The sequence below is a fragment of the Erythranthe guttata genome, chromosome 3 (genome assembly GCF_056151865.1).
Source record: "Erythranthe guttata isolate IM_541 chromosome 3, IM_541, whole genome shotgun sequence".
In the NCBI taxonomy this organism is placed as follows: Eukaryota; Viridiplantae; Streptophyta; class Magnoliopsida; order Lamiales; family Phrymaceae; genus Erythranthe; species Erythranthe guttata.
This window is the reverse complement of record NC_142535.1, coordinates 2,150,182-2,222,270: the sequence shown is the minus strand read 5'-3', so window position 1 is coordinate 2,222,270 and position 72,089 is coordinate 2,150,182. Positions and strand designations below refer to the sequence as shown.

The following is a 72,089-nucleotide window of genomic DNA, read 5'->3' as shown; positions in this document are numbered from 1 at the left end:
GTGGCTTCCAATTGTTAGGCTCTTTGGTTCGAGGTAGGAAATATGGGTATATGTGGCTATTATTCTTGAATTGAGGTGATTTCGCCAAAATTTGAAAGATAGGCGTTTGACACAATGAATTCACCTCTAACGACTTTAATAAACTCGATTGTTAAGAGTTTAAAAGTCTCCACTTTTGCTCTTAAGATAATGGATCGAGCTTTCAAAACAATTCAACAACTAGTCCTTACTTCTCCCTTCTAGTCTCTCCTTCTTTTTCTCTTTATATACATATATATATATATATATATATATATATATATATATATATTTGTCTTCTTTTCGTTTTTTTTTTCGAAGAAGAAGAAGAAGGACCTTATAAAAATTTTCGACCGAACTCCAAGGGGTAATTTTTCAAGAATCTCCACCTATTCTACCTTACACATTGGCTAAAAGAAAGAACATCTTTTCTCTGAGGGTCAAATCAAGGTTCTAAGGATAATTTCGATAAAAATGTCGACTTGAAAGGCTCAAACGGTTCAAAGAAGGCCCAAATCATATCCCAAATCACTCACTAACCAATACTTCGTATCATAAATTTCCTAAGGTGAGTTTTAAAACCGAACAAAGCATGATTTAGCACAAATAAATTCCAAATTTAAAATACAAAACATTCAACCAAAACAATGCACAAGGTGTGATTCCTAGCAATAATTCACTTCTACGTTCCGTTGAATCGATAGCTAAACGAATATCTAATCCTTATCAACATAAAACAAGTAATCTCATCATCAAACATTGATCATCTCTCATCATCATAATTCATCGATGCATCGATCCAAGCAAAACTACTTTTTTTTTTTTTTTTCAATTTAACAAAGCAAATAATAAAAAGACAACTAAAACATGCAAGCTAACAATCAAGCGAAACACAATTAAAGCGCACATAAACGAAAACAAATAATTAACCACCCCCAAACTTAAAATTCACATTGCCCTCAATGTGATTCGCCCGGAGTTTAAGGATAGAAAACACCTGTTTAAGCGTCTGGACCATCATCGGGTTGCTCACCAACTCCACCTTGCTCATGAGCATCACCATCCTCTTCATCCTCCAATAGCTCGGGTACCAGCTCAAGAATCGGTGCGGGCAACGGGTCCGGTTCGGCGCACTCGGGAGTACCGCACGCCAAATGGCGCACAATGGCTTGGAGCATCTTCCCCGACCACCATTGAAGATATTCGATTGTGCTAACTTTGTGCCGTGGCTAACCGATTTCTATTAGTAACCAACTCTCGCTCCATTCTCTTTTGAAAACGGCGGTCCGAACTTGTGCTTGAACCCTCGGGTGGAGCTAATTGTTGGCCATCGACGGGTTGCTCTCCACCATAGATGGGTGCCTTGAATTGTCGGGCCGCAAGGTTACTAATCGGCTTCCGAATTTGTGTGTCAATATCCGTCATTTTGGTTGGAACCTTCGCCTTCTTGCATAAGCCGGTAACGAGGCAAGGGAAATAGAACCCTTTGGAGTTGTTGGTCATGGATATCCAAAAGCGGTCGGATATGATTTCTCCAATATTGATCGGTGTGCCCTTTAAAATGTAATATGCAAGAGCACACCTTTCATGGTTCACTTGAGTCCACGAGCGGGTGGGGATGAGGTTAGCGCATATGAAAGTAAGGCACGCTTTGCCTATTTGGTGAATGCATTTCCACTCCAACTCGTATTCCTCCTCGGTGGAGAATTCGGACCAAATTGGGGGCCCATCGCACAATGCCTCGCCGAGTTGATCTTTTGTTACTGCGAGTTGCATTTGTTCCCAATTGAATGGCTCATGTCGGGTGTTGTAGAAGGAGTTGTTGGCCTTGGCACTCCAATCGAGCCGCTTCCCTCAAACCGTGCTCGTCTTCCTATCCGAAGTTAGGAGGATAAGGGTGTTGGCATAGAACTCGCAACCAAAGACAAGTTTATCGACTCCTCCGGTTCCAACAATGATTGCCACCCTCGTCGTATGAATTCTTGATTCAACAGTTCAAATTGCGGTAGGGTGACTGTTAAGTATATATTTTTATACTTTATCGTACCTTTTTATTTGAGATTTTGGTGTGATTTAACGATAATTGGTGCTTAAAAAGTTGATTTATTGTATTTTAGGTATAAATTGAAGAATTGGAAAAGTTTGGGGTCAAAACTGCAATTTTGGAGAAAATATGGGCCAAAAGTGAAATAATCAAAAATCTGAAGAAATTGGCACGGGACGGCCGTCCCAAATTTACACCTAAAAATGGGACGGCCGTGCCAAATGCAGAAATTGGGCAGATGGTTTCGGCGATTCTCGCGCGGCCGTGTGAGAATTGCACTAATTTTCGCGCGGCCGTGCCAACACACGCAGGAGACAATTTTGAACTTTTAATCATACAAGGAAACCTAAAATCATCTACCAAGTTGGGACATCTATTTAAGCCCAAACAAAGCACGAATTAGAGGGACTTTTGACACAACCTTGGAGCGAGAGGAGCGAGAGAACGAAGAATTGAAGACGGAGAATTGACAAATCTTCATCACAATTCTTCTTTTATCTATCTTTTCTTAATCTATGTCTTTTTATATTTTTATTATGTGTTTCGTAGAGAACATGAGTAGCTAAGTTTTTAATCTAGGATTTTGTTGGAACCCTATGTAGGGATGGTGAACCCGTTTTCTTGAGATTATGCAATTATGATTTTATGATTATTTCTTATACTTGTTATGATTGTTAGTGCATGAACTTGATCAATTTATGTGCTTTATCTGTGATTATTGGGATTGACTCGACAGAGCTATTTTGATAATTAGACGGTAAGTATAAGAACCTTCGAGTAGTTTTCACCGGATTAGTGTGTCAATTGCATGTGGTGTCGTAGACATACAAATATCACCTTAGGTAGCCATTTACGAGACTTATTAGTTAATGCTTTATTCATAATTTGTTTGCATAGACATATAGTGAACCGTTTATGAATAATAAACTCATAATACACGCGACAACGGGTTATGAGTAAATTAGTGTCTCGGGTTAATAATCATGAATCATATATTTCATAATTGAGGGGTTTTGGGTGAGCAATTCTTGCATAGGGGGAAGATAAAATCCTAGGTCCGTTTTTATTGATATTTTCTCGTGTTTAATTGCTTTCATAATTAGTTTAATTATTTAGTTGATTAAATTTGACAACTTTGCGTAGGATGAATAAAAATCATAATTGTTAGAATTTGGTACTTAGGATTAGATAATTTGAGTATTCCCTGTGGGATCGACATCCGACTCTCACGAGTCCACTTTTACTACTTGTTTGCGATACGTGCACTTGTGTGTTAGGTATTTAGAACCCAACAAGTTTTGGCGCCGCTGCCGGGAATACGGCTAAATTATCTATTTATCCTAATATTAAATTTGAGCAATTTTTCTTACTTCAGCCGTTTTATTTATTTTATTTAATTATTTTCTTTGCTTATTTTATTTTTATTATTTTTGTTTATGTACTTTTTATGCGAATGGAAGAAGAGAATAATCATAGGGGAGATGACCAAGGGCGCTTACCGAATGCGGCGAGAGAAATCGTCAATGAGCAAGGGCAACGCCAGCTAATTAATCCACCACCTCGTCAACGAGCATTGCATGAGTACACCGTTCCAACACTCAATGGGTTTCAATCGAGCATCCAGCAGCCCCCCATTGAAGCCAACAATTTCGAAATTCGAGCGGGACTCCTCACTATGCTCCAAAACAATGGGTTGTTCAGCGGATTAGCTCATGAAGATCCGCATCTCCACTTGGTCAACTTCCTCAAAACGTGTGATTCGCACAAGATGAACGGAGTATCACCCGAAGCACTGCAACTCCGCCTGTTCAAGCACTATTTACAAGGTGCAGCCCGAGAATGGTTACAAACTCGTGCACAACACTCCATCTCATCTTGGCCCCAACTAGCGCAACTCTTCATGAACACATACAACTCCCCAACAAAAACTGAGAGAATCCGGAGAGAAATACAAAATTTCATACAAGATGCCGGTGAAGTGTTATTCGAGACGTGGGAGCGGTTCAAACAATTAATTCGGAGATGCCCCAATCATGGTCTTCAAGAGTGGCGGCAACTTCAAATATTTTATGACGGATTGCAAGATAAATCGAGAACGGTGCTCGATTCAGCAGCTAGCGGTATGTTCATGAGCTTGACCTATGACGAAGCATACAAACTTTTGGAGCAAATCGCTAGGAATAAATACATGCGGGCATCGGACCGGTCCAATAGCGGAGCCATAAAGACGGGAGGAATTTTGGAGTTAGACGGGGTCAACGCAATCACTGCCCAATTAGAGAAGCTATCAAAGCAAGTAGCAGCATTGCAAACTCAGCAAGTCCATGCAGTCCAAGTTCCCGACCAGTGCGTAGAAGAAACAGAGTCTCTAAATTATGTGCATGAAACTAATCGACAACAGAAGAACCCGTACTCCAACGCTTATAATCCGGGATGGAAAGATCACCCCAACTTTGGATGGGGAGGAAATCAGCAAGGACAAAGGCCAGCTCCCGGATTCCAAAATCCACCTCAAGCTCCGGCCCAAGAAGTAGACCTCGCTGATATCTTAGCAAAATTCATGACGTCAACCCAAGCATCCATTCGGAACCTTGAGACACAAATGGGTCAACTTGCAACCCAGCTAAACGCGAGGCCATCGGGAGCACTGCCGTCGAATACGGAAGATCCTCGAAAGAGCAACATCGAGCAGTGCAATGCAGTAACTTTGCGAAATGGGAGGCAATTAGAGGAAGGTCCTAAAAAGTCCGTTGCACCACCTCCTATTGTAGAGGAGCCCAAAGAAAAGACCGAGGTCGGGCCAAGCAACACAAAGATCGCAGTAAGTGAATCTACTCCCAAGGTACCTTTCCCTCAACGTTGTCAAAACTCCAAGCTTGATATGCAATTTCAGTTATTTTTGGATTATCTTAAAAAGTTGCATGTTAATATTCCTTTTGTTGAGGCACTTAAGTATATGCCAAATTGGGTTAAGTTTATAAAGGAACTTGTATCGAAGAAGATGAGGCTTCCGGAGTGTGCAGCAATAGTAGACCTCAATGAGCAAAGTAGTGTTATCCTTTCAAATAAAATCCCACCGAAGCTTCGAGATCCGGGGAGTTGTACCATTCCATGCACAATAGGTACAAGGTATTTTGGGCGGGCATTGTGTGATCAAGGGGCGAGCGTAAATTTAATGCCTTTATCAATTTATGAGAAATTGAATTTAGGAGAAATTCAGCCCACTTCTGTGACCTTGCAGCTAGCCGATAGATATTTTACTCACCCTTTAGGTATAGTGGAGGATGTATTGGTCAAGGTAGATAAGTTTATACTCCCGGCCGATTTTCTAGTACTAGACATAGAGGAAGATGAAAATATTCCCCTTATCTTAGGACGCCCCTTCTTAGCAACCGGTAGGTCAATTATTGATGTAGGGAAGAGAGAGCTAAGAATGAGTGTGGGGGACGAAACAGTGATCTTCAAGGTGTACCGGGTGGATGAACAGCCTATTACGGCTAATGGATGTTATCTTCTTGATGAGGTAAGTGATTCTAAACTTTTTCTTGTTAAATTACATGATTTAAAGAATTTTGTGGATACTAATGTGCATGTAGGAGAACAAAAGAAAAAGGTTGAGTTGGTTACAACACCTACTCAAAACACCGTGATAAAAGACGATGTTGGCAAGCCTCATGACATCAAGAAGAATAAATTCAAGGGCATTCCTAAGCGAACCAGTCGAAAGAAGAATCGGATCAACCCATTTATTCAAGACTTTCTCCAAAAGGAAGTAAGGAGATGGGTTCAAAAGCTAAGGAATTGAAGAGCAAGAACAAAGTATGGCTGAAGACTATAAACTTAGCGCTTCTCGGGAGGCAACCCGAGATTTTCGTTTTTTTTTTTTTTTTCTTGTTTTATTTTGTTTATTTATTTTATAAGCATGCAAGCTAATAAATTAAACATGTTTTTAATTTTTAGGACCAAAAATCGCAATTTTGCAGCTCATACGGCCGTCCCAAAACAAGGCTTAATTTCACACGGCCGTGTGAAAAATCTGGAAGCTACTGCCCAATTTTGGCAAATCGCACGGCCGTGCGGAAAATAGTTCAAAATCTCATACGGCCCTGCGAAACTCAACAGAAGCATAATAAAGGCGAGGGTGGAGAGAAAACCGGAGACGGCCAAGACGACTTATTCAGGTGTATTCTATCCTTAAACTTCGTGTTAATTACATTGAGGGCAATGTAAATTTTAAGTTTGGGGGTGGAAAATTACTTGTTTCTATGTGCTTTAATTTTTTAGTTTGCATGCCTTAAGTTTTTTTTATTTGAGTTATTTTATTTTAGTTTTTTCTTTCGAAAAAAAAAAAATTGCTTGAGATAAATGCTTCGATGAATCATGATGATGAAAGATGGTCGATGTTTAATTATGAAATTGCTTGTTTTATCTTCATTTTGATCGAATTTTGGTGAGCTTTTGATTCAAAGTGTCGTAAGAAGGAGTCATTGTTAGGAATCTCGAATTATGCGTTGCTTTGGTTGAAAGTTTTGTGTTTTAAAATTTGAGTTAATTTATGTTATATCATATGCTATTCGGTTTTAGAACTTGTCTTATGAATTTATAAAGTGAAATATTAAATTGTTGAGTAAATTGGGAAGTGATTTGGGCCATCTTTGAACCGCTTGAGCCTTTCAAGCCTACCTTTAAATTTTTATCATTCGAACTTTGATTGAGCCTTGGAGAAACGGTGTTCTTTCTTTTAACCAATGTGTATAAGGTAGAATAAGTGGAGATTTTTGAAAAATTAACCCTTGGAGTTCGGTCGAAATTTTTTTATAAGGTCCTTCTTCTTCTCCGAAAAGAAAAAAAAAAAGAAAAAAAAAAGGAAAAAAAAATTAAAAAAAAAAATATATATATATAATAATAATAAAAAAATAATAAAAAAGAGAAAGAAAAAGAAGAAGAAGAGACTAGAAGGGGAAGTAAGGACTAGTTGTTGAGTTGTTTTGAAAGCTCGATCCATTGTTTTAAGAGCAAAAGTGGAGACTTTTGAACTCTTAAGAATCGAGTTAATTAAAGTCCTTAGAGGTGAATTCATTGTTTCAAACGCCTATCTTTCAAAATTTGGCGTAATCACCTCAATTCAAGAAGCATAGCCACCTATACCCATATCTCCTACCTCGAACCAAAAAGCCCAACATTTGAAAGCCAAAAAGTCCCAATGATCCCAATAGCTCAATTATTTGATACTAGCTGAGTAAAAATTTGGTGAGTCTTTGGAGTTGAATATTATTATGTAAGTATAAATTTTCTCCAATTTTAATGTACAAATATGGGATACTTGAAGCGATAGCATGGTTTGTGGTTTTTAGCAATGGTGAGTGAATACGTATCTTTGAATTACGAGCTTGTAAATTTTTGAGAATTGTCATGATAATTGCAAGTTCTGAAAAAATGAAAGTTGACCATTAATCTATGTGATGAGAGGCATTTGTTGAGAGTGTTGCTGTGAAAGTTGCTAGTTTTTGCTTGAGGACAAACAAAAGATCAAGTTTGGGGGTGTGTTAAGTATATATTTTTATACTTTATCGTACCTTTTTATTTGAGCTTTTGGTGTGATTTAACGATAATTGGTGCTTAAAAAGTTGATTTATTGTATTTTAGGTATAAATTGAAGAATTGGAAAAGTTTGGGGTCAAAACTGCAATTTTGGAGAAAATATGGGCCAAAAGTGAAATAATCAAAAATCTGAAGAAATTGGCACGGGACGGCCGTCCCAAATTTACACCTAAAAATGGGACGGCCGTGCCAAATGCAGAAATTGGGCAGAAGGTTTCGGCGATTCTCGCGCGACCGTGTGAGAATTGCACTGATTTTCGCGCGGCCGTGCCAACACACGCAGGAGACAATTTTGAACTTTTAATCACACAAGAAAACCTTAAATCATCTACCAAGTTGGGACATCTATTTAAGCCCAAACCAAGCACGAATTAGAGGAACTTTTGACACAACCTTGGAGCGAGAGAACGAAGAATCGAAGACGGAGAATTGACAAATCTTCATCACAATTCTTCTTTTATCTATCTTTTCTTAATCTATGTATTTTTATATTTTTATTATGTGTTTCGTAGAGAACATGAGTAGCTAAGTTTTTAATCTAGGATTTTGTTGGAACCCTATGCAGGGATGGTGAACCCGTTTTGTTGAGATTATGCAATTATGATTTTATGATTATTTCTTATACTTGTTATGATTGTTAGTGCATGAACTTGATCAATTTATGTGCTTTATCTGTGATTATTGGGATTGACTCGACAGAGCTATTTTGATAATTAGACGGTAAGTATAAGAACCTTCGAGTAGTTTTCACCGGATGAGTGTGTCAATTGCATGTGGTGTCGTAGACATACAGATATCACCTTAGGTAGCCATTTACTAGACTTATTAGTTAATGCTTTATTCATAATTTGTTTGCATAGACATATAGTGAACCGTTTATGAATAATAGACTCATAATACACGCGACAGCGGGTTATGAGTAAATTAGTGTCTCGGGTTAATAATCATGAATCATATATTTCATAATTGAGGGGTTTTGGGTGAGCAATTCTTGCATAGGGGGAAGATAAAATCCTAGGTCCGTTTTTATTGATATTTTCTCGTGTTTAATTGCTTTCATAATTAGTTTAATTATTTAGTTGACTAAATTTGACAACTTTGCATAGGATGGATAAAAATCATAATTGTTAGAATTTGGTACTTAGGATTAGATAATTTGAGTATTCCCTGTGGGATCGACATCCGACTCTCACGAGTCCACTTTTACTACTTGTTTGCGATACGTGCACTTGCGTGTTAGGTATTTAGCCCCAACAGTGACCGTATATGCGCGCTCCGTCACAAGTTTCTTCACCATTTGTTTTTCAAAACGGACCTTGGAGCCTTCCACACAAAAGGCGTCTTCATCGGGAGTTGGAACTTGGTCGGCTTTCTTGCCCTTCCCCTTTCCTTTTGAAGTGCCGTCTCCTTTTGAAGTGCCTTCTCCGTCACGTCCTCTTTTCCCCATGATGTGAGAATGCCTTGTGGAAGGGATTGGAAGTGAGGTGAAAACTACTCAAAGGCTCTTCTATCCCTGTTCTAATTATTAAAACGATCTGTCGATTCAATTCTAACAATAACACATAGCAACATAAATTAGCTACGTTCATGCGCTAAATAAGATCAAATAGAAGAAATAATCAAGGAATTTAAACTTGCATAATATTAGAAAAAATAGGTTCGAATCACCACATAGGGTTCCAACAAAATCCTAGATTAAAAACTTAGCTACTCATGTTCTCTATGAAAAGCATAATAAAAATACGATAAATCATAAAAGTTCGTAAATAAAAATAAAAGTAAAGGGAGAACTATGATTAAGATTCGTCAAGTCTTTGTCTTCGTTACTCCGTTCTCTTGCTCCTAGATTGCATGTAAAAAGATAAGATTCCAATTGTATGCTTTGCTTGGCCTTTATATAGGGTGCAAAAATATAAGAGGGCGGTTTCCTTGTGTAATTAAACTTCCTTCGCTGCGCCTCCTCGTGATCTCGGACGGCCGTGTCAAAATTAACACTGAACTCGGACGGCCGTCCGGACTTTAATTCTTCTTACTTTTGATTTTTTTACTTTTGGCCCACTTTTTTTCCGAAATTGCAGTTTTTACCCCATAAGTTTCCAATTCTTCAATTTGTGTCTAAAATACAAATAATAACCATTTTAAGCACCAATTATCGTTAAAACACACCAAAAGCTCCAATTAAAAGGTATGATTAAGTGTAAAAATATACACTTAACAATGGACATATCGAATTCCGCCGTCGAGAGAAGAAAAACGGAAGAAAGAGACGGCGGATGGGGAAGATGGAAATATGGATCGAGAGAAAGAGTGAGGGAGAGAAAACGTGGCTATGGTTAAACGGCGTGAGATTTGGGTGGGTTTGGTGGAGGGTATAATTGTACTATATATTTTAAAATTAAATTATGGATTTATCTCAAAGAGGTGAAAAAAGAATGGACCCCCTCTAATAGGAAATGTCACATGAGAGGGTTTTGTCAAATAATCCCTATATATCTAGATATTATTTGTAGCTACTCATATCATATAAGATCAATATTTAAATATGATTATGTTCCCATCGTTTACATATCCTAATCACATATCATAATATAATAAAAATCCTTAAAAATACAAGTAGAATGCAAATTTTTTGCATTAAAAAAATGCTTGAACATATATCATTAATTAGTTCATGTAAAGATAATAATTAACACAAACAAAACAAAACATAAACTCACTTTTTTTATTGAAAGTCCAAATTTTTTTCATTGGATTAAAAAAAAAAGTTGATATGAAAACCGGTTTTGACCGACTTTTGCTATTAAAGTTTGACCCGTCTCCAATGGTTTGACCTCCACAACCCACTGTGGACCGGCTCAAACCGCCTAAGGCCAAAATTCTCTTTCTTCAAACGTTTACACCGAAGTCGTAAAAGTATTGGACCGCATCCGCCACAAAAACCAATTAATCGGCCTTCTTGGTCGAATTTTAGAACACTTAGTATAAAGAACTATCATAACCCAATCGTATATCTTAACGTCAATTTCACTTAGCTTTCAACACGTAGTTCCGTATAAAAATTCACCACAATAATCAGTTCATCCAAACATATTTCCAAATCTAAGTATATTCTAAAAAAATATATATTTCAACAATTTCATTAAAAATTTGTGGAAATGAAAATTCCCATTTCTAGGATATGTATCCTCAACATCTCATCAACAATCTATACAAATTATATATTTCTACATTTTTCTAATCAATCCATCAACCAAACATTGGATTAATTAAAAGTATCCATTACAACTCCTACCATCCAAAGCATTCAACAAAATAAGAGCCATCTCCTTCTCAATCCAACTATCTTCTCTCTCAACTTGCATCCTCTGATACTCTGCTAAGATCACCTCAGGTACCACCAAACTTCTGCACAATGGACACGTGGCCTTATACCCTTGAATCCATTTCTCAAGGCAATGCTTGTGGAATGCATGCTTGCACTCCACAACTTCCATTCCTTCTTCTCCTTCTTCAAACTCCGACAAACAAATCGCGCATTCGCCTAATGACGAATTCGCCCTCGTCGTAAATTTTGAGGTTTTCTTTTTCATCCTCGATTTGTACTTGTAGTTCGTATTGATAAGTTTGTAGTATTTCCACACGGCGCAGATGGCTAGTACGAGTAACCGGAGAATCTCGGGCAGCGCTTCGAGGAAAAAAACTGCGAGAATTTTGTCAGGGTAAGATAAGAGTTTTGCTAGTGCTCCCATTTTTGTTTTTTGGACACAAAGGAATTTGTAGAATCTTATATATATATATATATATATATATATATATATATATATATATATATATATGTTTGTTGGTGATTTGTGCAGCTTGATTAGGAAGACCATGCACTCATGATGTAATACCCACCCACCCTATTGATTATATTTTGTATTAAATATGTGAAATTAGATAGAGGGAGTAGTGATTGTTTGACCTTGTAAGAAAAGTTGTTGATTTGTTGTCAATTCAAGAAACTAATTAATTTTAGATAAATTATAACATATTAATATATGATGACTCATTTTAGATACTCGATTGAGGATCAAAATATTAGTAATTAATATCCCTTCACTGTGCCCTTATGTACACTGTCTCAGGTACAGTTAAATTTATATAAATTAATGCAATCGGGAAGGACTAATAAAAATCTATTAATTTAATAAAATATTAAATTATCGAATTAATAGTTTAATATAAAGTGAAACCGAGAGAAATTATTATTGAAACGAGATTATTAATTTATCGAGTATTCATTTATCGAGATTCAACTGTAGATGTAGTATAAAAAGTAAATTTTCTATAATTGATAGTTACATGATTTTATGACAAGTGTATTAAACATGATTGTGCTCATAATTTAATCCCTAAATTAATTGGGAACCCGTTGTTGACTCTTTCCCTTTCGTTGAGTTAATGTCATCTTTCTTTTGCTTATAAAAAAAATAATTAAATGGGCCAAAAGGCCCAAAATCGAAGAAACCAACGGTTTTATTTATTCTACACCCGGTGAAGGTTATATCGGTTGATTTTTTACCGTTGATCTACACATACCAATTGGATGTGTGCGTGTTTGTGTGTATATGAATGGTAAGGATCTACCCGGTGTATTTCACCTGGTGTAGGATCTGAAAAGCCAAAAACAACTACTATAAAAAATAAAAAAAAAAAAAAAGAAAAAGAAAAAAAAGTAGGTATAAAGGCTAACCTGCCGTGTGGAAGAGTTATGAATATTCAATAATTGGTGAAATAGATTTGTTGGGTATGACTTGCGTGGATGATGCTGCCTGCATTAATCACTCATTTTTTTTTTTCTTATAAAATTAAATAAATCAATTTTTAAATCAATGTTAGTTGCCAATGTCTACCAGTTCCAAGAACTGAATTTCTTGACTTTTTTTTTTTTTTTTTCAATTTATTTATTTCGGCTAATTTCTTGACCATTTCAAGTGTCCATTATTACAAGTAGCATTTTTTTATTCGAAGAGGAAAAAATGGTAGGTAAACAATTTCTTGACATAAAATGTTACAGTTTAATTCCTATGTAAAAAAAATGTTCAGGTTTAATTTGTTCGTTTTCTACATTGTTTTAATCTATACCGTGAATTTAAAGCATACACATTAGTAGAAAAATGTTTTTTTACTGTAATATTTTTGTTGCGGTAAAAAGTCGTAACAAAAGGTGCATTTCACTACATGACAATTTTGGAGTCGTAGTAAATGCTAGTATTTTACCGTAGCAAAAAGGTATTTGCTACGGCCATTTATCGTAACAAAGTTTTTGTCGCGCTCGTGTATGTCACAAAGCAAATTTGTTGCAAATGCATAGTTAAATCTTTTTACTTCGAATTTGGTATCTTTTGCTACTAGTGACAGTAACTGTCCCGCAAGGGATGACCTACCGGTTTGCATGTTATTATACGAGAGTAACTGTTGCAAATTTTATTAATACTCCCTCCGTCTCTTATTATATGTCTTTTTTGGGTGTATTTTTTGTCCCAAATTATTTATCATTTTAAAGTTCCAATAAGGCAGTAATTGTATTTTATCAATTTTGTCCGTTATTACTCTTAATTAGTTAATTAAAAAATAATTAATGACAAGGGTATTTAATATTTACTATGTTATTTTTAGTATAATTTATGCATATTTATTGACTATCCTAAGATACGCGTAACCACCCAAAACGACACATAATAAGGGACGGAGAGAATAGTATATTAATGCCCCGTTTGGTTGGCAAGATAAGATTAGCCAAGATAAAATTATATAATCTAATGACACCCAATTATTTTATTAGAGTTTGAAACGTCAAAAAAAAAAAAACTCATTAGAAGGCATGATAAGCCAAAATAATGCAAGATAAGCCACAATTATATAATTTTTGCGGGTCAGCCCGACAATTTATTGAGGATACCAAATATCAAATTAAGTTCAACTATTTAGTTAATCATGACTTATCTTAACAATAAAACGGGTAAGAGTTTTGTTGATACTACTTACATCTAATAAAATACACCGGGTGAATCTTCTCTTGGTATAATATTTCATAGACCGTGCACCATTAAATCATTGAAGGAAGGAAAAATGAGCATATCTACAACATGACAAGTGTATTCATGAAACTTCTATATGTCGACCACTTTTTAGTGTGTCATTAATATATATTGTTTCTCTCTCTACAGTTTCAAGATTCTTTTGGTAGAAATACAGTAGAATCTCTAGAACAGGTCCGAGTCAAATAGCAGTAATTCGAAGCACTCCTTTTTATGCTGCTTCAGAAACCCACAGACTGAATCGTATGGATATATACATAAATACATTAATAACCTTGTTTAGGTAATAATTTCTTCCGATACTGATTCAGTGTAAACATACTAAATATTTTTAGTTCGATAATTGAATATTTAGGTAAATTAATAGAATTTTACTAGTCCTAATTAGGACCGGCAATTGAGCCGGGCCTACCCGAAGCCCGATAGCTCGGCCCGGTTTTATTTGAGCCGAGCCAGATTAATTGTGAGCCGGACCGAGTTTGAGCCGTTTCATTAAACCCGATTAAACTATGAGCCGAGTTTGAGCTTACCATGGCTCAACCCGAATAAAGCCCGACTATATATATATATATATATATATATATATATATATATATATATATATATATATATATATATATATATATATATATATATATATATATATATATATATATATATATATATATATATATATATATATATATATATTTCATGAATCAAGATTTTCGAAAAGAGATAGGAGGACATTTAGAATTGCTTTTAGTTATTTTATTTTATATTTTTTACATTTTGGACTCAGATGCATTTTTTCATATAATTAATTAAAGATTAAATATTTGCAACAATAACCTTCATTTGTTTTAAAGAACAGTAGACTACGGCTTTCTTTTTTCTTTTTTCTTAATCATCTTATTTTGATTTTCAATGAATATTCTAGATTTTTCTCTTAGACTGCGAAGTTTTTTTCTTCTTTCACACGCCCGACTACAAAGTTGTAAAATATGTAATTTATGTATTGCCCAATATAAGCCCGATATAAACCCCGAAACCCGAAAAAATACGTGAACCGAGCTTGAGCCTATATGCATGAGGCCCGATGGTATTTGAGCTTGAGCCTATAATAATGAGGCCCGATGGTATATGAGCTTGAGCCGACCCAGGCTCGGCTCACACGGCCCGATTGCCAGCCCTAGTCCTAATTGTATTAATTTATAGGAGTTTAAATGTATATCTGTATCTGACTTAGTAACGAACTAAAAACCTCAATTAGTATATATAAATATTCATTGAGAGATGTATGAAAAACTTTGGAAAAGCAATGTTAAACAGTTAACTTTTAGTTTATTCCAGTGAAATGTTTAAAATATCCAAATAAAAAGTTTAAGATAAAAATGAGGGTTAATATGCATGAGCTTTTTAAAGGAAACATAATTTGAACTAAATGACAAATTCAAATTTATTTTTTTAATTAAATTCTTAGTTTGAAATAATATATGAGCCACATCCCTAATTTTTTTTTAATCTCTATCTTGTCCTTATACCCTAAATCCTATAAACCTAGACATTTACGTTCAATTAAAATTTATTTTTCTTCTTTTTGTTTTTTCTCTCTCTCACACGTTATATCTCCATATTTCTCTCTATCTCCATTTCTCTCGTTTTTTTCTCTCTTCTCTACTTTTCTCTTGTTCTCAGTAGTTGCACGAAGGCAGGAGCAGGGGCGGTGGATGCGACGGCGGCCGGTGGAGGTGGCGGCAGTGGATGGATGCGACGGCGGGCGGTGGAGGCACCGGCGGTGGTGGCATTGGGCAGGAGCTGTGCAGGCGGGGGCTGTGAATATGGTTCAGATGTTATGGAAAGTATATTTTGACTAATCAATTGGATCTGATTTCCTCTTGTGTTTTGAAATATTTTTGCTTGATTTGGGTTCAAATTCCAGATCTAGGTTTTCCAAAATTAGTAGGTGACTACAATCGCGGCGGCTGCGAGCGTGGGTTGCTAGGGTTGGCGGCGACTGCGTTGGCTGCTAGGGTTTGCGACGGCTAGGAGTTTTTGGTGGCTAGGGTTTGGTAGTAAAGCATTAGTACACCGTAGTATACTATACTACGTCGTAGTATACCATAGTAGACCACTACACTATAGTATACTACAGTACATCGTAATATACGATAGTATATAGAAAAATTGAAAATATGTAAATTGAAAAAAAAAATAGCATGTCTTTTTTTTTTTTTTTTTTTTTTGTTTTGTAATTCTCAATACTGTATTATGTAGAAAAAAAGGAAAAAAATAAAGAAACTTTTATAATAGTGTATAAAATGCTAAAACGAATAAAGAGAAAAATGAAGAGAAACGGATATTCCGAAGAAAAAAATATTATATTGAAATATGAAAATATTAAATGCATAATAAATAAAATGATAAATGCAGTTTGAAATTTACTTAATGAATATTTTGAATTTGTGATTGGGGAGGCATTTGTGGAATGAATTTTATAGAGGATGTGAAACAAATGTTTAGTTAAACTTATCATTTAGTTCAAATAAATTTTGTCACGGGAACCTATATCCTAAGACCCCTAAAAATAATTAGGTTACATTTGAATGTACAAAACAATTGATAGTTATTGGCAAAAGTGCTTTAAAATAAATATATGTAATATATATATAAAAATAAAAAAGAAAAATAAAGAAAAAGTCAATAAACTACCTCATACATACTTTGAGATATATCTTAAAACGACTTATTTTAAATTAAGAAAAACTAAATTGATTTTGAAAACACTTAAAATCTAAGGAAAACACATAAAATTGGTCTCCCAAAGGCATCCACCCATCCACGTATTAACCTTGACTTGAAAAGGGGGCGGAGGGAACAAAACAACATCATTCCAAGAAAAATCACTTTTGGCAAACTATAATTATTTATGGGATTTGCTTTTTACCGCTTGAAAATTGTTATTTATCGTTCAAAGACTCTCTCTCTCTATATAAAAAAAATCGCTCTCAAGACGATTTCATCACAAATCATACTTATTGGTGTGATATACGAACATAAATGAGTTCATCGGATGAAGATCTGGATAGCGGACACAACGAGGTAAAAATTCCGTCTTTTCGATCGAAAAAAATGGGCTAACCGTTTAAAAGCCCATCTCGGGCGCCCGACGGTGCAGTGCACGCCCATGTTGGGCGTGCAGTTGGCTCTTGCGCGCCCATTATGGGCGTTTGTACGCCAACTGCACGCCCAACATGGGCGTGCACTGCACCGTTGGACGCCCGAGTTGGGCTTTTGGCTTTTAAACATTTTTTTTTTAATCAATTTTTTTACGTTTTTTTCAGGACGATATACGTCTACAATTGAAGTTGATCATACCGATTATTTTACCACTACTCAGTTGTTTGACTCGAAGGATGAGGTAGTGGTTTGGGCGAGGTTCGTTGGAAGAGGTCTTTTTGTGAAAATAGTAAAAAAAAGTTGTCCTAAAAAAAAGATATTTCTGACTTGTGACCTATACGGGGAGAAACGAGAATGTCCATCAACTAACCCAGACGCGCGCCCGAGAAGGACCGGTAGCAAAAAAATAAACTGTGGTTTTCAAATTGTCGGAGAGCTACGGTGGGATGATAGATGGGAGGTCAGAGTAGTATACGGGAAGCATAATCATTTTCCGATATACATGTCCGGGCATGGGATGAGTGCATTGTCTCAAGAGGAGGCGAAGATTATTAGTGATCTGTCACAAAGTCATGTGCCGCCCAAGAAGATTTTGGCCAACTTGAGACAAAATGGTTTGGGTCTCGATGCTTATTCGAAACAAGTATACAATGAGAAGGCGAAATTGAAAAGACTATCTAGGGGTGACCGTACAGTGATGCAACATTTGATTGGGTTACTTGAGGAGCATAACTATTACAAGTGGTTCCGTACTGATGAAACAACACATGCAGTTATTGATTTGATGTGGGCTCACCCTCAATCTGTCGAATTGTTATGTAAGTTTCCGTACGTTATACTACTTGACAGTACTTACAAAACCAATTAGTACAAATTGCCTTTGTTGGAGATTGTTGGTGTTACTCCTGTCGGGAAAAAAATTACTGTTGCAGTCGCATTTTTGCGCCATGAAAATGAAGACCATTACACATGGGTTTTGCAAAAGCTGAAGAGACTTTTCCCCCCTCAGACTCTACCTAGTGCCATCGTGACTGATCGAGAGTTAGGGCTCATAAAGGGGCTAGAGAATGTATTTCCGACCGTACCTCATCTTTTATGTCTTTGGCACATTAACATGAATGTGGGGCGTCGTGCTTCAAGATGTCTCGGCAATAGTAGGCGTCGTGGCACGGCTTTTGTACTTGGTACGTGGCAAACTTTGGTAAAATCAGTGTCTGAAGAAGATTTCGCCAGGAATTACACAACTTTGATGGACGAGTACGCGAATTATCCAGAGTTGATTGAGTATCTCCAAGGCACTTGGCTCGTATACAAAGAGAAATTTGTAAAAGCATGGACGGATCTAATTTTTCATTTGGGTAATACATCGACAATCAGGTATTTATTTATAAGTGGTTAAATATATATACTTAACTTACTGTCATGTTGTTTATTGAAACATATCATATTTTAAACATATTAGGGTGGAGAGCAACCATAGAGCATTGAAGAGATGGTTGGAATCGTCCATGGGTGGCTTTGACACATTTTGGGCACAATATCACTCACAGATGAAAGATCAATTTAACGAGATACTAGCCGAATTTGCAAAGTCAAAGAGGATTCGGGCCCAGACGATCAACGTGCCCGTATTTAAAATATTGTCCAGTGGAATTGTAACACATAACGCTCTGTTCATGTTGGACGATGAGAAGGATGAAGACATAGACGGTTGCGTCTGTTATATGAGGAAATGTCTTGGCCTCCCGTGCAGACATGAAATTCGTGCAAAGGTGAATGCACGACGTGGTGTGTTTTACGCAGAGGATGTCCACATTTTTTGGAGGACATTTATTTCGGGCTTCGGGGATTCCCTAGATGAAAGTGTTGGTTCTGTTCCCGACCACAGGTCACAGGCTATTGGCAGGCTAGAAGGGTTAATGAATGAGTTGCGTGAGCGGTCAGAAATTGAGATCACGGATGTGACAGATGTTGTTTTTGAACGAATGCATCCCGGGGCTATGGAAATGAATGAGCCAGCAGTACTAGACCGCCCGAGAGGTAGACCGCGGAATAACTCTACACAGAGGGATCGGTCAGGGCATGAGTTTCCATTATTTCCGGGAGAAGGTGAAGATTCTGGACGAGGACGAGGACGATCACGAGGCAACAGAGGACGTGGTTCATCTTCTGAGAGATCTTGCCGTGGCCGTGCTCGTTCATCGACCGTGAGTGGACCCGCAATAGGTCAAATTCCCCGACCCCCTTGGATGCGACAACTTCATTTATGCCTTGTTCCGGAGGTTGTGACGTGGACGGACGTTCAAGGGGATGGTAATTGTGGTTATCGAAGCGTCGCGTGTGCAGTGAAGAACCACGAGGATGATTGGATGGATGTTAGATTGGATGTTTATAACTGTATTAAAACACACGAAGAGTTCTTCAAGGATTATTTCGGTGGTGGTAATTCAGTGTATCGGGTGTTGGCGAGTGTCGCTTAGTGGGACAACGCCCCAGGACCATATGAGAAGTGGATGTCTATCACGGACGTGGGCGTGGTTGTAGCAACATATTACAACGCGTTGGTCTTGTCGGCTAGCAGCTTGGACAATCAGACTTATTTACCACTTTGGGCTCCCGAAGGTGTTTCACAGTTATCTTACGAGATGACTATACTATTTCTTGAATCAGGAAGCCACTTTGTGTATGTGAAGATGAATGACAATTGTCCGCTTCCTCCGTTTGATAGACAGTGGGCGAGGTATAGCAATAATAGTGTTGCATATCTACCAAAGGCGTTGCGGAGTCGACGTGAAACATGGGATATTCTAAATAGTGTTTGATTTAGTTTTGTTTTTTTATTGGAATGAATGTATTACTATTGACATTGTATGTTATTATTATTATGTTACGATGTTATAATAAATATTAGTATTGTTATAAATAATAATAATAATAATAATAATAATAATAATAATAATAATAATAATAATAATAATAATAATAATAATAATAATAATAATAATAATAATAATAATAATAATAATAATAATAATAATAATAATAATAATAATAATAATAATAATAATAATAATAATAATAATAATAATAATAATAATAATAATAATAATAATAATAATAATAATAATAATAATAATAATAATAATAATAATAATAATAATAATAATAATAATAATAATAATAATAATAATAATAATAATAATAATAATAATAATAATAATAATAATAATAATAATAATAATAATAATAATAATAATAATAATAATAATAATAATAATAATAATAATAATAATAATAATAATAATAATAATAATAATAATAATAATAATAATAATAATAATAATAATAATAATAATAATAATAATAATAATAATAATAATAATAATAATAATAATAATAATAATAATAATAATAATAATAATAATAATAATAATAATAATAATAATAATAATAATAATAATAATAATAATAATAATAATAATAATAATAATAATAATAATAATAATAATAATAATAATAATAATAATAATAATAATAATAATAATAATAATAATAATAATAATAATAATAATTAAAAAAATAATAAAAAAAACGGAAATCAGGTTATGAACAACATATTTTATTAAACATAAATTTTGCCTAAAAAACGAAAATCAGGTCCTGAACACCTAAGTATCCCTCGTCCTATTATGTGTCCTCCCGTTCCGTTCCGCAGTAGTTTCCTCCACCGGATCTGCAGGAGGACGAATCAGGGGTCCTTTCCCTTTTCCCAGTCCAAATTTTTTCGCCCAATTAGACATTCTGTAAACATAAATTATATTAAATTTACTAACTTATTTTAATTCAGAAAAAAAAAAATTTATTTTAAAACAAAAAAAAAAAAAAAAAAAAAAAAAAAAATTAATCGAACGCCCGATTTGGGCTTTTCCCGGCCGAACCGACGCCTGGACCGGGCGCCGGTTCGCCCGGGAAAAGCCCAAACCGGGCGTCCAAAAACTGTTTACACGCCCAAGTCGGGCGCCGGTCGCCTGAACGGACGCCCACTTTGGGCGTCTGTTCAGGCGGCGGGCGCCCGACTTGGGCATTCGTCCATTTTTTTCGAAAATTTTAAAAGCCCTACAAATCGATTTGTAGGGCTTTTAAACATGAAATTGGTTGCAAAATCGAGTTACCCATTGCATATAACACATGTAGGTGTTGAAATTACCTGAAAAAATCCAAGCTCAAGCAATGAAATTCGTTGAATTCGATTTTTTTCGAAATATTTTTTTTTTCTGAAAATTTTCGAATAGGGTGGTTTTGGAGAGAGTTTAGAATTTTAGGGGTTTTAGAGAGATAAACACTTTTTTGTTTTGAACGGTAAATAGCAATTTTTAAACCGTAAAGAGCATTTTCTTTATTTATAAGTGAGATTAAGTTTGTGTTTGAAAAAAAAAAAAAATATATACAAATAGATTGTGAGCTTATTTCTGCATATAATTTGTTTTTAAGTTTTTGCAAAATAAGTTTTTTTTTGCTTCTGTTAAAATAAACCGGTTTGGCTATGATATATCATATCAATTCATAATACAAATACTGCTAGCAGTTCGAAGACTACAACTACATATATCTGGGGTTGGCAATCGGGCCATGTGAGCCGAGCTTGGGTCAGCTCAAACTCACATATCATCGGGCCTCGTTACTATAGGCTCAAACTCATATACCGTCGGGCCTCATTCGTATAGGCTCAAGCTCGGCTCATATATTTTTTCAGATTTCGAGTTTATATCGGGCCTCATATATAACCGTAATGAGTAAAAAAAAATTATAAAAACAAGTCTTAAACAAGATTTACCTTCATTGAAGTTAATCCAAAAAATACCTAAATGATCTTTGCAAGTTAGTGGGAAAACTTAAAAACAAGATTGAAAGAATTAAAAAATAATTAGTAACTCTTATTATTGGAAACGTTTTATATTCTCAAATATATCGGTGATGAATTTCAGCAATTGGATTTCAGTGGATATTTTGCATTTGATTCATATTTTACTTATTGCCACCGCCACTACTTAATTCCTTTTATTTTGCAAACTAAAATAATCTTATACAGTCGTAACTTGTATGTTGTCATAGCATTAAAATAATAAATAGATAATATATTTTGTTAAACCTAACTAATCAGACCTTATTTGGGTTGAGCCATTGTAGGCTCAAACTCGGTCATAAATAAATCGGGTCTAGTAAAATGGCTCAGACTCAGTCCGGCTCACTAAACAGTAGGCCCGGCTCACATATAATCGGACCGAGCCATCGGGCTTCGGTTAGGCCCGGCTCAATTGCCGGTCCTACATATACCCTTGTAGCAAGGTCAGAAACTGCATTACCCTTGCAACGAGGTCATAAACTGCATAACCTTGCACATGTTTTTCATATATAGTTGATTTTCCTGTTAATTTGCAAACACCCCAAACTTAAAAAAAAAACACTTCATCCCAACTTAACTCACAATCACTAACTTTTGTTTTTAAATAAAATTTTGCAAATAACACCTAAAGCATTCTGTATAGTCTTGCGCTTCATCAAAACAATCAAATTCAACTATTTTCCATTTCCTAAAGCAATCGTCTTTTGGATTGTAAACAAAACATACAGTCGGTACACAAATAGAACCTCGTCATTTGGCAAGACACACAACGGGGTAAAGTAATAATCATAAATTCTTGATAAACACCTCCGATAAGAAACAGTGACATATGTAGCCCAAGACTTGCAATACTCGCCAATTCCGATATCTAACCCAATAGTAACACACACGAAGACATCCTCTACTTTTCTCTCAACTTTTCGGTTTTGTTTTGTACGGAGAAGAATGGGCTTGTTTTTTATACGAGGAAGGATGTCGATAAAGTGCAGGCAAAACCTAGGACTGACTATTATATATCTTATACCTAAAGGAGCCGCTAAAACAAAGATCAATTCTTTCTCACTTCAATACCATCACAATAAATAAATAAGTAATAAATAGGTAATGACATTAATACCCTTAATAAAAATCAATATCACACAGAAATGAATAGAAAAGTTAATGGTGCCATGGAATTAAACATCCTCTCTTAGCAAATAAATGTGATTCAAAAAAATGACTAATTTTACTAAACAGTAACCTATTGATTCTAATCATAAAAACTCTTCCACGCCAATAAATCATCATTAAAATCAAGAAATCTTGCTTCAATAAAATGAGATAAATAAAAAACTTTAAAAGAAAGCAATATTATCGGGTACATGGTGAGACTAAACTTTCTGTGTAGGCCTCCGCTTCACGAAAACGATCACAATCAAAGTCAACTGTGTGCCGTTGCTTAACACACCCGTCTTTCTTATTGTAAATCAAAAAATCCGATCCGGATGTAAACAGAATCTCGCCACTTGGCAAAATAAACAACGGGGTTACGCGATTAAACATCCTCGTAAATGAAGAGTTCCCAAAAACGGATAAATAAGAAATACTCAACAATTCCGACCAAGAATCTTCCGCCCCGTATTTGTTCCAAATCAATATATCGGACCCGACGGTTAGAGCGCAGTCGAAAGACATACAAAGACATCCCTTGAAAACTCCGAGTCTCGGAATGTAACAACCCTCCATACAACTAGGTCGTTCCACCGTTCCGAAACTCTCGTTCGTCAAATCGAAACAAACGATTTCCCATTTCAATTTCGTTTTATAATAGTTTATCCAATGAAGCTTCCCACTCACAAACTTCCCTTGACCTATTGTCCATCTATCCTCGAAGAACACGTTAACTCCCCAAGAATCGGCTTTTAAACTATACACTCTCGCCACGGATTTACTAGGAAAACCGACGTCTCGATCGTACGGTGTTGTCATCGTAAAAACAGCGTAAACCTTGTAATCACAACTACTCTCATCGAATCCAAAGCCGTATCCACTAATAGAACCGAGATTCTTCGGGCACGTCGTTCCAGTAAAGAAGTCGGGCAATTCCTTGAACTCTCTTGTCGAAGGGTTCAACAAGAAAAACCGACATGCGTCGACTAGAACGGAGATCAAACCATTGCATGAACCCACGATAAATATATCTCTCGAACTATTCAACGGAAAGAAATCGAAAGAAACGGCGCGAGTGACCGGTTCGGTCAGCAAGGAGGACAGAGAACATGCCTTTAGTCTGCCCGGGCTTGATTTCGAAGAGTTCTTACAGGTTGAGATGATTCTTTTGTCGGTCAAAGATTCGATCTTTTTTGAATGTTGGAGATGGGTTTCGACGAATTGTTTGGTGGAGATCAGTGAACGCCATGATTGGGAAACACACTTAAATCTCAAGAGAGATTTTACCGGGAGTCTGTACAATATTTCTTCGATGATTTCTTCCGGAAGATGATGGCTGCTTCGTTCAGCCTTGCCGGTCTTCATTAGCGGCGGCGGCCGTACGATGAAAGCCACCAGATTAGGGTTTTGTTTTCCCGTTTTGGGGGGTTTGAGGTTGTTGTGTCGCATGAGGAATCCCAAACACAATTTTCTTTCTTTCTTCTTTATTATTATTTTTTTTTTCTTTTTTTAGAAGACCAAACACAAATCAAATTAAATTAAAGATCACTTTACAAATAAGTTCATTAATGGTACTTATTCATAATGGGATTTAGACAAAAATAAAAAAATTACAAAAACATCAACACATTGTCCAGAATTTTGTGAAAAACTAAATAGCCAATCACATTTTAATATGTTATAACTTCATCATTTAATTTAATCTAACATTAATTGGAACCTAAATTTCATAAATTATTCAATTTTGACCAAAAACATTATTTTATGGACAATTTCGTCCGTCGCCGCCGTTGACCGCTGATCTTCGACGTTGACTTTCTTTTTATTCTTCCTGATTTTTACGCTGCCGGTTTTCGAAGTTAACTTTTTCAATTTTTTTTTTCTTTAACATCTTTTTGCCCACCGTTTAAACAATAATATTGTTGTGGTTGACAGTAAGTAATATTAACTATATTACTGGTAAACATAGTAATATTAACTATACAGAGTTTAACACAATAATATTGCTATATTAATCTCTAGCACATTAATATTAACACAACAAAAGTCATTAGTATTGTGTAATAGAGTAATATTAATATGTTAGCCGTTCAACAAAGGTAAACATAATAAAAGGCCAAAAGAATTAATAGTAATGTGGTTGACAATAATATCACTGTAACAACAACAGTAATATTACCGTCAACCACAGTTATATTGTTGTGTTTACAACAATATTACAATAGTAGACAGTAATATTATTACGTTACTCCGCCAAAAACTCAAACAAAACAAAAGCCCCCAAAAAAATAATAATATTGATATGGTTGGCAGTAATATTATTATGTTTACAGTTATTTTACTGTGAACGACAGTAATATAATTACGTTTACTTTTCAACAAATCAAATAAAATAACAAAAAAAAGCCAAAAAATAATAATATTGTCGTTGACTCTAATTGTACTGTCAATGACAATAAAATTACATAAATGTACTATCAACGACAATAAAATTACGTTAATGTACTATCAGTGACAATATAATTACTATTAATGATAGTACAATTACGATCAACTTTTAGCAGCGAGGGTAAAATAACGATTAAAAAAAATTACTAAAAAAAGTCAACGCCGAAAATCGGCGGCAAAAAAAAAAATTCAGAATTAAAAAAAAAAATCAAAATTGGATTTTTGTGCTCAAAATTGATTAAATTGGGGTTACAAATAAGAATTGGGTGTAAGTGTTGGGGGTAATTTTGCCGTATACATTAATTTTTTCTTTATTTATAATACATATTAAATGGATGATCTTATTGGTCAAAGAGATATAACTCCTGAACCTAGAATAATAAAGATGGTTGTTCAGAAACTTATGCACTAAAACCCCATCTTATAATTTGAGTAAGAAATCTAGCAAAAGCAACGGTACGTGTGACAATAGGTTTACATGTGACCATCTAGATGATGCATTCAATAGAACCATAAAATAGCGAAATGTTCCACAAGGTGGATCTGTGGGGCCACAAATATCTCCTTGAATTCTTTGTAAAAATGTTGGGGCATCGCCCAATTTTCTATGGATATGGTCTTATAATCAATTTCTCTTGTGAGCATGCAATACAAACACTTTCATGGGGCAAAATAATCTTCTGGTTCTGTAAAATATGCCCATATGATTTTTTTATTATTCGACTCATCATAGTCATCCTGGGTGACCAAGTCAATCGTGCTAAAGAGAGAAAAGTTTCGAATCATTGGAGTTCTGGTCCATCACGATATTTGTTTCTATTGCGCTTATAGTCACATAATACAACCCTGATGAGAGAACTGAGAGTTTTCCTTTAACATGCTTCTAGTATGAAATATTGGTTGTAATACAAAGATATTTCATATTCCACTCATTCATAGTCTCGATATGAAACCCATTGAGACGTGTGTCCTTGAAACTCAATATGTTTCTTTTGGATTATTAGAGTACAAAAACCCCATTAACCGGAATATTTGTTCCACCGGGCAAACTATATTAGCTCGTCCGAAGCCATCAATTAGTTTGTTATAGTTCCAGAAATTGTATTAACATTTGCCTTTGCCAATATCAAACTCGAGAAATATTTTTGATCTCGAAGAATTATGTTTTGTTGCCTCTATCAACCAAATAAATACCTCAATCATTCATGTTGCTCACGGACTTATGATTTTTTATATTTCTTTTCTTTTAAATTCTCACGAGGCATTCAGTAATTCATGGCATACATAATTTTAATTAATTATATGATCTTACTTTTAATATTTCTCGTGAATGTAGGCACAACCAAATAAAAGAATGAGAACCGAATTTGATAGAAATTATTCAACCAACAAACATTCATGACTGCTAGTGCATGCAGACTTACAATTTTATGCAATTTGCAAATACCGGACGTAGAGCTAACAATAATATGGGAGATCGAACATAAGGAAAATATAACTTTTTCTTCTTATTATTTCTTGTATTCTCAAGTGTCTTAAATCTATTACAATGCCATCTATTTATAGTTCTAAGAGACTGAGAGCATATTATATACATAAAGTATTAATGAAACCGTCTTAAACTAATTACGTTTTTTTTTTTTAAGAAAACTATTACGTTTTCACATCTACACTAAATGCATATTGAATGCATTCATAACATCAAAGATGTAATTGCTCATTTTTTTTATTATTTTGGGTCAACATGAAAAATCATCAAACTAATCAAAGAGAAAATAATTAGGGGCCTTGAGATATAGGTCTCTAGTGACAAAACTTATTAGAACTAAATGACAAGTTCAACTAAACATTTGCTTCACATCCTTTATAAAATTCATTCCAAAAATGCCCCTTCACTAACAAATTTAAAATCTTTATTAAGTAATTAAACTACAATAATTATTTTTTTATTCTACATTTAATAATTTTATTTTTCCGCATGACATTTCTTTTTTACAGAATACCCAATTGTCTTCTTTTTACTTTCTTTCTTTATTTTAGTATTTTATTGACTATTATAAAAAAACTACGTTGTTCTTTTTCCTTTTTTTATACATTTTACAAAAAAATATATTATTTTTCAATTTTTTCATGATTCAATTTATATGTTTTTCATTTTTTTTTATTTTTAGTTTATCTTCTATCGGTCACGTAGTCATCTATAGTTACCGTAGTCATTATCGTCGCTTGTAGCCTAAAATTTGAACTCCACTTCGACGTACATTCTTTGTCTGTTCATATACACTACAACAATCTGTAGTAGACCATGATATACTATGGTGTACTATGGTATACTACGGTGTACTATGGTTTACTACGGTATACTATTTCGAACCCTAGCCGCGAACAACTTGCAGTCCTCGCTAACCCTAGCTGTAAATGCAGTCGCCGCGAAATTATAGCAGCCAACAGCCGCAGTCGCCGCCTTTTGGAAAACCTAGATCCGCGACGAACTCCACCTATGAAAACGAATCTTCAAAATCCCATAATCCTCGAACCTTTCATCATCTTCCTCTTCGTTACGTAACCTAGATCTGCCATCATCGCCCTCACTGCCATAACCATCGCCCCCCATATCGCCATAACCACCCCACCATAAATATATCAAGCTCTCTAAATTAAAAAATAAATAAAAAAATAAATAAATAAATAAATAAATGAAAAACCTCTTATTGAAAGAACGGCAGAAGCTCGGTTTTATCATTTCCATGGTGGTAGTTATGCTATAAATCTCGACCGCACACAAATTTACTCTACAACATCGTCGCATCAGATTCATTCGGCAATGAAGCGGGTCTTCTCTTCTCCACTCACCGCCTGATCCTTTTGCCGTCCGTCATTCTCGATAGCAAAATCCAGCGTCGTTGCCGTCAATCCCAGATCTAACATATCCTCTCGATATGAAAGAGACCACCACTACAGAAAAAGACAAAAGAGAGAGAAGAGGGTGGGCCGGTTGAAGAAGAGAGAGAAGAGGGTGGGGCGGTTGAAGAAGAGAGAAACTCAGGGTAGGCGGCGGTTGAAGAAGAGAGTGGGGAAAGAGAGAGAAAAAAGAGAAAATATAGAGAAACGTGGTTTTTTTATTAGGTATATCAAGGGTATTTTTGGGTTAAATAAAAATAAAAGAATGTGGGTCAAATTAAATTTTCAAATAAGGATTTAGTTAAAACATTCTATTTGAGGTTGTGCCTCACATCTAATTATGTTTGGTTTTAGGGGTGTCTCCAATATTAACCCAAATAATTAACTAATTATGACTAATCTTACTAAACATTAACTTATTGATGTATGATATAATAATTAAGAAATCATGCTCCGATAAATGAGATAAGAAAATTAAATTTTATGACAAAGCAATATGATCCACTTCTAACAAAAACTACTTCAAAACCAAACACTACTAACCATCTTAGTATCAATTGATTACAAAGAGTTGGTACCTAACATCTACTGATAGAGTAAAAAACTAGGGTTCGAACAAAGCATGTCACCTATTTTCCCAATTTGTAACTTGCATAGATTTGAATTTCGAAAAAGAAATAGACAAGAAAATTAAACATGTTTTAATCTTATACTCCTTTTATGCTTCTTTATTTTTAATCAAATCGTACCATTAAAGTTTGCCTCGCATATTCTCCACCATCAATCATCAAGTACAAGTGAGACTAAACTTTCTGTGTAGACCTCCGCTTCACCATCACGATCACGGTCAAAGTCAACGGTGTATTGTTGCGTGACGCAATTGTCTTTCTTATTGTAAATAAAAAAATCCGATTCGTAAGTTAACAGAACTTCACCACTTGGCAAAACAAACAACGGGGTTACGTGATTAGAAACGGATCGATAAGCAATAGTGACATATTTAGCCCAAGAATCTTCCACCCCATACTCATTCCAAATCCAGACGTCGAACATAATAGTAGGAGAATAGCTGGAAAACACACAAAGACATCCTTTGAGAACTCCAAATCTCGGGCTGTAATAACCCTCGATACAACTAGGTTGTTTCACGATTCCAAAAGTCTCACTCTTCAAATCGAAACAAACAACTTCCCATTTCGGATTTGTTTTAGAATGGCTAATCCAGTGTAACTTCCCACTCACAAACTTGGCTGAACCAAATATACACACATCCTTAAAGAACAAATTACGTCCCCAAGAATCGGCCTTTAAGCTATACACTCTTGCGGTACTCGGAAAAGTCACGTTTGAACCAAACCGGAATATCATATAACAAACGGCGCAAACCTTGTAATCACCACTACTCTCATCAAATCCAAAGCCATATCCACGAATAGAACCGACATTCTTCGGGAAAAGCGCTCCGGTAAAGAAGTCGGGCAATTCCTTGGACTCTCTTGTCGAAGGATTCAACAAGAAAAACCGACATGCATCGACTAGAACGCAGATCAAACCGTTGCAAGAACCGACGATAACTACATCTCTCGAACTATTCATCGGAATGAAATCGAAAGAAAAGGCACGAGTGACCGGTTCGGTGAACAAGGAGGACAGAGAACATGCCTTTAGTTTGCCTTTACAGGTTGAGATGATTCTTTTGTTGGCGAAAGATTCGATCTTTTTCGAACGTTGGAGATGGGTTTTGATGAATTGTTTGCTGGAAATCAATGAACGCCATGATGGGGAAACACACTTAAATCTCAAGAGAGATTTTACCGGGAGTCTATACAATATTTCTTCGGTGATTTCTTGGGGAAGATGATCGGTAGTTTGTTCAGCCTTGCTGGTCTCCATTTGCGGCGGCGGCGGCTGCTGTTGTTTACGAGTTCGGCCGTACGAGGAAAGCCACCAGACTAGGGTTTGAGGTTGTTGTATCTTACGAGGAATCCAGCCTATGGTTTTGGTTAGGAAATCCCAAACACAATTTTCTTTTCTTCTTTATTATTTTAGGGACTTGCTATTTGCTGATTGAAAATTGCTATTTGCTGTTTATAATAAAAAATATTTTATCTCTCTAAAACCCCAAAATTTCCCAAAAAAATCCAAAAAACCCCCCAAAACGCGTAAAAGCCAAACTTGGGCGCCCATTCATGCAATGCACGCCCAAGTTGGGCGTGCAAGCTGCATTTGGGCGCCCGAGTTGGGCGTCCAGTGAAAAAAAAATAAAAAAAATTAATTGAACGCCCAAGATGGGCGCCCAAGGCGTGTACGAACGCTAAAAAAAAAGCCCTACAAATCGATTTGTAGGGCTTTTTAACATGAAATTGGTTTCATAATCGACCTACCCAATGCATATTACACATAAAAGAGTCGAAATTACATCAAAAAATCGAAGCCTAACCCTTCTTCAAGCTTGATTTTGAATTTTTGAATTTTTTTTTTTGCTATTTGCAGTTTGGGGGTTTTTTGATTTCTTTGGAAATTTTTAGGAGGTTTTATTATAAACCACAAATAGCAATTTTCTAAACGTAAATAGCATTTCATTTATTTTATTATCTAATTTGGTTTTGGGCATATTGAACATCACCCCTATACATTTCTAATTTTTGCACTTTACCTCCTCATTTTTTTTAAAAGTGATTGTCGCCCTTCAAAATGTTATTCTTGTTGCACGCTGCCACGAGTTAAGGTTTTGTTTTACCGTTTTGGGGGTTTTGAGATTTTTGTTTCGTATGAGGAAGAGTTTATTGCAAATACCACCCCTGTGAAATCGCGAATTGACAAATAATCCCATGTGAAAAAAAAACTCACCCATGCCTTCTCATATGTAACCTATTTTGAAGCATACTGCACCCATTAACATTTTGTTTGTTGACCAAAAATCAAAAGACAAAAAAGCCCAAATATTATTTTTGCAATTAGAAAAGCGATAGTGTTTTAACAAATAAAATATTTGTTAATATAATAATAATAATAATAAAAAACAAGAAAAAAGAAAAAATATATATTTAAACAAATATATTTATTAAACACAATAAACGTATATCTTAATTAGGGGTGTGCGTGGGCCATAAACCCGCGGGTTCTATCAAAACCCGTCCTCGTCCCGTCAAACAATGGTTCTTGATTTTGAAGAACCAAACTTGTGGGTTTTTAACGGGTTTACGATAGGCGGGTCCATGGCGGGTTTCTAGTAGGACCCAACCTTCACGGGTCGAAACCCGTTATCGTCTAAACTATTTTTTTATATATATAATTTATAAGTTTTACGGGAGAATAATTAGAACTAAAATGAATAACCTAAAATCTTAAATTGAAACCAAACATAAATAATGTAAATGTCAAGAGTAAATAAAAATTAATATAAAACTAAAAATAACTAATTCATAACTTAAAAGACAAAATTTAAATAAAATAAATATAGCATTTTCAAGCATAACCAACGCTATTCAGCTCTATTCAACACCATTTTCTTCCTCTCTTTTTTTCTGGCGTGTGTTGACCGTTGTATATATGTGCTTTTTTTTCCTACATTTTCTTAGAGATTTTCATAATCTTTATAGCTATTACTTCCACAATTATAATTTAGTTGATTTATGTATTTGATACACTAAAGATACTTTATTTATTCATTAATATTATTAATTTATTATACTATATAATGTAAGCAAAACAACGTCGTTTTGTATGGCGGGGCAGGACGGGTTTCACGGGTATTAAAAAAAATTGAACCCGTCTAAGACCCAAACCCACGGTTTTTCACCATTTTGGGACCCAATCCTATGGATGGATCTATTCATCCGGTCCCAACGGGGCGGTTTTTCACGGGTTTGACGGGTGTAACAGGTTGATGGGTCCGACTTGCCCACCCCTAATCTTAATAATAGAAAAATAAAAATAAAACATATGTTAAATATAATAATTATTATATAAAAAAATAAAAAAAAAAAAAAAATCTTCATCTTCTTCTTCCATGCCCTACCTTTGCCGCCTACCTCCACCCCCAACCACTCCACTCAATCCGTCCTACTCACAACTTAATTTAGCCCAAGTCGGAGCCTTATGCCGCTGCTCACCACCCAAACACTATCTTCAGATCTTCTTCCAGTTGAGGCATGCCATAGCGGAGGTGCGCGGCTGGAGGGTGGTGAGATCGAACGGTGAAAATGGAGGGCCAAGAAATAAGTTTTCTTCCACCATCTTCATCTTTGCGCGGCGACAGCGGCGGTCATCCTTGGAAGCTTAGGTTTCTTCGAAGTTTTCGGGCCATGTGTAACAACAAAATTCTTATCTGCGATTTAGACAAACAAGAAAAACTTGCACAAAGATAATTTTATTGAATTAAAAATAAATATTGTGGGGTACAAACTCTAATTCAATCCTCTGATTCTTCTCTCAAGAACAATATATGTTGACTTTGAATTTCGGAGTCGGGTCGTTGACTTGATCTTCTGCGAATTTGATTTTGAACTTGAATAACGTCTTCCGAGGGTCTTGCGACTTGAATCTCGGATCGAACGCAGAACTTTGACGAGTTTTGACTTGAAGATCTTCGAGTTCTTGATGGATTTGGCCCTTCAATCTTCCTTCGATCTTGATTTGTTGAAGAACGCCCTCGATTTGATGAAGAACGCCTTGAATTTGATGATGAAGAACTTGATGGATTTGGCCCTTCAATCTTCCTTCGATCTTGATTTGTTGAAGAACGCCCTCGATTTGATGAAGAACGACTTGAATATTGTAGAGAGAATTTTCTCCTACGGTTTTTTCTTCTTCTTGAGTTGTGTTGAATTGTGTAGGGAGGGTCCCTATTTATAGTGGTAGAATAAGAGTCCTACTTAAAGTCTTCTTGATGACGTGGCGCGATTTGATTGGCTCTCTTTAAATTGATATTTATCTCTTATAACTTGGAAGAGAAGAAATAATCCTATTGGCCAATAATTAATTGATAATTATCTCCATGAGTTGTCTTGCAAGACAAGGTATAATTTAATTTATACACAATTTAACAGGCTAATTTAATAAACCAATTAATTAATTTTATGTGTCTACAAATGCCCCCTCGAGACCTGTTCACGGACAATGCGTCTTGAAGTGAATGAGTCTCGATAATTGCTTAACTTGAATAGCAGCTTGATCTAGCAAAGCACATACATATTTGAATTCATGACTGAACTTAGAGAAATTCTAAGTTGCCTACGTACCCTATAAAGGGATCAAGTCATAACGTAGTTCAATATATATCCTTTTGAGGGATGTCGTGCACAGTTTATACTCATGTGGACAAGGAGAAATATATGCAGTTTAAACTCATGTTGAGGGAGCATTTGACTTGAATTTGTAGATAGTTTACACTCGTATCAAGGAGCCTTGACTTGATTTGGATATGTAGATAGTTTATGCTCGTATCAAGGAGCATTGACTTGATTTGGATATGTTGATAGTTTATGCTCTTATCAAGGAGCCTTGACTTGATTTGGATATGTAAATAGTTTATGCTCATATCAAGGAGCCTTGACTTGACTTGGACATAAATAGTTTATGCTCGTATCAATGTACCAATCAAACGCGTTGTCTTTGAGCGATCGGACGAATTTCTTGACGAGGTGATCTCCGTACGTCCCGGCATCATTGCAAGTCTCGACGAAGTGTGCCACATATTGCTTGGGGTTGCCTTTGCCGTCAAATTGTTGAAACTTTGGAGGTACATAGCCCATTGGCATCCTTAGATCATCAATCCTTTGCGTGTATGGCTTGACATAGGTTGATGGAGACTTCGAGCTTCCTTCCAACTTGTCTTTGATGGTTGCACTGATCAGCGTCATCACTTGATCTACATGAATCATCCCTTCTGGAGAAACTTGAAAATCTTGAGTTGGAGTCTTCTTGTTTTCAACTGGCTGTTGCTTTGTGGATGTCTCGACTTCGTCTTGAGCCTCTATCTGATCCACAACTTGACTAGCATCGGCTTTGTTCATCTTCTCGATCAACTTGGCAATTTGAGAATCTCGTTGTTGAACATGCTTTGTGAGTCCCTCAATAGCCTTGGCCAAACTTGCAATTTGCTCTTCCATGGTTGAAGCGTTAGTTGTCATGACGGATGCCACCTCTGAGTAGTTTGATGTTGAACGAGGCGTGGGCTGTGAAGTCTCTCGTTTTGAACCTTCTACGTCTGCACTTGTGTTGACAAGATGTGGTAAGCCCTTCTCAATGGTTTGGGGCGTTGAGCCAGTCTCGGAGGATGCTTGCACATTCTTAGCCATATTCCTTGTAAATACACCCACAGTTGATGAATCCGAAGTAGCAGCCTTCATTGCGAACGTAGAGCAGTCACCGCAACACTTCGAGGAACTTCGAGAGAGAGAAGAGATGAGAGGTAGAGAAGTCCCACCGGGCGTGCCAAAATTTGTAACAACAAAATTCTTATATGCGATTTAGACAAACAAGAAAAACTTGCACAAAGATAATTTTATTGAATTAAAAAAAAAATATTGTGGGTTACAAACTCTAATTTAATCCTCTGATTCTTCTCTCAAGAACAATATATGTTGACATTGAATTTCGGAGTCGGGTCGTTGACTTGATCTTCTGCGAATTTGATTTTGAACTTGAATAACGTCTTCCGAGGGTCTTGCGACTTGAATTTCGGATCGAACGCAGAACTTTGACGAGTTTTGACTTGAAGATCTTCGAGTTCTTGATGGATTTGGCCCTTCAATCTTCCTTCGATCTTGATTTGTTGAAGAACGCCATCGATTTAACGAAAAACTTGATGGATTTGGCCCTTCAATCTTCATTCGATCTTGATTTGTTGAAGAACGCCCTCGATTTAATGAAAAACGCCTTGAATTTGATGATGAAGAACTTGATGGATTTGGCCCTTCAATCTTCCTTCGATCTTGATTTGTTGAAGAACGCCCTCGATTTGATGAAGAACGACTTGAATATTGTAGAGAATTTTCTCCTACGGTTTTTTCTTCTTCTTGAGTTGTGTTGAATTGTGTAGGGAGGGTCCCTATTTATAGTGGTAGAATAAGAGTCCCACTTAAAGTTTTCTTGATGACGTGGCGCGATTTGATTGGCTCTCTTTAAATTGATATTTATCTCTTATAACTTGGAAGAGAATAAATAATCCTATTGGTCAATAATTAATTGATAATTATCTCCATGACTTGCACGATTTAGGGCATTTCAGACAATTCACATGTGAAAATGGAGCAAAACTTGCACGATAGCGTGTGAGAGACACGATTTGTTCTGAGGGGCTCGATGCTTCAACTTTGTTTACACAAGGAGGCATGGATGATTTTTTTCCACATGGTGATATTTGCCCATTCGCGATTTCACACGGATGGTATTTGCAATAACTCTATGAGGAATCCAGCCTACGATTTTGATCAGGGAAACCTAAACACAATTTTCTTTTGTTTTTTTCTTTATTATTAGGTCCATTACAAATAAGTCTATTATCGCATACTTATTCATAAAGTCTAAACAAAAAAAATATTTTACAAAAACGTCCACACATTGTACTGATGTCTGTAAAAGACTAAAATAGTCCATCACGTTTTAATATGTTTCAATTTCATTCTTTAATTTAATTTAACCTCAATTTGACCGCAAATTTCAGAAATTATTCAATTTTACCCAAAACACAATTTTTAATACAATTTCGCACGTCGTCATTGTTGACCTCTGATCTCCGGCGTTGACTTTTTTTTATATATTTTTTCTTCCTGATTTTCTGTCGGTATCCGACGTTGACTTTTTTTTATATATTTTTTCTTTCAGATTTTCTACCTGTTTCCGGTGGCATTGATTTTTTTTTTTATGATTTTTTTTATTTAACATCTTTTTGCCCGCTTTTAAACAGCAATATTATTGTGGTTGACAATAATATTAACTATATTTACTTTTTCAAAAAAAATAAAAAAAAATCGGCTTTTGCGGCCGCTGGCGGTCAACGCCGGTTTCCGGCCGCGTTGATATTTTTTTTTTTCAATTTTCTTTTATTTAACATATTTTTGCCCTCGTTTAAACAAAAATATTGTTGTGGTTGACAGTAATATTAACTATATTATAGTTTAACACAGTAATATTGCTATATTAATTTCTAGCACAATAATATTAACACCACAAAAGTCATTAGAGTAATATTAATATATTGACCGTTCAACAAATGTAAACATAATAAAAAGTCAAAAGAATTAGTATTGATGTGGTTGACAGTAATATTACCGTCAACCACAATAATATTATTGGGTTTACAGTAATATTACAATAATAAATAATAATATTATTACGTTACTCCGTCAACAACTCAAACAAAACAAAAACCCAAAAAATAATAGTGGTTGACAATAATATTATTGTATTTACAGTTATTTTACTGTCAACGAGAGTAATACAATTACGTTGACTTGTCAACAAATCAAACAAAATATTAAAACAAAAGCCAAAAAAAAAAAAAATATTGTCGCTGACTGTAATTGTAAGGGGCATTATTTTTTTTTTATACAATATTTCGGGGTTTTGTTTTTTGAAAATTGGGGTGTTTTTCGGACAATAATACGTCATTTGAAATGACGCTCTTTAAGGACCATTGGATTGAGTTAGGATCAACGGCCAGCTCTCCAATTTTGTCCTCTTAATCGGACGGTCAGGGATCGATCAGAAGATCTGACGGCCCCTAAAAGGCGTCGTTTTGAACGACGCGCTTTGTCCTATCAGATGGGTTGAACGCGTCAGTTCAAATCACGCGTTTTAAGGACCGTCTGATCCTTCTCGATCCAACGACCGTGATTTCGGCCGAATATATATATATATATATATATATATATATATATATATATATATATATATATATATATATATATATATATATATATATATATATTCCTTAAACAATTGTAATTCACCTACATTTGCTCCCTTTTTCCCAACCAACCGTGAGTTCTTTCTCTCTTTTTTTTTTTTTGTTAATTATTATTTATTATTGTTTAATTTGTATTTTGCTAATTTATATTTTAATTAATGTAGGTAATTCAATTAATTTCAGCAGGGTACTTATTGATATAATTTTTTCCACTTTTTCAATTATTATTATAGTAAAATAGGATTTTAATTATTAATATAATTTTGTTAAATTTTTATTAATGGTGGATTAATGAAATTTTTATCTAGTAAATTATCAATTATTAGGCGATAAATTATTTCTTGTATTGTTAAAATATATATAATTTATTATGAAATTAAAATTTTTATTGTTGTTTTACTTGTTATTTTTAGGTTAAACTTTAACTTGTAGTGGATTTAAGAAGGAATGTTTGATAGTGTTTAAATAATTTATGAAATTAATTTTTTTTAATGGTTTAAATATGATACTAGTAGAATAATTAGTAGGATAAAATAATTAATTATTAGTGAGTTAGTGGATAAATTGGTAGAATTAGTCATGGCATTAGAATATATGTTATCCTTAACAAGGCTAGCACTATTGGAACTTATGTTCAAATCTTATCTTATTATATTATGTGGTTCTGTTTCTTTTATGTCTCTTTTTCAACCAGAGTTTTTGTAGAATTTTCGAACCGTAGACAAGTCTGTTTACTTCTTCCATATTTTATAATTTTAAGGAAACGGATTTTGTTGTGTTTGTATCTGTTCAAATTGTTGATGTTATTGGTGCTAGTAATCACTGTAAATGGTGTGTGTCATTTTCTTACCATTAATTTATGACCATGATTAGGGTTTAGAATTCAAATTCATGATTGCAAGCTGTTTGAATTTATGGATATTTAGTCAAAATTCTTATTTTTTTTCTTTTCAATTTATGAAAATGGTAAAATTACACTTTAGCCCCTCAAGTTTACATCAGTTTCACTTTTGATCCCATGTTTTAATAATTTAACATATTTTCATCTTTTTTTTCTTGTTTTTAAATAATGGCTGAAATTTAAATTTTGTTTTGTTTTGATTGTTATAATTAGGTGAAGTGTAATTTGTGGTGGTTTGAGAAGGGATTTTTGTAGCTAGCAAATAATAATAATTTGAAGATAATTATTTGTTATATTGTATAAATATAGTACAACTTGGGGTTGGAGCATTTTTTTTCCCCCTTTTTTAAATAATTGCTGAAATTTTTATTTTGATGGTTATTTTATTATTATAACTAGGTGGAAGTCCAACTTGTGGGGGATTGAGAAATGATTGTCGGTGCTAGCACATCTTCAATTATCTTTGAGGTAAATTAAATATTTTATTGGTTAATTAAAGTCTTACTTGAATGATAAGTTTGCTAATTTATACAAATTGTTTGTTTTTTAACTAGTTAGTGTTATATGAATGTGTCGAAAAATTACGAGTTACACAATTTGTTTAGGATTTATAATATACAAATTAATAGTTTTCGAACTATCGAATTATAAAAAGAATTAGAAAATATTAAATATTAATTGTTTGTTTTAACTGATTTATAATCTAACATTAGTGTTTGTAGCTATGAAAAGAATTAGAAAATATTAAATATTTCTAAATAAAAATAATAATCTCAAATATCAAAACATAGGGTTTCAATGGCGACTCCGGGTAAGAATATTGTCAAATTTTCGTGTGCATAGGAGGCCAGATTGTTTATGATGGATTGTCAGTGAATTATGATTAATCTCATCATACAGTCGTACGAGTTAAACACGATATATCTTTATCAGACTTCTTGGCCAAAATATACTCACGTTGCCGAATAGATAGAAATGAATTTGTGTTATCGGTGTGTGGCAAAATATCACGATGGTATCAAAATCAGTGGAGCGAGATAGTTTCTGAGATAACAAATGATGATGATTTAGAAATCTATTTGCACCCGGATCTGTTACTCTGATATTTATGTTGAGTCTCAACCTTTATACAATCATTTGTTGCCTTCACAATTCACTACACCAGAGCCTCTCTACTCCCCTTCGAGACCTTCACAATTCAATACATTAGAACCTCTCTACTCCCCTTCGAGATTTTCACAATTCACTACATCAGAACCGCTCTACTCCCTTTCGAGACCTTCACAACCTTTTGATTTGAATGAAACGCACAATTCATTTATGCAAACAAATCATGATTTAGTTGCGGTTACACAAGGGTTTTCTAATATGGGCTTTGAAACGGGGTCATCGAGGCATTCTTATCAAAATCTTGGGGTATATATTGGGGAATCAAGTGGCATGAGAAATGCTCATGAAATTTTTGATCTTCCTAATGAAACTCGTCATTGTGATAATAATGATGACGAGGATCCTTTCGCAGACGCACATGGGCCAAATGTTCGAAGTGACTTGTTAAGTGTATATTTTTACACTTTATCGTACCTTTTGATTTGAGCTTTTGGTGTGTTTTAACTATAATTGGTGCTTAAAAAGTTGATTTATTGTATTTTAGGTACAAGTTGAAGAATTGGAAAAGTATGGGGTCAAAACTGCAATTTTTTGGAGAAAACAGGGGCCAAAAGTGAAAAAATCAAAATTTTGAAGATATAAATATCGGACGGCCGTCCGAGGTTTAGTTCAAATTGTGGCACGGCCGTCCGAGACTCCGAGGCAGCGCGGTAAAGGGATTTTAATTGCACAAGGAAATTGCCTTCTTTCCCAAGTTCTTCACCATATATAAGACCAAGCCAAGCACACAATTGGGGATCTTTTTACGCAATTTCAAGAGCAACAAAGCAATAACGAAGAATTCGAAGACTCTAAGCATAGATTTATCGTTTAGGACTTATTTTATTTGCGTTTTTTCTTTAATCATGAGTAGCTGAATTTCTTATTTCTAGGATTTATTTTGAACCCTATGTGGGATTTATGAACCCAATTTTATGATTTTATGCTAGTTTTAATTCCGGATTATTTCTTCTACTTGTTTTATTAAGTGCATGAACTTGATCACTTTATGTGCTTTTATGTTATTGTTAATCGCATGAATCGGAAGATCGGGTTAATAATTAGAACTGTGGTAGAAGAGCCTTTGTGATATTAACATAGGAATATAGTTAATCTCTTAGGTTGCCATTATTGAGATTTGTGCTTAATGTTGTGTTCTAGAATTAATTGCATAGGAATATAGTAATTGAATCTAGAGTATTAGAATCGTAATACACGCGGAAGCGAGTTATGATTATTTTAACATCTCAGGTTAATAATGCGGGTTAATTACTTGCATACTTGAAGGAATTGGGGGAATAATAATCACATAGGGGGAAGAATAAAATCCTAGGCTTGTTTACTCTGATTAAACCTTCGTTTTGAATTGCTTTCGTGCTCTTGTCTTTTTAATTTGCTTTTTAATTTAGTTTAATTTAGTTAATTCTATCAAAATTTGACTGTGTAGGGTGGGCTTAATAATAATTGGTAGGATTTAGCGTCTAGGATTAAATAATTAAATATTCCATGTGGGTTCGATATCCGGACTTTTAGTCCACTATATTACTTGTACGATACGTGCACTTGCGTGTAGGTTTTCGGCCAACAAGTTTTTGGCGCCGTTGCCGGGGAATATTTTAATAATTTATTTTATTCTAGCTCTACATTTGAACAATTTTCACGATTCACCCATTTAATTTTTGTTTTATTTTATTTTTCTTTTTAGGTACTGTGTATGCGCATGAGACTCGATCTTGCTAGAGAACCGTTTGATCCCGAAATCGAACGTACTTTTCGTGCCGCTAGGAGACTTCAACGCGAAAACAATATAATGGAGGACGAAAAACGCAGGGCAACAAGCAATTTACTCAATGCCAACGGAATCCAAATCCAAGACCCGCCCCCTCAACTCCCATTACAGCCAGCAGCTAGGCCACGGCTACTTCAAGACTACATAATCCCGACTCATGACGGATTTCGCCCGAGCATCCAATATCCACCCATTGAGGCGCACAATTTTTAGATCAAGCAAGGCCTCTTGACGATGCTCCAAAATAATGGGCTATTTAGTGGATTGGCGGGTGAAGATCCCCATCTTCACATTGTCAATTTTCTAGATACCTGTAATTCCCACAGTCAAAACGGCGTTTCCCAAGAGGCGCTTCAATTAATTCTCTTCAAACACTCCTTACAAGGAAGACCTCGCCAGTGGTTGATGTCCCAAGCCCCCCCACTCTATCTCGTCGTGGCCTCAACTCCTCAACCTTTTCATGAAAGTTTATAGCTCACCCTAGAAGGACGAGAGAATCCGACGAGAAATTCATAATTTTGTCCAAGACCAAGGTGAGCAATTATACGAGACACGGGAGAGATTTAAAACTCTTTTGCGGCAGTGTCCAACACATGGAGTCGAACAATGGCGGCAAATCCACATCTTCTACCAAGGGATTAATGAGAATGCACGTACCGTCTTAGATGCATCAACCGGGGGTAATTTCACGAGTCAATCGATACCGGATGCATTTATCATGTTGGATCAAATTGCACAAAATCGGTTTGCCAAGTCAAGCGATAGGACGGTGAGTGGAGCCAAGAAAGTTCCCAGAGTGTTGGAGTTAGATGCAATTACGGCCCTTCAAGCTCAAGTGACCCAAATTGCTCAACAAAATCAACTCCTTTTGCAGCACATCAAAGCAAATCCACCACAACAAGTCCAAGCCGTTGAGTCTCCATGTTGTGAAATTTGCGGGGGAAATCATTACACACTCGAATGCCAACAACATGTGAAGTCGCTCAACTACGTCAACAACGCGCCTCGCCAATTCCAAAATCAAGGGTGGAGATCACGAGGGCAATATGGAGGAAATCAACAAGGCCAAGGATATCAAAGACCTCAAGGTCAATTCCAAAATCAAGCCCCTCCTCAACAAAGCTCTCAAGGCAACAATCCACCGGCCAAAAAATCAAACACGGATGAGATATTCGCCCAATTCATGACCGCTACCCAAGCCTCGTTGCGAAATTTGGAGAATCAAGTCGCTCAATTAGCTTTGAATCAAGAGAACCGTCCGAAAGGAGCATTGCCATCGAATACGGAAGATCCTCGAAAGCAAAAGTTCGAGACGTGCCAAGCTATCGATTTCAAGATCGATAAAAATGAAGAAATTCAAGTCAAGCCGCAAGTCACTGTAGCCGAATGGGTCGAGCCAATCCCATATCCACAAAGATTGCTAACGAAAAAGATCGAGGTCGAGACATGCCAAGCAGTCACCTTGAAGAACGGTAAGAAATTGGAGGAAGCCCCACGAAAAGAGAAGAGAAACATGGTAATTGAGAAGCCGAAAGTGATTGAGGAAAAAGAATCAATTCATGAAGAGAAACCATCAACGGTGCCTTCACCAGTCCCTCCAATTCCTTATCCTCAAAGGTTTATAAAAAAGAAGCTCGATGCCGAATATCAAAGATTTTTGGACAAGTTGAAGGAAATTCTCATAAATATTCCTTTCATTGAAGCACTTCAAAAGATGCCAAAGTGGGTGAAGTTCCTCAAGCACCTCGTGAAGAAAAGTAAGAAATTGCAAGGGAACGAGATGATCCAACTCACGGAGCAAATTAGTGCAATTCTTACTCGGCCCCTTCTACAAAAACTCGGCGATCCAGGTAAGTTTACTATTCCTTGTACTATAGGAGGTAAAAATTTTAGATCGCTCATTGATTTAGGCGCTAGCATTAATCTTATGCATTATTCCACTTTTAAAAATCTAGGGTTAGGAGAAATTGAACCGACGGCTATAACTCTTCAATTAGCCGATAGATCTTTAGTTTACCCAAAAGGTATTTTAGAGAATGTGCTAGTGAAACTCAATAAATTTATCTTCCCTGTCGATTTCGTTATACTTAATTAGCCACGTCGAAAACTGTTATTGATTGTGCTAGTGGTGATCTTACAATGACTGTGCATGATCAAACAATCAAATTCAATGTTTTTAGTGCTAATAAAAATCCATGTGATAATAATGATTGTTTTGCTATTGAGCTTATGGATTTTACAAATAATGAAAAGTTTGATGTTTTGATCTTGGACAATGGGAAAGCATCTTTGAGTGCAAGAGATGATGGCGGAAACGAGAATCGGAAGGAGCAAGTTTATTTCATGGACTCAATTTCAACTTATCCGAGAGAAAGTCATACGAGTTTGGGCCTTAACGACGATAAAAGTGCAAGGAATATATTGCCACCCAAAGAATCGAGCAAGCCACGAGAGAAGGATGAGTCAAGATATTGGGGTCGTAAGAATAAAATCAAAAGGGAATTGAGCAAAGGACAATTGGTGTTATTGTGCAAATCCCGTCTTTGGTTATTTCCAAGGAAGCACAAATCAAAGTGGTTGCAGCCGTTTATCGTCAAAGAAATTCTTCCTCACGAGGTAGTCAAGATAACGAAGCGAGATTTAAATCGTACGTACAACGTGAAGCGGAGCCGGCTCAAACCGTCCGGGAAGCAGAAGGCAAAGTCCAGCATCACATCATGTGGGACGGTCGTCCCAAAACATGCCTAATTGGTGGGACAGCCGTCCCAAAACTTGTAAGAAAAAAAAATTCTCCAAAGTCCTCCTCGTTCCTTCTCTCCAAATCCCATACACAAGGAGGCTAGAGAATGAAACCAAATTCTCCAAAATCTACTCTTTCAAGGCACGCCCACAAGATGTTTGACAATTTGCTCCAACCAAATTTTGAGTTCGATTGTCAACCAATTCTCACCGAATCTATTCCAACCTCTCCCAACTATGTCGTCCAACAAACGAGGCCGCACGAGCGAAACATCATCTTTCAAAGGGAGGGAAAGGGAAAGAAAAGTGCCACCACCCAATGAGGACGAGCGTGAGAGAGCTAGGGAGGAGCACCCCGATCACATCGACTCCGACTAAATTAGTTGTTGTATATTCTTAAACTTTGTGCTAATTTCGTTGAGGGCAACGAAAATTTTAAGTTTGCGGGTGAAAAACATGCATTAGGTTATATTCGTTTTTATTGCTTTTCTCATTTTTTCGGAATATAAAAAAAAATAAAAAATTGCTTGAGTCGAATGCATCGATGAATTATGATGATGAGAGATGATCAATCTTTGATGATAAGATTGCTTGTTTTGTGTGATAAGGATTAGATGTTTGTTTAGCTTACGATTCAACGGAACTTAGAAGCGAATTATTGCTAGGAATCACACTTTGTGCATTGCTTTGGTTGAATGTTTTGTATTTTAAATTTGGAATTAAGCTGTGCTAGATCATGCTATGTTCGGTTTTAAAACTCACCTTAGGAAATTTATGATACGAAATATTGAGTAGTGAGTAATTTGGGATATGATTTGGGCCTTCTTTGAACCGTTTGAGCCTTTCAAGCCGACCTTTTTATCGAAATTATCGAGAGTCCCCCTGATATGCTACGCAATTGTGGAGATGCATCGACCAGACAAAGTAGTACAACCCATACCTTAAACTCCTGAAAATACCAAGGCAGATTTCCGGATGCACGTCAATGCTAACCGTACAGGTGCTACCAACCGAGATTGGAGTCTTACAAATGTTTCTTATGTTACTGCTTGGAATAATAGAGTCAATTATATTATTGATTATCCATATGCCACTGACGGTCCTACTACAGAAGAGGGTTATTTTGAGTGGTATGAACTGCACACGCATCGTTTCATATCACCGATTACCCCATTTGGTCGTACATAATTTCAGGTTGGAGGTCAGATTTCAATGGATACAGTGGTACGTATTCAAATTTATTTATTATAAAATTTTGTTTGTTATATAATTTTTATTAATGTATGTCTTGTAAAAATAAAATATTTCTTATTATTTATTTCAGATTCAGCGTCTTCGATCGTTGATTGTTTCTGTTGATGACGGAGACACGCCACAGGATGGCTATCGTTCGTATCTTCCGACTCTCAGAACATGTCTTAATGTCTTGGAGTCTCGACACAGACCTTCAGATATGCCTCAATCTGAGATGCCTTATACTCAGACTCACCCTCGGACTCAGGCTCAAATATCACTGTCTCAAATGCCACAGTCAAAGACTCAGATGCACGACGGCGAGGCAGGAACTTCTTCTCGTGCATATTATCCGGCATTCGATAATTATCCAGATCCTAGATCAAACGGACATACATCCGGTATGTTTAGTACCTTTGATTTTATTTTTAATACTATTTACAACTGTGAGTATAATTATAATCCCATTGATGCAGATCTCTGCACCCCATACCCCTACTATAATCTGAATATGAATTCGGAAGACCCAGCTCATTTGGGGTATATGCATCCGTTTTTGTCTACATCACGACTGGTAGATCGCCAGATGACACCTATTCCTTATCCTCAATCCGCAAATTCTTCGAGTGATAATGAAAATTATGAGGATGAACAAGTTGGTAGAGGGCACAGGCCTAGAAGACCCCCGAGATGTGGCACTGGAGGTCACCGTCATTGATGATATTATTATTGTAGTTTATGTTGGTTATTATTAAAACTTTTTAGTATTTTAGTTATTCAATAAAAAAAATTAAATAAATTAAAGAATTTGGAGACAAAATATTTCCTAATAATTAGGAATTTTATTTTTATTTAATAAAATATATTTTTTTTAAAAATAATATATAAAATTGACAAACTAGTTCTTTATTTATAACTTATGCAAAAAGGTTATTCATTTGAAAAAAATATATAATTGACAAAATAATTCTTTATTTATAATTTATGCAAAAAAAGTTCTTCATATTACAAAAAAGTAATATAATCGATAAAATAGTTCTTTATTTCTTAATTATTTTGTTAGGTTATAATTAATTAACTTTGTATTAGTTTATAGTGAATTATAAAATAAATTGCATAAATAAATGAAGGAAAAATTTAAAATACAACATATAATTAATTTAATATTAAAGTTCAATTAAGGATTACAATTTAAGAATAAAAGAATTAAGTAAAATTAAAAAAAAACTCAGCTCAAATCCAGCCGTTAATATAAATACAATTCGACGGCTGCTAAAAGGCGTCACTATGAATGCCGATGTAATCTTGTGTGGCAGGTCAAAGGGCGTCGTTTTGAACGACGTCTTTTAAGGGCCGTCCGATCGTCCTGATCGATCCCGGACCGTCAGATTAAGAGGACAAAAGTGGGAGAGCTGGCCATTGATCCAAACATAATTGCTGTCGGAGTTCAGCCGGAGTTAGGAGTCTAATTGCTGTTGTACTTGAATGATTGTCTTGGGATTTAAATTGGATTTTCTTAACGTTTAAGTGGTCAACTTTATCCCTTTCTTCTTTTCATTTGTAATTTTTTTTTCTTAACCGTGTTTGGATTTTGCTTAGAAAGAAGTGGAAGAGTAGGAGGAAGAAGAAGAAAGAGGAACAAAAATGGAGGAAAAATTGTTGGAAGAGAAAAGTTTTGAGTAATTCGACTTCTGGTCCATCACAATATTTGTTTCTATAGCGCTTATAGCCGCATAATACAACATTGATGAGACAACTGAGAGTTTCTCTTTCACATGCTTCTGGTATAAAATATTGGTTGCAATACAAAGATATTTCACATTCCACTCATTCATAGTCTCGATATGAAACCCATTGAGACGTATGTCCTTGAAACTCAATAAGTTTCTTTTGGATTATTAGAGTATAAAAACCTCTTTAACCATAATACTTGTTCCACCAGGCAAAATATATTAGCTATTCCGGAGCCATCAATTAGTTTAGTTCTACCAGAAATTGTACCAACATTTGCATTTGCCAATATCAAACTCGAGAAATATTTTTAATATCGAAAAATAATGTGTGTTGTTCTACTGTCAACCAAACAAATGTATCCATTGTTCAAGATTGTTCACAGACTCATAATTTTCCATTATTCTTTTCATTTAAATGCTCTAGAATGATTGAGGCATTCAGCAATTCATGGCATACATAATTTTAATTAATTATATAATCTTACCTTTAATATTCCTCGTGGATGTATGCTCATCCAAATAAAAGAATGAGAACCGAATTTGATATAAATTATTCAACCAACAAACATTTAGGACTGCTACCACATGCAGGCTTTCAATTTTATGCAAATCTTCACCGGAAAATGAGGTAGAGCAATTCGCGCTGATAACATGTCATAAATCTACTTAAAAAGCTCAAGCAAAACAATAATATGGGAGATCAAACATAAAGAGAATAGAACATTTTCTTCTTATTCTTTCTTGTATTCACAAGTGTGTCTTAAATCCATTACAATGTCATCTATTTATAGTTCTCAAAGAGCATATTAAAAACATAAACTATTAACCAAACCGTCTTAAACTTTTACGTTTTGACTTCCACACTGAGAGCACATTGAATGCATTCATAAAATCAAAGATGTAATTGCTCATGTTTTCTTATTTTGGGTCAGCATGAAAAATTATCAAACTAATCAAAGAGAAAATAATTAATTAATTATGACTAATGTTACTAAACATTAACTTATTGATATATGATGTCTAATATGAAACAATTTTGCATAAATCATCATTAAATCAAGAAATCATACTCCAATAAATAAGATAAAAAAAAAAAAAAAAAAAAAAAAAACTTCATAACAAAGCAATATGATAATACACTTCTAACAAAAACTACTTTAAAAGCCAACACTACATACCATCTTAGTATTATCCGATTACGACGAATTGGTACCTAACATCTACTATTAGAGTAAAAGACTAGGGTTCGAATCATGCATGTCACCTACTTTCTCAATTCGTAACACGATTTGAATTTTGAAAAAGAAAAATCCAAGAAAATTAAACAAACATCATTTAATCATATTACATATACTCCTTTTTTATGCTACTCTTGTTTTTTCGTTTAATCAAATCATACCATTAAAGTTTGCCTCGCATATTCACCACCATCAATCCTCAAGTACTAGTGGGACTAAACTTTCTGTGTAGACCTCCGCTTCACGATTACGATCACGGTAAAAGTCAACGGTGTGTTGTCGCCTAATGCAATTGTCTCTCTTATTGTAAATAAAAAAACCCGATCCGCATGTAAACAGAACCTCGCCACTTGGCCAAACAAACAACGGGGTTACGTAATTAGTAACGGATTGATAAGGAATAGTGACGTATTTAGCCCAAGAATCTTCCACCCCATACTCATTCCAAATCCAGACGTCGAACGTATCAGTCGGAGAATAGTTGGAAAACACGCAAAGACATCCTTCGAGAACTCCCAACCTCGGATTGTAATAACCCTCCATACAACTAGGTTGTTTTACGGTTTCGAAAGTCTCACTCTTCAAATCGAAACAAACAACTTCCCATTTCGGATCCTTTATAAAATCGCTTATCCAGTGAATCTTCCCACTCACAAACTTGGCTGCACCAATCAAACATACGTCAAGTTTATAGAAAAAACTACTAACTCCCCAAGAATCGGCCTTTAAGCTATACACTGTTACGGTTCTCGGAAAAGTGACGTTCGAACCAAACACTAATGTCAGATAACAAACGGCGCAAACCTTATAATCGCCACTACTCTCGTCGAATCCAAATCCGTATGCACTAATAGAACTGATATTCTTCGGGAACATCGCTCCGGTAAAGAAATCAGGCAATTCCTTGGACTCTCTTGTCGAAGGATTGAACAAGAAAAACCGACATGCGTCGACTAGAACGCAGATCAAACCGTTGCAAGAACCGACGATAGCTATATCATTCGAACTATTCATCGGAACGAAATCGAATGAAAAGGCGCGAGTGACCGATTCGGTCAACAAGGAGGACAGAGAACATGCCTTTAGTTTGCCTTTACAGGCTAAGATGATTCTTTGGTCGGCGAAAGATTCGATCTTTTTCGAGCGTTGGAGATGGGTTTTGATGAATTGTTTGCTGGAGATCAATGAACCCCATGATGGGGAAACACACTTGAATCTCGATAGAGATTTTACCGGGAGTCTGTACAATATTTCTTCGATGATTTCTTGGGGAAGATGATCGGTGGTATGCTCAGCCTTGACGGTCTCCATTTGCTGCGGCGGCGGCGGTGGCGGCGGTTGTTTACGAGTTCGGCCGTACGAGGAAAGCCACCAGACTAGGGTTTGAGGTTGTTGTATCTTACGAGAATTTGGTGTTATATTTTCTGAATATTACTTTTGGCTCTCCCAATTTTTTTGTAAATATGTGTTTAGCCCCTTTATTTGTTTTTATTTTTCTCCATAATCTTATATAAATTATAGATAAATATACCATATTTAATATAAAATATAAAATATAAAATAAAATGGTTAAAACTTGTATTATTTTAAATAAAATTTATGAATATTACTTATTTTTTAATTTTTTTATCAATGCCTTTATAAAAATAGTACGAGATCGTGCCATGAATTCCCGAAATATTAAGTGCAGTACATTATTAGAATAATTTAGATTAATTTAGAAATTTTGTGATGATATAATTATAATATATATGATATTTTAATTAAAAATTAGTAATATAAACTTATTTTTTGCAATGTTTTGTGAACCTAAATTGTGATCTTGGTTCCGCCCTTGCTCTGATTCACCCCAACGGAAACAGAGGACTACTCAGCCACATGGAAATAGAGGACCCAATTCATCAAAACCTCTCATTCATCGGATCATAAAACGTCTGCACCATCCATATCGCCGTCGATTTCCCGGACCCAATGCCCCCGACCAGTGCACCGTCGCCCCGCTCATAATCGTCAAGCAATTTTCTTGACTTTTTTTCGGTCGCCGTTGACTATCAACCCCCAGAAATTGCGTTATTTCCTTTCAAAACCCCCCAAAATTGTGTTCTTTCCATTCATCTTGTGGACCCTACAATCAGCCCAGCTACGCTACTTGACGATGGTATCAACCGATGGGAATTGATTAGTTGTCGGTCGGAACCGGTTGTAATGCGGAAGAAGAGGGAGAAATGGGCACAGCCCCACCAGCAGCCCGCGTTTCCGACCCAAAAAGAATTGAAAATGAAAGAAGAATCTGTGTGCACTATCCAACATCTCCTTTTCCCTATCTCTCCCTTTTGTTTTACCGTTTTGGGGATTTTGAGATTTTTGTTTGGTATGAGGAAGAGTTTATTGCAAATACCACCCCTGTGAAATTGCGAATTGACAAATAATACCATGTGAGAAAAAAACTTACCCATACCTCCATATGTAACCTATTTTGAAGCACACTGCACCCATTAACATTTTGTTTGTTGACCAAAGATCAAAACACAAAAAAGCCCAAATATTTTTTTTGCAATTAGAGAAGCGATAGTGTTTTAACAAATAAAATATTTGTTAATATAATAATAATTAAAAAAGAAGAAAAAAGAAAAAATATATATTTAAACAAATATATTTATTAAATACAATAAACATATATCTTAATAATAGAAAAATAAAAATAAAACATATGTTAAATATAATAATAATTATAAAAATAAAAAAATAATAAAAAAGAAAAAAAAGTCTTCATCTTCTTCTTCCATGCCCTACCTTCGCCGCCTGCCTCCACCCCCAACCACTCCACTCAATTCGTCCAACTCACAACTTAATTCAGCCCAAGTCGGAGCCTTATGCCGCTGCTCACCACCCCAACACTACCACATCTTCAGATCTTCTTCCAGTTGAGGCATGCCATAGCGGAGGTGCGCGGCCGGAGGGCGGTGAGATCGAACGGCGAAAATGGAGGGCCAAGAAATGAGTTTTCTTCCACCATCTTCATCTTCGTGCGGCGACAGCGGCGGTCATCCTTGGAAGCTTAGGTTTCTTCGAAGTTTTCGGGCCATGATCGATCAAAATCCTCAGAGAATTGGAGATGGCCATGTTTCACAGGGGTGGCTTCATGAGGAAGTGTTGAGTGTAGATTTTACGCTTAATACGCTAACTTTACGTGGATCTTTAGTTTAGATTTAATTATATTTGTGCTTTAATTGATTGATTTTGTGTTTTATAGGTGAAAAACAAGAATTAGGTGTCCATGAAGGAAAATAGATTAAAAAGAAAGGAAAAAATTGCAAGTAAGGAAATAAATCAAATTGGAAGAAGGAATCTCGCCACACCTTTGGCAGTGTCTACCATTTCGAGCATATCTCTCTCATACGAACTCCAAATCAGCTGATTTTTGCGGCATTGGAAAGCTAATTTCAAGGGATACAATTCTTATTTACACAACATTCCAAAATTTGGACTCAGCATGGCAAAAATCAAAGAACAAGTCCTGATGGGGGAAAGTGGCGGAAATTGATTCATATTAGGTTTCCACTACTTTTTTTTATCAAGAAAAGCCTATAAAAGCAACAAGTCTCTACACCATAAGCACGAAATTATACACCACACTACGCGAGGAACGAAGATCAATGAAGACTCAAGCATAGTTTTTCTTATTTAATTTATTTCTTTTATTTTCTTTATCATAAGAATCACGAGTAACTAAGTCTTTAGTTTCTAGGATTTTATTTGGAACCCTATGTGGGATTTATGAACCCAATTCTATGATTTTATGCAAGTTTTAATTTCGGATTATTTCTTCTACTTGTTTTATTATGTGCATGAACTTGATCACCTTATGTGCTTTTATGTTATTGTTAATCGCATGAATCGGAAGATCGGGTTAATAATTAGAACTGTGGTAGAAGAGCCTTTGTCGTATTAACATAGGAATATAGTTAATCTCTTAGGTAGCCATTATGGAGATTTGTGCTTAATGATGTGTTCTAGAATTAATTGCATAGGAATATAGTAATTGAATTTAGAGTATTAGAATCATAATACACGCGGAAGCGGGTTATGATTATTTTAGCATCTCAAGTTAATAATCTGGGTTAATTACTTGCATACTTGAAGGAATTGGGGGAATAATAATCACATATGGGGAAGAATAAAATCCTAGGCTTGTTTACTCTGATTAAACCTTCGTTTTTAATTGCTTTCGTGCTCTTGTCTTTTTAATTTGCTTTTTAATTTATTTTAATTTAGTTAATTCTCTCTAAAGTCGACTGTGTAGGATGGGCTTGATAATAATTGGTAGAATTTAGCGTTTAGGTTTAAATAATTAAATATTCCCTGTGGGTTCGATATCCGGACTTTTAGTCCACTATATTACTTGTACGATACGTGCACTTGCGTGTAGGTTTTACAACCAACAAGTTTTTATGATTCTTATTTGATACGATATATTAATATATATCATTAATATATCGTTTAATGATTAGATAGTTAGTATTTTTATTATTAATTAATTAGAATTATTTGTTTAGGTTTATTATATACATAGCCGTGTGTTTAGGTTAGGACTTAGGATAGATATTAAATATTTAATTAGTATAGGTAATTATCTTTCCTAGTTAGATTAGGATTCTAGGGTTTTATTATCTTTAAATAGTCATTTTGTGCTAGGGTTTTATTATGCAGAGAGAAATAATAAAGAAGAGTTTTCTTACGTTTAGTAAAGAAATCTTATGATACTCAAGAGATCGTATCAATTGGTATCAGAGCGAAGTTGCGATAACACCAATGCTTCGTTAGCAAGGTAGCGATTATATCAAAGCTAAGCTGGAGCAAAGTTGAGATCACATCAAAACTTTGTGAAAATCATGATGTCAGAAACAAGGCGGTTGGAGGGATTGGAAAAATCCGTAGAGAAATTATGGATTGATTTTCAGAAGTTGCTCGAACAAAGTCAAGGACGACGTCAACATCATCATCAAAGCCGAAGGGATCGCCGCCCATCACCGCCAACGCCACCAATGCCGCTGCCGAGCCTATCGCCGGAGGGAGAGGAAGAGGACGACGATGACTTTTTCGAAGAACCCCAAATTTTTGTGAGTTCACCGGAAGAAGAAGAATCAGATTCAACTGAGATGAAGTGGGACGAAGAGCCGAAAGAAGGAGAATCAGAGTCAACTGAGGTAAAGTGGGACGAAGACGAGAAATTAACCAGGGAAGAGAACGAAGAGACATGGTGGATATTAGGAGATTTCTATGGTGTTCAAAAGAAAGAAGACGAAGAACCAATGGTCATTTTGGATGAGACAAAATCTAAAAAGAAGATTGAAAAGGTTTATTTGTCGGGAAAAAAATTGAATATTTTCACTAAAGTAGCCTTTGGAATTTCATTGGATATATATGAACAATATGTTAAAAAGCTTGATCGTTCATCGTGTTTTTCGGAGTCAATCGGAAAGCAAGTCGATGAAGTCAAACATAGGTGGAAACACAAAGGAGAGAGACCAAAGTGACTCGAACCTTAAGGACAAGGTTCATTTCAAGAGGGGTGGTTTGATACGATATATTAATATATATCGTTTAATTATTAGATAGTTAGTATTTTTATCATTAATTAATTAGAATTATTTGTTTAGGTTTATTATATACATAGCCGTGTGTTTAGGTTAGGATAGATATTAAGTATTTAATTAGTATAGGTAATTATCTTTCCTAGTTAGATTAGGATTCTAGGGTTTTCTTATCTTTAAATAGTCGTCTTGTGCTAGGGTTTTGATTATACAGAGACAAATATTAAAGAATAGATCTTACGTTTCGTAGGAAATATTTATGATACTCAAGAGATCGTATCAATTGGTATCAGAGCGAAGTTACGATTAACACCAACGCTTCGTTAGCAAGGCAGAGATTATATCAAAGCTACGCTGGAGCAAATTTGAGATTACATCAACACTTTGTGAAATTATGACGTCCGAGAGAAGACGGTTGGAGCGATTGGAAAAATCCGTGGAGAAGTTACGGATTGGTATCCAAAAATTGCTCGAACAAAGTCAAGGACGGTGTCAACGCCAACATAAAAGCCGAAAGGACCGCCGCCCATCACCGCCACTGCCATCACCACCGTCGCCGCTGCCGAGCCTATCGTCGGAGGAAGAGGAAGAGGACGACGATGACTTTTTTGAAGAGCCACCGCCACCACCGCCATCTCCACCCCCACCGCTGCCGCTGCCGAATCTACCGCTAGAGGGAGATGAAGACGACGATCATCAAATTTTCGTTAGTGCTGCAAAAGAAGAATTATCGGATTCACTTGAGGTAATTTGGGACGAATGTGAGAAATTAACTAAGGAAGAGAACGAAGAACTACAATGGATATTAGAAGAGTCTCACGATATTCAAAAGAAAGGAGACGAACAAGATTTGGTGACTGTGAATGAGCCCGGATCTGTAAAGACGACCGAGAAAAATAAAAGCATGATATTGATTGTGAAGGAGATGAAATTTGAAAAGGCAATTGAGAAGGTTGATTTGTCGGGAAAAAAAATGAATATTTTCGCTAAAGTAGCCTTTGTTATTTCATTGGATCAGCATGAACAATGTGGTAAAAAGCTTGATCGTTCATCGTGTTTTTCGGAGTCAATCGGGAAGCAAGTTGATGAAGTCAAACATAGATGGAAACGCAAAGGAGAGGGACCAAATTGACTCGAACCTTGAGGACAAGGTTCATTTCAAGAGGGGTGGTTTGATACGATATATTAAATAATATATTGTTTAATTATTGATTAGTTAGTATTTTATTATTAATTAATTAGAATTATTTGTTTAGGTTTATTATATACATAGCCCTGTGTTTAGGTGGAAACGATCTCTTGATTCTCTCTTTTCTTTGTTTCCATCTATGCTTGACGCCATCAATAATCGACTGTGTAGGGTGGGCTTGATAATAATTGGTAGAATTTAGCGTCTAGTTTTAAATAATTAAATATTCCATGTGGGTTCGATATCCGGACTTTTAGTCCACTATATTACTTGTACAATACGTGCACTTGCGTGTAGGTATTACAACCAACAGAAAGATGAAGACGGATGACGAACGAAAACAAGAAAGAAAAAAAGGAAAAAAAAAAGAGAAAAAAAAAAGCAAATGAAAAGCAAAAAAGAGAGAGCTTGGGGGCATTTCAGACAATTCACATGTGAAAATGGAGCAAAACTTGCACGACAGTGTGTGAGTGACACGATTTGTTTTGAGGAAGCTCGATGCTTCAACTTTGTTTACACAAGGAGGCATGGATGATTTGTTTTCCACATGGTGGTATTTGCCAATTCGCGATTTCACATGGATGGTATTTGCAATTAACTCTATGAGGAATCCAGCCTACGGTTTTGATCAGGGAAACCTAAACACAATTTTATTTTATTTTCTTCTTTATTATTAGGTCCATTACAAATAACTCTATCATCCCATACTTATTTACAAAGGAGTCTAGACAAAAAATTATTTTACAAAAAGTCTACACATTGTACAGATGTTTGTAAAAGACTGAAATAGTCCATCACATTTTAATATGTTTCAATTTTATATTTTAATTTAATTTAACCTCAATTTAACTGCAAATTTCAGAAATTATTCAATTTGACCCAAAACACAATTTTTAATACAATTTCGCACGTCGTCATCGTTAACCTCTGATCTCCGGCGTTGACTTTTTCTTTTATATTTTTTCTTCCTGGTTTTTCTGCCGGTATCCGGCATTGACTATATAAAAAAAAAATCGGCTTATGTCGCCGCTGGTAGTCAATGTCGGTTTCCGGTGGCGTTGATTTTTTATTTATTTTTTTATGATTTTATTTTATTTAACATCTGTTTGCCCCCTTTTAAACAGCAATATTGTTGTGGTTGACAGTAATATTAACTATATTTTATTTAAAAAAAAAAAAATCGGCTTTTGCGTCCGCTGGCGGTCAACGCCGGTTTCCGGCCGCGTTGTTTTTTTTTTTTTTTTTCTTTTCTTTAACATCTTTTTGCCCTTGTTTAAACAACAGTATTGTTGTGGTTGATAGTAATATTAACTATATTAAATTTTAGCACAATAATATTGCTATATTATTTTCTAGCACAGTAATATTAACACAACAAAAGTCATTAGTATTGTGTAATAGAGTAATATTAATATATTGACCGTTCAACAAAGGTAAACCTAATAAAAAGTCAAAAGAGTTAATATTGATGTGCATGACAGTAATAATACTGATGTGGTTGACAATAATATTATTGTGTTTATAGTTATTTTACTGTCAACAACAGTAATACAATTACGTTGACTTGTCAACAAATCAAACAAAATAACAAAACAAAAGCCAAAAAAATAATAATATTTTCGCTGACTGTAATTGTAGGAGGCATTTTTTTTTTTTACAATATTTCGGGTTTTTCTTTTTTGAAAATTGGGGTGTTTTCCGGATGGATTTCATAAATGCAATAATGCGTTATTTGAAATGACGCTCTTTAAGGACCGTTGGATTGAACAAGGATCAACGGCCAGCTCTCCAATTTTGTCCTCTTAATCAGACGGTCACGGATTGATCAGAAGATCTAACGGCCCTTAAAAGGCGTCGCTTTGAACGACGCGCTTTGACCTGTCAGATGGGTTGAACGCGTCAGTTCAAATCACGCGTTTTAAGGACCGTCTGATCCTTCTCGATCGAACGGCCGTGATTTCGGCCGCATATATATATATATATATATATATATATATATATTCCTTAAACAATTGTAATTCACCCACAATTGCTCCCTTTGCTCCCTTCTTACCAACCAACCGTGAGTTCTTTCTCTCCCCCCCTCTCTCTCTCTCTCTCTCTCTCTCTCTCTCTCTCTCTCTTCGATAATTATTATTTATTATTGTTTAATCTGTATTTTGCTAATTTATATTTTAATTAATGTAGGTAATGTTAATTAATTTCAGCAGAGTACTTATTGAGGTAAAAATTTCACTCTTTCAATTATTATTATAGTTAAATAGGATTTTAATTATTAATATAATTTTGTTAAATTTTTATTAATGGTGGATTAATGGAATTTTTATCTAGTAAATTATCAATTATTTGGAGATAAATTATTTCTTGTATTGTTAGAATATATATAATTTGTTATGAAATTCAAATTTTTATTGTTGTTTTACTTGTTATTTTTAGGTTAAACTTTAACTTGTGGTGGTCTTAAGAAGGAATGTTTGATTGTGTTTAAATAACTTCTGAAATTTAAATTTTTTTAATGGTTTAAATATGATACGAGTAGAATAATTAGTAGGATAAATCAATTAATTATTAGTGAGTTAGTGGATAAATTGGTAGAATTAGTCATGGCATTAGAATAGGTGTTATCCTCAACAAGGCTACCAACATTGGAACTCAGTTTCAAATCTTACCTTATGAATTATTATGTGATTTTGTTTCTTTTCTGTCTCTTTTTCAACTAGAGTTTTTGTAGAATTTTCGAACCGTAGACAAGTCTGTTTACTTCTTCCATATTTTATAATTTGAAGGAGACGAATTTTGTTGTGTTTTTTTCTGCTCAAATTGTTGATGTTATTGGTGCTAGTAATCACTGTAAGTTGTGTGTGCCATTTTCTTAGTACCATTAATTTATGATCAGAAATTGTGTCTTTTACCATGATTAGGGTTTAGATTTCAAATTCATAATTGCAAACTGTTTGAATTTATGGATATTTTGTCAAAATTCAATATCAATGACTTTAAAATTCTTATTTTTTTCTTTTCAATTTATGAAAATGGTAAAATTACACTTTAGCCCCTCAAGTTTACATCAGTTTCACTTTTGATCCCTTGTTTTAATAATTTAGCATCTTCTCATCTTTTTTTTTTCTTTTTTTTAAATACTGGCTGAAATTTAAATTTTGTTGTGTTTTGATTGTTATAATTAGGTAAGTGTAATTTGTGGTGATTTGAGAAGGGATTTTTGTAGCTAGCAAATAATAATAATTTGAAAGTAATTATTTGTTATATTGTATAAATATAGTACAACTTGGGGTTGGAGCTGTTTTTTTTCCCCCATTTTTTAAATAATTGCTGAAATTTTTATTTTGATGGTTTTTTAATTATTATAACTAGGTGGAAGTCTAACTTGTGGTGGATTGAGAAGTGATTGTGGGTGCTAGCAAATCTTCAATTATCTTTGAGGTAAATTAAATATTTTATTGGTTAATTAAAGTCTTACTTGAATGATAAGTTTACTAATTTATACAAATTGCTTGTTTTTTAACTGGTTAGTGTTATATGAATGTGTCAAAAAATTACGAGTTACACAATTTGTTTAGGATTTATAATATACAAATTAATAGTTTTCGAACAATCGAATTATAAAAAGAATTAGAAAATATTAAATATTAATTGTTTGTTTTAACTGATTTATAATCTAACATCAGTGTTTGTTATAAAAAAATTAGAAAATATTAAATATTTCGAAATAAAAATAATAATCTCAAAATATCAAAATATAGGGTTTCAATGGCGACTCCGAGTAGGAATATTGTCAATGAATTATGATCAATCTCATCATACAGTCGTAGGAGTTAAACACGATATATTTTTCAGACTTGGCCAAAATATACTCACGTTGCCGAATAGATATAAATGAATTTGTGTTATCGATGTCTGGCAAAATATCACGATGGTATCAAAATCAGTGGAGCGAGATAGTTTCTGAGATAACAAGTGATGATGATTTAGAAATCTATTTGCACCTGGATGAAGGAAATGATTTCATAGATGTTTATGTTGAGTCTCAACCTTTATACAATCCTTTGATGCCTTCACAATTCACTACATCAGAGCCTCTCTACTCCCCTTCGAGACCTTCACAATTCAGTGTTGGGTTTCGGGCACGCATACGCAGCGGAAAACAAAAATTTAATGTGATTTAAACGAATTTAAAACACACAAGTACATGCCCGACAAATTAAATCAATTAATTGCGTACCTTTGCGCTTCCAGCGAAATTAAACAACAACATACATGCTAATTATTTAACCGAATCTAAACCAATTAACATGCTCGCGTTTAAACCAAATAACATGCTCACAATGATTTAAATCGATTACACATAATCACATAAAATCATACGAGACAAACATGAATACATATACATAGGTTTAAACGAAACTCAAATCGAAACTAGGGTTTCGCGTATTTACCTCTTGAAGCGTGAGGTAGGATCGCTTAGCACGTCGAGATTGCTACGGAAACCAATCCGTACAATCGGGGCAGCAATGGTGCAGCAGCAGCGGCGAGGAGACAGCTCACGGCGGCGCGTGAGTTTCACGCGCGGACTTCCGGGGCGGCGCGTGGGGCAGCGTGCGGCTTCGGCTCGTGCGTTGCTCCTCGATTCTTCGATCTACAGTCTTCCTCCTCTCGGATTTCACCTCGTACAGTTCGATCTACTAAATCGTGGCACTAGACACGAAGTAGTTAGAATTAAACGGAAGAAACGAAAAGAGGAAAGAATACCGTGAAGGGAACGGCCAATAGATGGCCGATTCCGGCGACGGAGAGGCGACGGCGGTGGCGCGGTGGTGGCCGCGGAAAGAGAGGCCAAGAGAGAGATGGGGACGGCCGCTTAGGGTTAGGGTTTTGGTGTGTCTTTGTGCAAGGCCTATAAATCATGTATTTATAGTCCCTTGCATAAAACCCTAGCGGGCTTAAGTTGGACCGGGCCTAACAGCTTAAGTCCGTTAGTACTTTCTCTTGCTCGTCTCTCTTAATTCAATGACCAAAAAATTGCAACGATAACATTTTCGGAATCATTTTAATTCCTTCGTCATTACGAGTGCCATCTTTCATTTTCCAACTTTCCAAAAGTGGAAACCCTAGTTCAGTGCACTTTCTAAATTTGGAAACTTCCGGATTTAGAAAGTTCACTAACACGTTCGCCTATTCTTTTCCTTTTCTTATTCTCATTCATAATTCCAAATTACGAATGTTGGACTCAATCATATTGACTTCCAATCATGCAAAGATAAACTACTTTATCTCTGACCGTTTATTCAAAGATCTCATGTGCACGAGCAGTGTGACCCTCGATGGTTCAGGTGTAAGCTAGCCGTGGGCCCACAACTCTTTGCGGTCAAAACTCGTCCCTTAGAGTTACGATTAAGATGAAGCTCGTTTCATCTTAATCACCCAACGAATCAAGATTGGCGTCTAGCAACTACGCGTCATGATTCCCTAGATACAAATGAAGTGCCTGCAAGAACCTTCAGATATAGTTAACGTACAGTACGGTCCCTTCGATTCATATGTCCCGATCGAACTAGAGGCATTGGTTCATCGAGACCTCTTTATATGTTCGATGACGGTGCGATCGTTCCAAGTGTTGTAATCCTTACGTGCATGACTTAGAGAATCGAATTCTCTAATCATCACCTAGTCAGCTCTGGCCAAAGACTTAGAATGATTACAAACTTTCAGAACACACAGGACATCCAAGACTATTCTAGCGATCGAATCCCCGACTACAATGCACAGACCTCCCACTAGATTTCGGACTGCAGGAACACTGGCCCTTGGGATGGTCCTCGGTGGAACTCAGGGACAGGTCACGATACAGCTGGTCCTCTAGTGAAGTCACGGTGATGTCTAGGTCATAAGGACTAATGGTGTACAACTATACCATAGATATCTCTACTCGATTATTGGGAACCACTTAGAGATTTCTAGGGTGAGGGAGTTCAGTGAACTCGTCAACTTACGAGCACCCACTTATGCATGCCGATATCACAATACCGTTTACTGATGAGATGCAGTACACATACACTAAGTGCTAGTCTTAATGGGAAAGGCCGATATCCTCATTAGTGGCGTAACCCTTCGACTAGGAACACGTTTAACAGTTATAATACTTCAGTAAATATCTCACGATCCTAACGATCAATTACTAGTACTTGTAATAACTGTAAGGACTATATCTATGCTTGTGACAAAGGGACAAAGATATAGAATGCCAATGTGTTTTATCATTAATACGAATAAAGGTTCGTTTATTACAATAATAAATACGAAAGACCACAGCCACAGGTTGGCTTGTTGGTCACCTACTCTAACAATCTCCCACTTGACCTAAAGCCAACTACCCATAAATCGTAATCCCATCGACTGTCGATGTTTCTCATGGACCGATCTCGGTAAAGGCTTCGTGAAGGGGTCTGCAACGTTCTCTTCCGAGGTGACTCGTTCAACCTTGACTTCACCTCTATCAATGATCTCTCGGATCACGTGATACTTCCTCAGAATATGCTTCGACTTCTGATGAGATCGTGTCTCTTTAGCTTGTGCCACGGCTCCGGTGTTATCACAGTACAACGGTACTGGATCACTAGCATCAGGAATGACACCCAACTCTTGGATGAACTTCCTTATCCAAGTCCCTTCTTTTGCAGCTTCAGACGCTGCAATGTATTCCGCTTCGGTAGTGGAATCGGCCGTCGTGCTTTGCTTGGAACTCTTCCAACACACGGCACCACCATTCAGCGTCAATATAAATCCAGAATTCGACTTTGAGTCGTCCACGTCCGATTGAAAACTAGAGTCAGTGAAACCCTCTAATTTCAACTCGGCACCCCCATAGACCAAAAATATATCCTTAGTCCTTCGCAAGTACTTGAGGATATCTTTCACGGCTTTCCAGTGAGCCGGGCCGGGGTTAGACTGATATCTGCTTGTGACACTCACAGCATACGCAATATCGGGTCTCGTACATAGCATGCCATACATTATGCTTCCTATGGCAGAAGCATAGGGCGTCCTTTTCATCTCCTCGATTTCACTAGGTGTTTGGGGACACATAGATTTCGAGAGACGAACCCCATGGGACATTGGCAAGAATGCCTTCTTGGATTCTTCCATGCTAAACCGTTTCATAACGGTGTCTATGTACAGGCTTTGGGATAAGCCAAGCATCTTTCTCGCTCTATCTCTATAGATGCGTATTCCTAATACGTAAGATGCTTCTCCCAAATCCTTCATTGAGAAACGTGTGGACAACCATGCTTTCGTTTGTTGCAGCATTCCTACGTCATTCCCAATGAGTAGAATGTCATCAACGTAAAGCACTAAAAATATCACTGCCCTCCCACTAACCTTCTTGTATACACAAGGTTCCTCCGGATTCTTCTCAAAATCAAACTCTTTGATAGTTGAGTCGAATCTAATGTTCCAACTACGGGATGCTTGCTTCAATCCATAAATGGATCGCTGGAGCTTGCAAACCTTTTGCTCACTTCCAGAAGATATGAAGCCTTCCGGCTGCGCCATGTAAATTTCTTCCTCAATGTCTCCATTAAGGAAGGCGGTCTTCACATCCATTTGCCATATCTCGTAGTCGTACCACGCAGCTATGGCCAGCAAAATCCTAATGGACTTCAGCATCGCGACTGGCGAAAAGGTTTCCTCATAGTCAACACCTTGCCTTTGAGTGTATCCTTTTGCTACCAGTCTAGCTTTATAGGTCGACACCTTTCCATCCACTCCAATTTTCTTCTTATAGATCCACTTGCAGCCTATAGGAACAATTCTTTTGGGTGGATCTACCAAGGTCCATACCTTGTTGGAGTACATGGAGTCCATTTCGGATTTCATGGCAGTTAGCCAATGTCCCATGTCCGCATCCGATACGGCCTCATTGTATGTTCTTGGATCTCGTCCAAGATCAACATGATCTTCATCATTTTCGAGGAGGAATAACCTATCCGGCATTTTCCGAACTCTTTCAGATCTACGTACCGTAGGTTCAGGAGGTATATCAGTGGTTTGTTGTATTGGTTCGATTACTTGTTCTTGCGTTTGAACTTCACTTTGTGGTTCTTGAACTACTTCAAGTTCTATCATGCTGCCCTTTCTATCGGATAGAAACTCCCTTTCCAAAAAGGTGGCATTTCTCGAAACAAACGTCTTTGCTTCTTTGACATAGTAGAACTCGTATCCCATCGAGTCTTCGGGATACCCCACAAAATAGCACAAGTCGGATTTACTATCCAACTTATCTCCCACTAATCGCTTCACATAAGCGGGACAACCCCATATCCTAATATGTTTGTAATTGGGTTTCCGGGAATGCCAAAGTTCATAAGGTGTGGATTTAACTGCTTTGGTGTTAACTCTATTCAGCAAATACGCGGCAGTACGGAGTGCATGACCCCACAAGTATGCCGGTAAGTTTGTGAACCCCATCATTGATCGAACCATATCTAATAAAGTTCGATTCCGACGTTCGGATACTCCATTAAGTTGAGGAGTTCCCGGTGGAGTCCATTAGGACTGTATCCCATTTTCTTTTAGATAGTCAATGAACTCGATGCTCAAGTATTCTCCACCACGATCGGATCGCAGCTTCTTAATACTTCGTCCGAGTTGCTTTTCTACTTCATGTCTAAAATCTTTGAACCTTTCAAATGTTTCAGACTTGTACTTCATCAAGTACACATACCCATACCTAGAATAATCGTCGGTAAAGGTGGCGAAGTAGTTATATCCACCCTTCGCACTAACACTTAGTGGACCACATACGTCTGTATGGATCAAATCCAAAAGACCCTCGGCTCGTTCCATTTTTCCTTTATAGGGTGACTTGGTCATTTTCCCTTTAAGGCAAGATTCACAAGTTTGTAGTGATTTCACGTCCTCCAAAGAGAACAATCCTTCACTGACAAAATCGTTCATCCTTCTTAAAGAGACATGACCTAATCTAGCGTGCCAAAGTTGTGCGGGGTTTTGATCTATCTCCTTACGTTTTGCTGATATAACATTAATAGGTATTTCATTTGGATTCAGTTCATATAAGTTGTTTAATAGTCGTCCTTTGCAAATTAAATTCTCATTCTTTTGTATAATGCAAATCGAATTTCCAAAAACAAAAGTAAAACCTTCAATATCTAATACAGGAATAGAAATAAGGTTTCTAATGAGCGACGGAACAAATAAACAATCGTTCAAAACAATAGGAAAACTAGAATCCAAAACATTTAAGTAAATTGTGCCAATGGCTTCAGCAGCAACTCTTGCTCCATTCCCCATCCTTAGGTAGGTCTCACCCGCTCTAAGTCTTCGACTTCTTGTCATTAGCTGCAAATCATTGCACAAATGTGAGCCACAGCCCGTATCCAATACCCAAGAAGAAGAGTTGACAGATAAATTTACGTCTATGAAATACGTACCCTTTTCAGAACCTTTCTGCTTCAGGTAAGCCTTGCAGTTGCGGCGCCAATGTCCTTTCTTTCCACAGTGATGGCAAGCATCATCAACTTGTTTGCTAACCTTTGCTTTGGGGCCCCCACTACCTTCACCCACTTCGAACTTGCTGTTTGGGAAGGGAAATCTTTCCTTTCTCTTCTTTTGGAAAGAACTCTTCTTTCCAGAAGTAGCAGCAATGAGAACAGACTTCTCTTTCTTAATGGTGGACTCGAAGCTGACCAACATGTTCATTAACTCATCCAAGGGAGGATCTAGTTTGTTCATGTTGAAGTTCACTATGAACGATTCATAGGAACTAGGAAGAGACAACAGGATCAAATCCAACGAGAGCTCGGCCGGGAGGGTGACATCAAGATTCACTAGCTTTTCAAGGAGAGTGATCATTTTGAGACAGTGCTCGTGGACCGAAGTCCCTTCGCGCAGTCTCGCTGTGATCAACTCCTTTGTAGCAGCGTACCTCGATGCCCTAATTTTCTCACTATACATGCTATTGAGATGAGCCTTTATATTGAAAGCATGCAAGTGAGACTCATATTTCCTCCCAAGCGCGGGCTCCATGGCGGCTATCATATAGCACCTAGCATGAGTGTCATCTTTCTTCCAAACTTCATAAGTTTCCTTTTCAGCATCAGTCGCTATGGCAGGTATAGTGGCGGGAAGCCTCTCGTTCAAAACATAGAGACGCCCCTCAACAGTTAGCACAAGCTTAAGACTACGCAACCAATCTAGGTAATTAGGGCCATTGAGTTTATTGTCGAGGATTGACATTATGGGATTCTTAGACATGATTATGTGAGACATTTAGAGAAGAGGATTATTAGAGATTCGCGTTAAATGATTGTTACAATTAAATGTTTGGACTTATGTTATTTAATTGTTCTCCCACTAATTTTATCGAGTTCCACTTCCCTCTAGTAGACAAACGAGAAAACTGATTTTTCTTAATGGGCTTTAGGTCCAATAGACAAATATAACCCGTAGTTAATCTAGCCCGATTATATTTGCCCAAAGGTAGATCACAATCAATCATATCCACAATATGACCCTAAATTAATTTTCCTCACACTTGATAATGACCTAAGTTAATCTCGCGAATATCAAAATCGTCGTGTGTCAAGTCTAACCTACCAATCAAAGATGCTCATAGAACTTGATTATGCCAAACTAATGCAGTCCCTAGTTAATCTAACCGACCACGTTAATCCAACATAACCCTTTTCTATGGCTACCTTCATCAATATGTCAATTGAATTACAGCTTACTCTACCATAGCACTCCCCGCTAACACGGCTTACTGCACTACAGCAAAGGGCTACACATAATCCAACCGTAGGCAAAAGGAAAGAAATAACTCAACAGATTGGGTTTTTTCTTTATAGCTTGAAATGATTCTTAATTAAATTAAGAATGAGGGATTTTTATTATAATGTTTTATCTCATCAGAAGGTTCGGATTGGTCTATGTGATTCCTACATCTATGTTCTCTAAAGGTATATGGAAACGCATATTGTCCTAAGAGGAACATACGACCTAATTACATAATTAATTACATTAATTAATTATCGGGGTTTCCAAATAATTATAGAACCTCAACTAGCATAAATCATTCATATAATGTTGAGGTACTACAAATTAAGTTGAACTTATAATCAATATTATATATGTGTTCTATTAATTGAAATCAATTTAACAATTTAAATCAATTTGATTAATCTAACACCTATTTACTAAAATAGATGATTGTTGATCCAATTATCTAATTGTGATTAATTGAAAATAATTTTCCAAAAATTAAAATCAATTTGTTTTAAGTTTAATTTTAGAAATCTGAAATAATTTTTTTTTTTTTTTTTTCAGTGAACCGGTTCGGCCGATCGGTCTGACCGGTTCGGCCGATCGGTCTGACCGGTTCGGACCGAAACGGTCCGGTTCTGCCCGGTCCAATTGACCCAAATCAGTGGGCCGGGTCAGTCGGACCGAGAACCGGTCTGACCGACCCGAATCCACTAGGATTCGGTCGATTGGATCACGCACAACCATCGAACCGGCCGGTCCGACCGGTTCGATCCGAACAATTAAAAAACGACATTTTTAAAACAATTTCAGATCCGATTTTCCAATTTTAAACAATTTTAAAGCTGGAAAAACTCTAAACAATATTTCAAAAATATTTTAAACTTACGAAAACTCCCAATTACATAATACAACAATCACTACTTTAATAAATCGAACATGCATAAAATCATAGCATATTAAAACGAATGCAATTAATTGCGCAACGAGCTCTGATACCACTGTTGGGTTTCGGGCACGCATACGCAGCGGAAAACAAAAATTTAATGTGATTTAAACGACTTTAAAACACACAAGTACATGCCCGACAAATTAAATCAATTAATTGCGTACCTTTGCGCTTCCAGCGAAATTAAACAACAACATACATGCTAATTATTTAACCGAATTTAAACCAATTAACATGCTCGCGTTTAAACCAAATAACATGCTCACAATGATTTAAATCGATTACACATAATCACATAAAATCATACGAGACAAACATGAATACATATACATAGGTTTAAACGAATCTCAAATCGAAACTAGGGTTTCGCGTATTTACCTCTTGAAGCGTGAGGTAGGATCGTTTAGCACGTCGAGATTGCTACGGAAACCAATCCGTACAATCGGGGCAGCAATGGTGCAGCAGCAGCGGCGGTGAGACAGCTCACGGCGGCGCGTGAGTTTCACGCGCGGACTTCCGGGGCGGCGCGTGGGGCAGCGTGCGGCTTCGGCTCGTGCGTTGCTCCTCGATTCTTCGATCTACAGTCTTCCTCCTCTCGAATTTCACCTCGTACAGTTCGATCTACTAAATCGTGGCACTAGACACGAAGTAGTTAGAATTAAACGGAAGAAACGAAAAGAGGAAAGAATACCGTGAAGGGAACGGCCAATAGATGGCCGATTCCGGCGACGGAGAGGCGACGGCGGTGGCGCGGTGGTGGCCGCGGAAAGAGAGGCCGAGAGAGAGATGGGGACGGCCGCTTAGGGTTAGGGTTTTGGTGTGTCTTTGTGCAAGGCCTATAAATCGTGTATTTATAGTCCCTTGCATAAAACCCTAGCGGGCTTAGGTTGGACCGGGCCTAACAGCTTAAGTCCGTTAGTACTTTCTCTTGCTCGTCTCTCTTAATTCAATGACCAAAAAATTGCAACGATTACATTTTCGGAATCATTTTAATTCCCTCGTCATTACGAGTGCCATCTTTCATTTTCCAACTTTCCAAAAGTGGAAACCCTAGTTCAGTGCACTTTCTAAATTTGGAAACTTCCGGATTTAGAAAGTTCACTAACACGTTCGCCTATTCTTTTCCTTTTCTTATTCTCATTCATAATTCCAAATTACGAATGTTGGACTCAATCATATTGACTTCCAATCATGCAAAGATAAACTACTTTATCTCTGACCGTTTATTCAAAGATCTCATGTGCACGAGCAGTGTGACCCTCGATGGTTCAGGTGTAAGCTAGCCGTGGGCCCACAACTCTTTGCGGTCAAAACTCGTCCCTTAGAGTTACGATTAAGATGAAGCTCGTTTCATCTTAATCACCCAACGAATCAAGATTGGCGTCTAGCAACTACGCGTCATGATTCCCTAGATACAAATGAAGTGCCTGCAAGAACCTTCAGATATAGTTAACGTACAGTACGGTCCCTTCGATTCATATGTCCCGATCGAACTAGAGGCATTGGTTCATCGAGACCTCTTTATATGTTCGATGACGGTGCGATCGTTCCAAGTGTTGTAATCCTTACGTGCATGACTTAGAGAATCGAATTCTCTAATCATCACCTAGTCAGCTCTGGCCAGAGACTTAGAATGATTACAAACTTTCAGAACACACAGGACATCCAAGACTATTCTAGCGATCGAATCCCCGACTACAATGCACAGACCTCCCACTAGATTTCGGACTGCACGAACACTGGCCCTTGGGATGGTCCTCGGTGGAACTCAGGGACAGGTCATGATACAGCTGGTCCTCTAGTGCAGTCACGGTGATGTCTAGGTCATAAGGACTAATGGTGTACAACTATACCATAGATATCTCTACTCGATTATTGGGAACCACTTAGAGATTTCTAGGGTGAGGGAGTTCAGTGAACTCGTCAACTTACGAGCACCCACTTATGCATGCCGATATCACAATACCGTTTACTGATGAGATGCAGTACACATACACTAAGTGCTAGTCTTAATGGGAAAGGCCGATATCCTCATTAGTGGCGTAACCCTTCGACTAGGAACACGTTTAAGAGTTATAATACTTCAGTAAATATCTCACGATCCTAACGATCAATTACTAGTACTTGTAATAACTGTAAGGACTACATCTATGCTTGTGACAAAGGGACAAAGATATAGAATGCCAATGTGTTTTATCATTAATACGAATAAAGGTTCGTTTATTACAATAATAAATACGAAAGACCACAGCCACAGGTTGGCTTGTTGGTCACCTACTCTAACATTCAGTACATCAGAACCTCTCTACTCCCCTTCGAGACCTTCACAATTCACTACATCAGAACCGCTCTACTCCTCTTCGAGACCTTCACAACATTTTGATTTGAATGGAACGTACAATTCCTTTATGCAAACAAATCATGAGTTAGTTGCGGTTACACAAGGGTTTTCTAATATGTGCTTTGAAGCGGGGCCATCGAGACATTCTTATCAAAATCATGAGGTATATATAGGGGAATCAAGTGGCATGAGAAATGCTCATGAAAATTTTGATCTTCCTAATGGAACTCGTCATTGTGATAATAATGATGACGAGGATCCTTTCGGAGCACATGGGCCAAATGTTCGAAGTGACTCTGAGCCCTTCGACCGTGGAGACGGTGATGAGAATGGTGAAGAGAACAATGATGAGAATATCAAAGTCGTTGATGACGTTGTACAAACAATATCGCAGGCAGAAATTCCATCAACTCCCCATGTTCATGTCAACATTCCATCATTTGCAGAACCTCCTACTCAGTTTTATGATCCACATTCGTCCTACTCCATGTCATTTCCTGAAATCCCAGCCGATTCCATTGATGTTCCGCCGGGTATGTGGTCAAAATTTTATCATAGCAGTAAAGGTACTCTCGTTGGGGTAGTTGTACTCTAGCAGTCCTCTACCACGAATTATGCAAAACATCGAAGATATCTGCAAAAGAAATCAGTGGTCCACTTCAATTATTACAGGTAACATGTGAATTATTTATATAATTTATTTCATTAACACATTTAATTTGCAGTTCATATTATAAGAATTTTTTATTGTTGTTCTGTTTAACATATATGGGCATGGATGAGGATTCCTCCATCGAGGCCCATACCTACTCTAGGAAAATGGGGCACAATACATAAGTATGCGGGATATGAGTTTCCCCTACCACCTTACGGTGCACGGTAATGGTTTCAAAATTTATGTTAAATTATTTTTGCATTATTTTTTACGGTGCACGGTAATTTGTGCTTTTTTTTGTGCCTATAAATATAAGGGTTTGTTTGAGTCATATTCCACTATATTTTTTAACATTTTTGGTCAATTTTACCTGCTCGAATTTTGATATTTTTATTTTTTTCTTCAAAAAATTTAATTACTTAGAATTTTTTTTTTAATTTTCTAAATAAAACCTTTGATTTTTATCATCTTGAATTTCTTCATTTTTTTCTTAAATGTCTTTCGATAGTTCAAATTCTCAACAATAATATGAGTATAAAGATGTTTGTAATATTATTATATGTATATGCTTCGGTAAGAGTATTATAGTCATATTTTGGAAGAAAATGTAATGTGAGGGGGTTTTTGTATTTATGTGTAGTACGTGGTATATGTTACAAAGTTCCTAGTACTAGAGTGTTTTTGTATTTAACCCTTATCTTTAGTTTAATATATAATAATATATCACAGGTGGACCAACCATGTCAGCTTCATTGAGACTGGTGCAAATGTTCTTCGTATTTTTAGGATGATATTGGATCAGATGCTCCGAGATCAGTTTATATGGACGCCATATGATCTGGATGATCCGGCGTATCAGGCTGTAGCTGGTGATTCGACGATCTTCTGCTCTGATATATGGGTATCGAGAGTCCCCCTGATATGCTACGCAATTGTGGAGATGCATCGACCAGACAGAGTAGTACGCCAGTTCGGGATGGTACAACCCATACCTGAACCTCCTAAAAATACCGAGGCAGATTTCCGGATGCGCGTCAATGCTAACCGTACACGTGCTACCAACTGAGATTGGAGTCTTACAAATGTTTCTTTTGTTACAGCTTGGAATAATAGAGTCAATTATATTATTGATTATCCATATGCCAGTGACGGTCCTACTATAGAAGAGGGTTATTTTGAGTAGTATGAACTGCACACGCGTCGTTTCATATCACCGATTACCCCATCTGATCGTACAGGATTTCAGGTTGAAGGTCAGATTTCAATGGATACAGTGGTACGTATTCAAATTTATTTATTATAAAATTTTGTTTGTTATATAATTTTTATTAATGTATGTCTTGTAAAAATAAAATATTTCCTATTACTTATTTCAAATTCAACGTCTTCGATCGTTGATTGTTTCTGTTGATGACGGAGATACGCCACGGGATGGCTATCGTTCGTATCTACCGACTCTCAGAACATGTCTTAATGTCTTGGAGTCTTGACACGGACCTTCAGATATGCCTCAATCTGAGATGTCTTATACTCAGACTCAAACTCAGATACCACTGTCTCAAATGCCACAGTCACAGACTCAGATGCACGATGGTGAGGCAGAAACTTCTTCTCGTCCATATTATCCGGCGTTCGATAATTATCCAGATCCTAGATCAAACAGACATCCATCCGGTATGTTTAGTACCTTTGATTTTATTTTTAATACTATCTACAACTGTGAGTATAATTATAATCCCGTTGATGCAGATCCGTACACCCCATACCCGTACTATAATCGAAATATGAATTCGGAAGACCCAGCTCATTTGGGGTATACGCATAAGTTTCCGTCTACATCACGACTGGTAGATCGTCAGATAACACCTATTCCTTATTCTCAATCCGCAGATTCTTCGAGTGATAATGAAAATGATGAGGATGAATAAGTTGGTAGACCGCACAGGCCTAGAAGACCCCCGAGATGTGACACTGGAGGTCACCGTCATTGGGATATTATTATTGTAGTTTATGTTGGTTAATTATTAAAACTTTGTAGTATTTTAGTTATTCAATAAAAAAAATTCGATAAACTAAAGGATTTGGAAACAAAATATTTCCTACTAATTAGGCATTTTATTTTTATTTAATAAGATATAAATTTAAAATATATATATATATATATATATATATATATATATATATATATATATATATATATATATATATATATATATATATATATATATATATATATATATATATATATATATATATATATATATATATATATATATAATTGAAAAAATAGTTCTTTATTTATAACTTATATAAAAAAGTTCTTCATTTGAAAAAAAGATAATATAATTATCAAAATAATTCTTTATATATAATTTATGCAAAAAAGTTCTTCATTTCACAAAAAAGTAATATAATTGATAAAATAGTTCTTTATTTCTTAATTATTTTGTTAGGGTATAATTAATTAACTTTGTATTATTTTATAGTGAATTATAAAATAAATTGCATAAATAAATGAAGGAAAAATTTTAAAATACAATATATAATTAATTTAAAATTAAA

At 36.0% G+C, this 72,089-nt stretch overlaps 4 protein-coding genes and 1 non-coding gene across 5 annotated transcripts; 1 reads left to right on the top strand and 4 right to left on the bottom strand.

Annotated features, from left to right (window-relative positions):
• Positions 1-3,995: 3,995 nt before the first annotated feature.
• Positions 3,996-4,102, bottom strand: LOC148771498 (small nucleolar RNA R71). Its single transcript, XR_016030605.1, has one exon. It is a non-coding gene; the product is annotated as a small nucleolar RNA R71 (small nucleolar RNA).
• A 13,305-nt stretch (positions 4,103-17,407) lies between these two features.
• LOC148771497 (uncharacterized) lies at positions 17,408-19,385 on the top strand. The gene is made up of 3 exons (XM_088816015.1): positions 17,408-17,723; positions 17,838-18,282; positions 18,368-19,385. The coding sequence occupies exons 1-3, from the start codon at positions 17,408-17,410 to the stop codon at positions 19,383-19,385; spliced, it is 1,779 nt and encodes a 592-aa protein (XP_088672141.1).
• Positions 19,386-23,158: 3,773 nt separating this feature from the next.
• Positions 23,159-24,406, bottom strand: LOC105964198 (F-box/kelch-repeat protein At3g23880). The gene has a single exon (XM_012988724.2). The coding sequence runs from the start codon at positions 24,404-24,406 to the stop codon at positions 23,159-23,161; it is 1,248 nt and encodes a 415-aa protein (XP_012844178.2).
• A 4,680-nt stretch (positions 24,407-29,086) lies between these two features.
• On the bottom strand, positions 29,087-30,199 carry LOC148771496 (F-box/kelch-repeat protein At3g23880-like). Its single transcript, XM_088816014.1, has one exon. The coding sequence runs from the start codon at positions 30,197-30,199 to the stop codon at positions 29,087-29,089; it is 1,113 nt and encodes a 370-aa protein (XP_088672140.1).
• Positions 30,200-48,194: 17,995 nt separating this feature from the next.
• LOC105950986 (F-box/kelch-repeat protein At3g23880) lies at positions 48,195-49,364 on the bottom strand. The gene has a single exon (XM_012974380.2). It carries the CDS (start codon positions 49,311-49,313, stop codon positions 48,195-48,197), a length of 1,119 nt encoding a protein of 372 aa, XP_012829834.2. The 5' UTR covers positions 49,314-49,364.
• Between the last annotated feature and the right edge of the window lie 22,725 nt (positions 49,365-72,089).

Coding starts and splice junctions, on each gene's coding strand:
- LOC148771497 (XM_088816015.1), top strand. CDS start 17,408: ATGTCCGGGCATGGGATGAGTGCATTGTCTCAAGAGGAGGCGAAGATT. Junction 17,724..17,837: donor TCAATCTGTCGAATTGTTAT/GTAAGTTTCCGT, acceptor TTACTGTTGCAG/TCGCATTTTTGCGCCATGAA. Junction 18,283..18,367: donor GGTAATACATCGACAATCAG/GTATTTATTTAT, acceptor TAAACATATTAG/GGTGGAGAGCAACCATAGAG.
- LOC105950986 (XM_012974380.2), bottom strand. CDS start 49,313: ATGGAGACCGTCAAGGCTGAGCATACCACCGATCATCTTCCCCAAGAA.
- LOC105964198 (XM_012988724.2), bottom strand. CDS start 24,406: ATGCGACACAACAACCTCAAACCCCCCAAAACGGGAAAACAAAACCCT.
- LOC148771496 (XM_088816014.1), bottom strand. CDS start 30,199: ATGGAGACCAGCAAGGCTGAACAAACTACCGATCATCTTCCCCAAGAA.